Source organism: Nesoenas mayeri (genome assembly GCF_963082525.1).
Source record: "Nesoenas mayeri genome assembly, chromosome: 1".
Taxonomy (NCBI): domain Eukaryota; kingdom Metazoa; phylum Chordata; class Aves; order Columbiformes; family Columbidae; genus Nesoenas; species Nesoenas mayeri.
In genome coordinates, this window is record NC_137541.1 from 57029290 (window position 1) to 57098882 (window position 69593).

Sequence of the window (69593 nt, forward strand, 5' to 3'; positions counted from 1 at the left end):
ATGTTGGTCTCTTCTCCCAAGTAACAAGCGATAGGATGAGAGGAAATGGCCTCAAGTTGTGCCAGGGGAGGTTCAGATTGGATATTAGGAAAAAACTTCTTCACGGAAAGGGTTGTCAGGCATTAGAACAGGCTGCCCAGGGAAGTGGTGGAGTTACCATCCCTGGAGGTGTTTAAAGACACGTAGATGAGATTCTTAGGGACATGGTTTAGTGATACTGTTAGGTTAATGGTTGGACTTGATGATATCAAGGATCTCTTCCAAACAAAATGATTCAATGATTCTTGCCTTTAACAGCCACCAAAAGTGGGCATGAGATCAAGGCAAAGACAAGGTGACTTGCCTAAATACTTGTCCTCTCTCCCAGCTCTCCCTTGCTCACTAAAAGCAGGGAGGAAGGTAATTCATTACTTAGAGAGAAGGTAATGGTAGACTCAGTGATGTGGCAAGGCGTTTTTCTTTATAACCTCACACAGGAAGCACACATTTTCTGGCGAGAAAGCAATTAGCAATTTGATGAGGCTTCCATCAACCTCCCAGTGTCTTGAGATGTATCTGCCTTGCTAGAATATGTGCTCTCCAAGACAAGGAGCAACTCCACATCCTGCTGCTGTCTCAGTACATCACTACTGATGCCTGACTGTGTGCAGGCAGGGACAGGGCTGAATCCAGCATCATGGGGCAGCTGGAGGCAGGAATGAACCTTTATCTACAACAGGCAAAATACATTACAGATAAAAAGAACTCCCTGGACACAGCCACTCAACACTGCTTGTGGCACTGGCCATACACTCATTGAATGGTTCGGGTTGGAAGGAACCTTCAAAGCTCATCTAGTCCTACCCCCCTGCCATGAGCAGGGACATCTTCAACTAGATCAGGTTGCTTAGAGCCCTGTCCAGCCTGGCCTCAAATGGCTCCAGGGATGGGGCACCTACCGCCTCTCTGGGCAACCTGGGCCAGTGTTTCACCACCCTCATTGTAAAATATTCCTTCCTCATGTCTGGCCTGAATCTCCCCTTTTAGTTTAAAACCATTACCCCTTGTCCTATTTTAACAGACCCTACTAAACAGTCTGTCCTCCTCTTTCTTACAGGCCCCTGTTACATACTGAAAGGCAGCAATAAGGTCTCCCCAGAGCCTTCTTTTCTCCAGGCTGAATAACCCCAACTCTCTCAGCCTGTCCTTGTAGGAGAGGTATTCCAGCCCTCTGACCATTTTTGTGGCCTCCTCTGGACCCTCTCCAACAGGTCCATGTCTTTCCTGTCATGCAGTGTCATGACCAGTGTGACTACAGACAGATGGAGCTATAACCTGTCGGCCATGGGGGCAAGCAGGCACAAGGGCAACACTAAGGGATGAGGCAGAGAGCAACACAGACATCTCTGCCTTGTGCAACAGGGAGCTGACTCTATGCAGCATACATGGGACGGAGGGGGAGCAGGAGGGGACACAGCCTTTAGTTCACCACCACCCTGCATCCATCCCCACGTCAGTCCTTACGTGTTGCATTTCCTGGGGAGAGCGTAACCCTCCAGGCCCGGGCGCACAGCGATGTTGTTGATGGTGTTGCGGCAGCTGCGGCACTGGATGGTGATTCTGGTGGCTTTGGCTCTCACAGGAGTTGCCGCAATTACGATCCCAGGGATCTTCACAAGGTGGGACATCTGATCAGACTGAAAGGGAAAAGGTGAAGGGAAGGTGAAAGAGCCATCACTGAAGGATGGATGGAAAACTAAAGATGTTAAAGAAACACAGTTCTTTCTTAGTGACACTTCCCACATTCATGGGAGTAAGGGACCAGAACAAAAAAGCTTGCACAATGTCACTCTTTTGCTCTACAGGAGTAGAAGAATGTTGTATGACTTAATCCATGTTGATTTTAGGGTGGCACAGGTTGTTCAGAGAGGTGGTAGATGCCCCATCCCTGGAAACATTCCAGGCCAGGCTGGACGGGGCTCTGAGCAACCTGATCTGGTTGAAGATGTCCCTGCTCATGGCAGGGGGTTGGACTGGATGAGCTTTGAAGATGCCTTCCAACCCAAACTATTTTATGATTCTATGTTTCTATTCTATCATTTCAAAAAAGTGAGAAAAGGACAAAACACTCCATGCAGAACATCACTAACAGCAATAACTGTCCCCACAGCAGGAAACAGTAATAATAGCCCTTTGTGGTCAGATTTAAGTTGCAGACCATCCCTGCTCGTAAATTAGCATACAGGTCATGTCCTGAACTATGTGATCAAGTGCCAAATGCTTCCCTGCAAACCCCCACACAAGCAAGCCTTGCCACTTGCTGCCCAGCGCGGCAGCCGATGCACCTCACCTTCAGGCTGCGGATGTTGGCTGCGTTGGCATCCGATCTCAGCATCACCTGGATGTCTTGGAGAGTTTCTTCCCCCAAGGGACGAGGACGGGTGACCTCATCTGCGACTTCTTTTGCTGCTTCTTCCAGCTACAAAGGGAACGAGCAGACTGTCAGGGGTATATTACAGTATATCGTCAGGGCTGCTCTCACACTGACAATGTCAGCGTGCCAGGTTGCCAACCTCCTCTGTCCTTACCAGCTGCAGGTGCTCTGCTGGCTGCTTGTACAGATAGTCAGCAAGATCTTCATCAAAGCTGGCCAGGTCCTCCATCTCCACCTCCACCCAGTACTGACGCAGGTTATAGTGCCGTTTAAGCTCATCCCTGGAAGGCAGTTAAGTGGCGAAGGTTTGCAGACCAGAAAGCACCTGTCATGCACAGTAACCTTATGACAAATAGGGAGCAGAGAAGGCAGGTTCTGCAGGGAGTCCTTAGTTTGGAAAGCAAACGAGGAAAACCAGGAGAGTTGCCAAGTGTAAGGGGATCTGGGCGCATTTTTCACCCAAACCCACTTTGAAATGTGACAAAAGATCAGCAACACCAGTGCTTACTGTGACAATATGAAGTATAGAACTAATTGTTTACTACAGTTAGTAGTAGTCAGAGAGGCAAATAGAAAAATTCAAAATAGAAAAATTCAAAAATTCTACACAGGGTAATACCTATTATACATAAAATATGATTTTAAAAAAAGAAAGTAATAGCATAGCAGGCAATGTTCTCCTTAAAAAAGCCAGAGTGCATGAAATTCAGAGATGAAAGATTGTCCCAGCCCTTGCATGACACATCTGTATGGCCTCTCACAGTTGTCTCTCCAAGCTGCACAGGCAAAGAGGTGGCAAAGGAACCTTCACAGCATCAGAAGGCACACATGGACAGTGCTGCAGCGATTTTAATGGCTACAGACAACACTCCAGACCAGAAAGCACTAGAACTGGAAGCCAAACCTTCAATTTCAGAACTAAGTAAAAGTTTGGCACCATGGATCCCTCTACTGCTACCTCTGCCACCAGCTGGCTGTCCAAAAATTTGGGAGAACACCAGATCTCAGTTTTTCTATAGGGTTAAATGAAAACAATAACATTTCTTATACTGACAAAGAGCTCTTTACGGCCTAGGGGATGAAAAATGCTAAAATGCACTATTGTATACCGGGGGAGTGCACAGTAGGAGGGAGATTAACAGCAGATCAGATGTGCAAAGAGGGGTGGGTGATGCCACAGAAGGAGAAGGGGGGGTCGCAGCAGCACCTGTATTTGAAGGTGAAACCTGTCCGGTCCGTGCCCACCCGGTACTGCCGCAGAAACTCCTTGAACCGCTTCTGCAGCTGGGACTTCCGCACCTGCCCCTCGTCCGCCGACGCATCGCCCCCAAAACTGTCGCTGTAGTAAATGCCGGGGTCGTCGAAGCCGGACATGGTGACTGCTGCTCCTCTGCGGGGGCGACAGCGCACGGTCGGCCCCAGCCACCTCCTCCTCCCTCGCACCAAATGCCCCACGGGATCCTGCCCCCCCTCCCGGGTGCTCCCCCACTCCCGGTTGCACTGCGCCCCACGCACTGCCTCGCCCTCCTCCCCCACCCTAGATGCCCCACGGGATGTCCCCCGCGATGTGCCCCCACGCGCGATCCCGCCCCGCTCCGCACCTCGCTGCCCGCGGGAACCCGCCGCCGCCGCCACCAACTTTTTCGCGGCAAAAGCAGCGCGCGGCGGAAAACAGCCCCGCCGTACAGGGAGCGCCGCCGCCGCGCACTCCGATTGGTCCGTCCGCAGCGCGCCGCCGCGGATTGGGCTCCGGCCGCCCTCCAGCCCCGCCCCGAGAGGAAGCGCGCGGCAGAGCTCCTGCCGCCGATTGGCCGGGGCGCTCCGCCCTCTGCCGGCCAAGCGCAGTTTGGCGCGAAATCTGGGGGACAAGGGCGGGGGGAGGTGAAATGGCGGTGCGCGGGTGAAACCATTGCGGGAACGTGGCGGGGGGAGCGCGTTAGTTGCGCTCAGGTGGCGGAAGGAGAGGGCTCTGCAGGCCGAGGCGGAGGCGGAGACATTAATTACCGGCAGTAAAATAAATTACTGCTGTAAAGGTTTTGGGAGCAGTTGGGGCCTGTTGTGTCTCGGCTTGGTGGGGTGGCAGGGTCCGAGTGAGGTGACCCTTTGGGCAAGAGTGGTCTGGTCTGGTCTGGCTGTGCTGCAGCATGACAGCCCTGGAGGGCAGAGCAGAGCAGAGAGAGACCCACTGGGTGCGGTGGGGCTGAGGGAGGTTATCGTCCCCTTCTGCCTTGGTGAGGCTGCATCTGGAGCCCTGTGTCCAGTTCTGGGCTCCCCAGTTTAAGAAAGACAAGGAATTACTGGAGAGAGTCCAGCAGAGGGCTACAAAGATGATGAGGGGTCTGGAGCATCTTTCCTACGAAGAGAGACTGAGGGAGCTGGGTCTGTTCAGCCTGGAGAAGAGGAGAGGGGATCTCATCAATGTTTATAAATATCTCAAGGCTGGGTGTCAAGAGGATGTGATCAGACTCCTTTCAGTGGTGCCCAGTGACAGGGTGAGGGGCACCGGGCACAGACTGAAGCACAGGAGGTTCTATCTAAACATGAGGAGAAACTTCTTTACTTTGAGGGTGCCCGAGCCCTGGAACAGGCTGCCCAGAGAGGTGGTGGAGTCTCCTCTGGGGACATTCAGAACCCGCCTGGACACACTCCTGTGCAACCGGCTCTGGGTGAACCTGCTTTAGCAGGTGAGTTGGACGGGATGATCTCCAGAGGTCCCTTCCAACCCCAACCAGTCTGGGATTCTGTGAAATTGCAGACAGGTTGTTTGGCCAGGGAGGGGAAAGCTGTGTGTTTGGGATGCCCTTAGCAACGCCACGTGTGTGCCAACTCCTGGCTGTAACTTGGGTGGGTTTGTCACCTGGGTGAGGGACGCAGTTGCATGCTTGATGGCTCCCATTTAGCTGCCTTGTAGGATCAAAACCTAGTCTGCATGTCATTTCTGACTTCTGAAAACATCCTTGCTTTTCTGATTCATGCTGAAGTTCTCGCAAAGGCAGCCTGGTAACGGAGCCCTTAGCTGGTAGCGGTCAGTGAGAGCTGTCTTGGTTTAGACCCATCATCTTTTGCTTTTTATAAAATAGCAATCAGCTCTTCCATACGGCTTGCACCCCTTAAAGATACTTTGTACACTCCTATAATTCTGTGCCATTTCGAGAAACAGAGACCAGCATGTTGGAACTGAAGACACTTGCCTCAGCTTGTGACAGGTTGTTATTATTAGTGGGAGCAGAGTCTGGCTCCTATGCTAGCTACCACTTTCGTCTGTTGTCATGTCTGCAGAGGCAGCAGCTCCAAAAGACATAAAACTGGGAGGAAGAAAGACGCGTCCTTTCTCCCCAGGTAAAGTTTTAATAATAAGAAACATCACGTGTAAAGACTTTACGTTGAAGTTTATTATGTGTATAAATTAGATAACAGACAAGGGAATGACACTGTATCTTCAACAACTGTCTTCTGCTTTTTAAAAAACCAAAAATGATTGGAAAAGAATTAACAAAGACCTACTAGTGTCATATAAAACAGTCTATACCTCACAGGAACCATGTGGCTCCACAGAAAAAGTGATCACAGTATTATCTAGCAGTATAAAAATACTGAGCAAACAGAGCTCTGGCGAGCTTTGCATTTCTGAGGAGAGACAGATGTCAAAGCTGCATTTCTGATCCTGTAGGATTTTTGCAGGCACTCTGTAAAGCAACAACAATTCTTGGCCATTGTTTTTAGCTTTTTCTACCCTTAGTTTTTGGTGATAAAGTTAGTCTCTGAGAAGAGCTTACACCAAGCATGGGAAAGACTTTGCCTGAGCCCCCTTACAGCACACTCTGATTTCTGGGGAGAAAAGTCTCCTAATATTAGTGGCAGAGCCAAGATCACAGTACCTAGTCAGAGGGAATTTCTCTCGGAAGGACTGGGGAAGGTGGATTAGTTCATAGTGAGGGAAGGCACGAAGAGAAGGTGAAGGTCTTGCTTCTTCACATGGCAAACAAGCCCACAGCGACTGTCGTGGCCAGGAAGCCAAGTGCCAGGATCCATCGTACCAGGGGAGTGGTGGGCATCATGCCTGTGTGTCTCCTGTTGGTCTTCTCGCATTCTTTCCCAGGTGCTGCACCTAGATTGAAGAGGAAAAAAAAAAGTGGGTGAGAAGGGGTTGAGGCAAGAAGCTGCTGTTTGGCCATGCTTGCTGTCGCCAGTGCTGGAGCAGACCCTGCTGGAGTTGTCAAGGGGAGAGCGAGAAATCCCCGAGGGAAACAGCGGCAGCAGGTTCTGCTCTTCTGGGGTGGGTGAACAAGGGAACCGGCAGATTTGATCTGGGAATCACAAAGGCTCACAACCCCTCTGCCTTACGTGAGTACCACCCTCTTCCCTTGTCTCCTTACAGGCTGGTAAATGCTCTGCCCAGCTCCATCAAACCCTTGGTGTATGCAGAAGAGAGCCAGCTAATTAAGCTGGAATTTTAAAAGGCATTTTGTCTCCTGCTTCCAGTTGATTTAATTGGTTAGGCATCTAATGACTTTAAACAGGTAGTCCTTAGCACTCCAGACAAATAATTTTCCCAGTACAACTTCGCGATGGGGTTCCTCATCCAACACCAAATTCTTCTGAAAATCCTGCTTTTAAGAGTGTATTGGGAAAGGAGCAGCAAAGTTTCACAGGTATCTTTTACTGCCCTTCCTAAATAAGTTGGTTTAAGTGTCATTGTCTAGAGATGTGCAAGACGATGTTTGCTTTTCATTCTTTGCCACAGAAAAATGGTAGTTCAATCCAGTATGCACTGAAAATATATGTTTTAGTTTTATAATGTGTAGGTCCTAAGGGCTTTTTTATTTGAACCACATGTTATCAGGGAAACCACTCTCCTCCGTAAACATCTGAGCCTGTTCCTAACTTGGTCGCAAGCCTGACTCCATGAGAAGGGATTGCGCTGTTCACAGCCGCTACTCGGACTTCACCCAGTTCTGGGTTGGGACTTGGCAGCAGATGGAGCTTTTTCAGTTTTGCAGAACTGATGGGCAGCCAGCACACCTCCACTTTCCAGCTGGTTACATTTCACCATCCAGAACAGCACTCACTGTAAACCCAGTACACTTGCAGGACTGTTTTCAGAAAATACTTCTGGATGGCAGGAAAATGGCCAGAGAGAGATTTAGTCCGAAAAGACAAGATGTTGGATGGGGCTTTGTGTCCAGAAGAACCTTCTGTCAGCATCTCAGCACCATGGCTGAGCTGCTGGGCCCAAAATTGCCACCTTTGCTTCTGTGAACTCAAGGCCAGTTTTCCCTGCGGTCAAAACTCATGTGGTGGATGAACCTCACTCTTGTTAAAACCCAAGAGGAGGAGAGGAGAGTCTCTTCTTGTAAAGCTCCCCCATTGACACTATTTCTGGAGAACCCACATGTGTCGTCTGTGCTGTGGTCACGTCTAGAAGCAGCTCTGCACATACCAGTGCCTCTTCTTGCCCTGCCTACTGATGGCTGGAGAAGAGATGGGGCAAACACCTCATACCTGTTTCTCAGTGGCTTTTATAAAGAGGAAGAGAGGAAGGGAGGAGAACAAAACCACAAGGGGCAATGTTAAACACCTGCACTTAGAAGTGTCTTACCGTGCTCATATGATTTGTTAATATTCCTTGTGCGAAGCTCTGCCTTCGGCTGCCGAGGATGACCATTCTCCTGGCCCTTAGACATCAGCTCCTGCAGTGCCTCAAACACCTGAGGAGAGGGAACACTGTCTCATTAGGAGGCCTCTTCTTTCACTGGACCCCTTGCCCCTACCCCAGGCACTTTAGGAACTAGAGGAAGACACAAGCCTTCAGTCCAAGTCTCCTGGCCCTTTTTGCACAGAGCATAATCTGCCTGTGTGGTTGAGAGCATGTCTTTCAAACTCCTTGTTCACTTTACAGGTTCTCCCTGAAGCTTCCAGCTCAGGAGAAGGCTGTTGCCCAACTTCTCATGGGAAGGAAAGCAAGGTACTTGTGCATCTAGTCAGCATCCACAGAGGACCTGTGGGGCTGTACCACAGAGGTAGGACAGATAGGTGGTGATCCCCACTCCCAGTTTAAGCCCTCATTCACATCTGAATAATGGCACATGGAAGAGACTGAATTCAAACCGTAGGGGAGGGAGAAGAGATGTTCACAGATAACCCTTTTATTAGGCTCCTAGGTTGGACAAGTGTAGCCATCTAACTCTGACTAGCTAATCCATGACTTCCCGTAAGCTCCACAGCAGAAATACCAGCTGTGCCTTTCCCCTGTAGCTATTATCTTGTTTGCCAGAGGGTGTGGGCTGGCTGGTTGTTACTCACCTGTATATTTAGCAGGAATGCTTTCTTGGCCTCCTCCAAGACCCTTTTCTTAGTGGCATGATCCATCTCAAGGGCATTCATGCGGGAGCGATAGAGCTGCTTGAACTTGGTGGCATTGGACACTCCGTCGAAGGTGAAGAAAGCCAACCCTTCTCCAGTGCTGGGCAGCTGGAGGGCCTTTTGGGCAATTTTCTTCAGCACCTGCCCCCCAGACAGGTCTCCCAAATACCGAGTGTAGGCATGGGCCACCAGGAGCTCTGGGTGGTTCTTGCCTACATAGTGGAGCCTCTCAACGTATTTCTGGGTAGCCTCAGGACATGGGATCTCTTTCCTCCAGTTGCTGCCATAGAAGTACTTCAGGTCTTCCTCCAAGGCAGCTTTCCGGTGCAGCTCCGCCGGAAAATAGACGGGGGCGTAAACTGGGTTGTCCTTGTTACGTTCAATCTCTTCCTCCAGAGCAGAGTAGATGAAGTACAAGGATGCTGTAACCAGCTGAAAGAGAAAGAAGAGAATGAGTTACATGAGTGCATCTGTCCGTATTGTTCAGGTTTTGGGGACAAATCCTGCTAATGAAAGTTACCCATGGACACACACTGTATGGGTCAGGGATATCTGTGATGTTCCAGGTTCCCCATGCAGAAAACAGAGTTGCAAGGTGCAGCAGGACACCGTTTAGCCCTTTCCGTTCTGCTTGAGTCAGCATCAGGTAGGACTTAGGACCTTTCCAGCAGGTATTGGTCTTACATGACCTTAAAAGCCACTGCCTTCACTATCAAGTCAAAGTTCTTGCAGCTTGATGTAATGGAAACTGGAACCCTATGGAGTCATGCCTGGGCTATTCTCCTTGTTTCCTTGATCAGTAGAGAGGGGGGTATTCCCAAAGGCATATTCTCTGGTGCATTGTTCAAATCTGAATGCTTCAATATGTGGCTTCCCTTTGTGGGACCTTGTCAGACGATGACACACCCTGTTTATTTTCCAACATATTCATCCTGTTGGCATCCCACCACCCTGGGAACTGAGGCACCACCGCTCTCCCCATTCAGACTTGCAAGTGGGTTTGCCTCCTCGGTTGCCCCCAGGAGACAAGCTAAGAGGGGGGTGGAAGCACAGCCTGCCTCTGAAAGCCGCCTCTGTGAGGGAGCCCTGCGAGGCCCTGTGTTCTCCTCTCTATTTTTAAACCATTGTTATTGTTGTTTTTCCCAGCTTACGCGATGCTTTCTTCTATTTGCCAGCTTTTCCACGTGGCGTAAGACAATCCAGCTGTGTTCTTTCCTTCCTTGGGCACGCTCTTTTCAGAGGCTGTATATATATTTACACCCACACCACCCCCTTCCTTGCACTGGAATCCCTTCTCAGCAGAAAAGGGTAAAACGCAAAAGTATAGCAGTACAGGTGAGCCAGGGTTTTTTTGGGGAGGGTCACACCGATGACAGCAGAGAAAGCAGTTTACTCTCACACAAAGCAATCAGAGTTGTCGTTTCAACTTTTCCCCGCTGTTCCAGTAAACAGGACTTTGATAAGCACACAGGCAGTGGCTTAGTTGTGGAAACAAATATTCCGATTCTGAGGGCCCACGTGTGAGGGTAGGTATATAGGTTTGCCAAGAGAGTAAACAAAATCAGAGGTTTTTTTAAACAATAACCAGCTATCCAGCTTCCTGGAAGAGAAATAAATATGGGAACATTGCCTAACAAATTAAGAAAGTATAACTTGACTGGTTGTTTTCAGAGGCAGGTAGTGGTTTAATGGGAAATGTGGCTTTTGCAAACAGTCATTACTTTTTAAAACTCACGTCACATCTCACTCCCCCGATAGCATGTAAATACCTTCTAAGAAACTGAGCTGCATTTCTGAAGGCCTGAGTTTAATTTACAGTATTGCCAGCCTGTCTCAAAGTTCACTGCCTAACCAATGTCACATTTCTAACAGCACAAAGTCAGCACTTGAGATTAAATTTATGCTTGACTAAGTGTCCTTAATGTGACCGGTCAGAAATAAGTAGTCTTTTTCCTACTCCTGTGGATTTATTTGCCAAGGAACAATTCAACAACAAAGTAATTAAACCATAGGGTGAATCACTGGCTGTTATTTGCAAGCCCATGCGTCACATCCTATAGCCTCCTAGGAATTTCTGGCATAGGTGTGTACTTTGTTTTTACCTATGGCTTTGTTATGTGGCTCACATCCCAGGAATCATGTATCTAGGCAGGTTAGCTGCAAACTAATATCTGCAAGTGTTTCTCTTTTGTTTTAAGTAAAGCAACAAGTTTCTACCTGTTAGTGCCAGACATGGCGTGTTCATACTCAGTCTGCCTGTGAGTTGTTATTGTTCATGGTCTCAGCTCTGGTACAACCCAAGTGACAACTGAAACATTGCAAAGTTCAGTGCCAGAGATTATCCCACATCCTCACTTTCTCCCTCTTCCATCATTATTTCTAGCTGTAGCTGCTTAGAGTGTTATAAACTTATTATTATCCCTCTTTTTGTAATTTCAGCCACTCGACTATCTGCACATAGTCCCGTTTCCATTAACTATCATTGCCAATAATTAACATGCAGTAATTTATGAAGAGAAAAACAATTGGATTAATCCCATCAACCTCTTTGTCTTTTCATTCTGTTTCAGCCTGGCTGCCTGTCCTCATATGCACTGTCCCACCACACCTTCTGCAAGAGGAGTCGGTCAGACCTTAGGGTGCTGGAGTTTGATGGAGAGCATGTATTGCAGGGGAGATGCTGATCCCTGACAGCTGTAATGCAAAGCACCTCCTTCCTTGCGCTGTCCCCCTCCTCCCCGCTTTAGTCTCCATGCAGCCCTGTCTGATCTAACAGTGTATTTCCCGGCGAGGAAATCCCATCCCAAAGCAATGCTGCTACCAAGTACCTTAAACTCGTGGAGTGACACCTGCCCCTTCTGGAAATTCTTCATGAACGGCGTGTTCTCCGCCTGCTCGTGCACCTCCTTGGTAGCTTCTTTCAGCAGTTCTGACAGGTCCTTGGACATGCTGGGGAAGAGCAGCAAAACAGATGTCAGTGGTGCCGCTCTCCTCTGGCAAAATGGATCTTAACTCTCTAGGAAAAAAGGGGAAGCCTGGGTTGGCAGGAGAAGGAGCAGAGCGTTCCCAAAAGGCACAGATGGGAACTGGGGAGCACCAGCCTCCCAAATGCTATCCCAAGTGAGGAAGACTGACAGACTCCATCCAGAAGTGAAAGCAGGAGCATGCCGTTCCCTGCAGAGCAGGCACAGGAACAGCACGCCTAAAAGCAAGGGGAGAAATGCAACACTCTGCCGACAAAAAATTTCCCTCTCGTTCCCATCCCGCTCTCACCTTTCGGAGCTGTGTGTCTGAGATGTTTCCATGTTTCTCCTCTTTGTTTGACTCCTCCGCTTCCCTGTTGTGTTTTTTTTTGCTTGTGTTTTCCTCCTTGTGCTCCCAGGACAGTGGAGCTCTGAGCTGAGCAGCCCAGCTCCTGCATCCAGCTTTATAGTTCCAAGCCACGTGAGCAGCCGAACCGCTGACCTCAGAGTGAGCACAAACTTCTTGCCACACAACTGCACTTCCCTTCCCAGCCTGGCTGCCACCCTTTCCTCGCCTGCAGCCCCCGGGGACCAGAAGAAAGTCACCTGATGCTTCTTGGTAACTAAGCACAAGCCAGAGGATGTCCAGCAACTTCTCCTTCCAGGGTGCCCAACTCCGTAACCCTTTCAGCGCAGCGCCCATGGCAGGCAGAGCCCAAGTGCTGCAGGAGATGCTGGGGGCAGTGGAGTTGGACAGGGGGGCTGGATTTACAGGGCTAGTGCCTGGGGCAGGGTGGGTAGCCTCCTCTCCTTGCACCCCAGTCTGTGGCACCCTGCCTGGGGGAGCTGATGCAGCACCTGCTCTTGCATGACTTGGGTGTAAAAATCTTATTTCCCATGACCTTGCACATCTTCAGAGAGTATTTCAGGTAACACAGCACCTGTGGGCCAGGGGATGGGGAGCTCAGCACTACAGATTGGGAGCATACCCCCCCTGCCCTTCATGGCAGGGAGAACAGCAGGGACCCTGGGGGATGTACCAGCTGTGGGGTGATCTGGCTGCTGTGGCACATGCAAACACCAGCCTTGGTCTGCAAGTGCCAGAACTGCCCTTGCACAGCGCCAGGGAATAAATCCTGTCACCTTGCGCAGAGCCAGCACAGGTGTACCAGCACACGTGTGCAGTGAAATCCCTCCTGTGCTCTCTTGTGCATGGAGAAAATACCGTCTGATTTGTGTGGCAACTGGCCCCTGCTGTTATGCAGCTGTATGCAGGGGGATTTAGGAGAATAGTACACCATCTCCTGGATAGCCAGAAAACTGGGGTAGCTGGTGCACTGAAAAGATGTCATACAAGACTTGGAGGGAAAGTGAGAAAATCTGCAGAGACTTCCAAAAGCAAATAATTTCTCTGATTTGGTAAAAGAGAGATGGACAAGGTGCTTCTTCCAGTAGCTAGCTGCTCTGCTGTTTTATCTGGTGAAGTGGTCAATGGGGCAGCCAAGAGGTGAAGCGGGGCCCTTCATTTCCAGCTGTAGCTGTGCTGGGAGCAGGGCCAGCCAGGACAGACCATGCATTGGCCAGCTGTACTTTGGAAAAACACAGGTTCTGTGTTGCAGCCAAAGAGCAGGGCACTTAAAGCCACCATTCCCCTGCTGCTGTGGGTGTGAGAAAGCCCCATGCAGGGGGTGGTAGGAAGGCAGAGCCTGGGGAGGAGGGAGAAGGGCTGTGACATCTCTGTCTCTCTGTCTTTCCCCTTCAGCAAGTCCGCTCTGTGGCTTCGCTGGTGGATGTGGCTGTCCAAGCCAGACGCTTTGCCTGTCTCCCTGTCCCTGCACCTACACCTGGTCACAGCTGGGTTTGGTGCTGTAGGTTAGAGAGACATGCTGGAGATGTGCTTCCACGCTTGTTTTTTCGAGTTGGGCAGACATCTGGTATGCAGTGCAGCGCTCAGGAAGGATTACTCAGCGTTTCCACCCTGACTCAGCCAGACTTTTCCTGTCTTGCTTTTGTCTTTTAAAGCAACAGTGCGTGCTAGCAAAAGCTGTCACGTTCCACTCTTCACCCCCGTGCCATCGCAGACAACTTGCTGCTGGCTTGCTTGTTTTTCTGTGAGGTAAAATAAATGTTTCTTGGGATGTGTGAATCTTTAAAGCAAGTGTGACAAAGCTCCAAATATCCCGAGAGAGGCTTCCTGTGCAGAGCCCATGGGAGCATAGGGCTGCATGGCCAGTCCCTCCTGAAAATATTGATGCCATTTTACCACAAATACAGCCCCAAAATGAGCATTTCCCTCTGGTACCGCTACTTATAGCTCACATTTTGTGTCCTTTTCAGCTGAATGGAACAGCTGTGAGACTGGGCCCAGGTCTCCAGAAAGGCCAAAATGCCGTGCAGCAAGATGGAAGGAGAACTGAAAGTAGGGTGTCATCATCTTTGTAGTTGCTGGCCCAGGGCATTTCTGGCCCCATCCGGTGCTTTGCAGTGAGGACTTGCATTGCTTCTGCTGTGCTGTTGCTTTGCGATGCAGGGAGGTTAATGACACCGAGTGTGCCAAAGTGCTGGCAGAGATCTGCGAGGGACTGTCTGCTCCTAGAAGAGAACTTGGGAAGTCACAGAATCATAGAATCATGGAAACATAGAATAGTTTGGGTTGGAAGGGACCTTCAAAGCTCATCTAGTCCAACCCCCTACAATGAGCAGGGACATCTTCAAATAGATCAGGTTGGTCAGAGCCCCATCCAGCCTGGCCTTGAGTGTCTCCAGGGATGGGGCATCTACCACCTCTCTGGGCAACCTGGGCCAGTGTTTCACCACCCTCATTGTAAAATATTCTTTCCTCATGTCTGGCCTGAATCTCCACTCTTTTAGTTTAAAACCATTACCCCTTGTCCTGTTGTAACAGGCACCACTAAACAGTCTGTCCCCATCTTTCTTATAGGCTCCTATTAGGTACTGAAAGGCCACAATAAGGTCTCCCCTGGACCCTTCTCTTCTCCAGGCTGAACACCCCCAACTCTCTCAGCCTGTCCTCACGGCAGAGCTGTTCCAGCCCTCTGATCATTTCTGTGGCTCCTCTGGCCCCTCTCCAACAGGTCCATGTCTTTCCTGTGCTGAGGGCTCCAGAGCTGGACACAGGACTCCAGGTGGGGTCTCACCAGAAACGAGCAGAGGGGCAGAATCACCTCCCACGACCTGCTGGCCACGCTGCTTTTGATGCAACCCTTGCAAGTGATTCCCAGAGGAAGGAGGTGTGTGCTTTTAGCAGAAAGAACAAACTGGCCCTCAGAGCAACTCACTCTGGGCATGGTGGGCTACTGGAAAGCGAGGCCAGCCCGCATCCACGTCACTGTGAGATTTTTCTTGGACCACATCAAAGTGTCAGACCTGTGGTCTCCATCGTGCCTGCCAGGAGTCCTGTTGTCTCTTACTCTTCTAGCAAGCAGCAGCCGGGTGGTTCCAGAGCTGCTGGCTGTGAGGGCGATGTGCATGGGCACCAGTGAAACTGCCTGGGAGATTTCTAGCAAAAATGAATCAAGTAGCCTCAGGCGAGATATTTGTAATAGTTACTGCTGGGCTTAAAAGCCTCTATCTGCACAGCCCAGCCCCTGAGAAAATGCTTCATCAAGACATTGTGTAGATAAATGGTTAACAACAACAGAAAGCTATGAAGGGGTTGGTGTTTTCATCATGAGTAGGGAAGTGGGGGATTTTATCCTCTTTATAAACTTAACAGCATGTTCTACCAATAAATATAGAGCTAGAAACACCTAGTTACACAGGCAGCTACAGAGTGCCAAGCCAGCTTGCTTAAACCCGTGTGGGAAATCACTGTTCCACGCCGGGCTCCAGCACGCAGCTCCTCGCAGCTTGGCTCTGCTCAGCTTGGCTTAGCTGGGAGGGAAGGCACGTCTCGGTGGAAGCCAGCCTTCTTCACTGGCTCAGAGGGGTTAATGGGCTCTCTCAGACCGTGACACAGCAAAATGCAGCTGCCTGTTTTGCATGTGGAAAGCTGACTCAGTAACCAGGAATGGCTGAGTAATGGTAGGGGAAAAAAAAACCCAACCAACGAAACCACCGGACAACAAAGAACAAAGAAGTTGTGATAATGGCTTAACATGACTTGCTGAAGAAGGGAGTCAGTGCTGGAGTGTAGGGGGATGTGCTGCGGGTTAATTCGTGTTTAGCAAAGGGAGATTGCTGGGCCCAGCCTGTCTTGAGCAGCACTGATTGTGCTCACTCCCGTCAGCATTGAACAATCCAAACCAGATCAAAGATATAGGAGGAAAAAGGGAATTTGGGACTGAAACACACTGGAAATCCCCCTGGGGAGCACAGGCGCTGCTGGTATCATTTGTACTGGCCTCACTGGTACCTTTGGTAGGGTCCTATAGATGCACATGGCTGCGCTGGGCAAACCCCCATGTGGGAACCCCAGAGACCGACACTGTGGGAGACAGAGGTGCAGGCAGATTTCTCGGGCATAAATGAACCAGCATGACAAAACCAGGATGTGCAAATTACAATACGTATTTTTAATATATGTATAGATATATACATGCTGCAGCGCATGGGTGTCTCCAGCACATGGCTGTGAGCAAGGAGAGAGCTCTGGGCTGGCTGGGAACAGAGCAGGAAGGAGGAGGGAGAACAGAACAAGCACCCTGCAAGGTACGTGCCTGTTCTGTGACCAGAGACCCAGGGTCAGGCAGCAGCCTAAAGTGTGAAGCAGGTCTCCAGGTTACAGGCACACTGGGCTGAAATTTTGGGGGAGAGTCCATAGAGCCCACAACGGTGCTCAGAGTCTCATTGCTGGTGGGGACAGACTCTGTGACCTGCTGGGGCTCTGCCTTAGGAGCAAAAGGCACGTGTGGGAGGGAGCAGGGCAGAGTTAGCAAATAAAAACCCCATTTGTGCAACTGCTTCAGTCTGTGCTACCTCCTTTGTTTTGGTGCTACAACCGTGTAAAACAAAGTGTGCCCCGACCGCGAGACAGGACAAACTGTGAAAATCTGGATTTGGAAATCCCACACATGCAACAAGGGGGACCTTGCGCCACAGCTCACACCTGTTTCTAAGGGGAGGGGAGGAGATGGGGCTGGAAACCAAGTTTTGCAAAGAGAGAGAGACTCAGACCCCCCCGCCCAAGGTTTCCAAACCACCTCTGCGTGGTTCCCTGTCCCTGGAGTACGGGAGATGCGTGTCCCCCTCCTGCAGGGCGCTGGGCAGTCGGTGGGCTGTGAGCAGCCGGGGATGCTTCTGGAGATTTCTCCGATTGTCCCGAGAAGCGGAACGGGGGCCAAGAGCAGCAGCTGCAATCCCAGGGCGGAGCAAAGGAAACCGCCTCTTGAACAAACATCCTCACATGGCCCCTGCTCCACCATGACTCAGCAAAACAGCCCCTCCGCCACAGCCTGAAACCTTTACTCAGCAATATTGGGCGACCCGGCGTGACCCTGACTCAGCAGGACGCCCACGCTGGGGAAGAGGCGAGTCAGCATTAGCGAGAGGCGGACTGCGGGGTTTGGGGGCTCATGCAAGAGGTGGGAGTCCCGGTGGGACGTGCAGCATCGCTGGCAGCGGCAAAACGCTCCCCCCACTCCAGCTGTGCTTCCCAGTGCTCTGCAGCTGCACGGGGGGCAGGAAAGGGCAGAAAGGTCAGGAAAGCTGGTGTCCCTGGCCGCCAAATCTGCACACCTCACTGACCTGGGGACACGGAGGGCACTGTGGCCGTCTGCCCTGAGAGCAGGATGGTCCCTGCTCCATATGGAGGGGATAAGGGTGCGGGAACACTGTTCTCTGGGGTGCTGGGGGGGCACCCAGCTTCACCTGTGCTGGTAGAAAACACCAAACCCAGGAGATACAGGGTGTGGGAAAGAGTTTAATTTAGAGATTGGCATGTGGGGCATGTGGAATTTAAGTGACTTGCCCAAGGCCATACAAGGTGTCTGTGGTACAGCCTGTGCCTCCCCTTCCCCCTCCCTTTTTGTAACTCATTATCAAAGGTCACTCCAGGACAGGCAGACAAGTCTATGTTTAACCCACGGAGCTTCTATTTGTTTTTAAAGCATGACACTACCTGCTAACGAGAAGGAATAAGACAAAGAGTGGTCATCATGGGCAGGTATTTCTTCAAAGACCTTAATTTAAGGGGCAGGGTGGGCTCAACATTAGAGATCCCCATGCACCACGGTGCTTATGGACCACAGCAGCTATTGCAAAAGAGCAGGAACATCCCCCTTTTTGGGGAGGTCTTCTCTAGCGTGCCTGGCACAGGGAAGCCAGGTCTGTTGGCTCTGTGTAGCTGAGACCCCCTTCCCTTGAGCAGTGCCTGGCACAGTAGGACCTCAGGGCTGTTGCTGCAGCTCTTAAACTAAATAATCATTAACAAGAGCACCTGGCAGACGTGGAATGTTGAATTTGAATTAAAGTGTTCAGCTGCTGGGTATGGTTTGGCAGAAGCGAAAGGCACCAAAGGTGCTTGGCACAGGGTGAGCCACCCCCTATGGCTCTGACGGAGCTGGTGGTCGATGGTGTGAATTGCTGCACAAAAGGTGTCAGCGCAGGCAGGCAGAGAGGCACTGCTGGCTGCAAATCACACACAACCTGCCTTTCTTTTTTTTCCTATTTGGAAAGGAGCTCCTATTGTGCAAAGGAGCTCAGAGAAATCGGCACCTATCTCCCACTGAGACTGGTCTGGTTTTTAAGGCCCTTTATTTTTGGTCGAGGAGCTAAAAATAGCACTCAAGTGCCTCGCGGCGATTTTTCTAAACAGATTTTCCTGCCGCTTTGTACTGCTGAAAGAGCCTCTCCTAAAGCTGCAGGAAAGCCGTGTCCTTGCCTTACCCCACCATCAAATTCACCTTGTGCCTGATCCATGCTTTTCTGCCCAGATCACTCAGGAAAACACAGCTCCTGGAGACTGGCACATGTGGCATTCCTGTGCCAGGACGGAATTACTGATCCTCCCAGAGAAGAGCCCCCAGCCTTGCTGTTGCAGAGCAAAACACCCCCTTGCACCGTGATCAGGGCCTCCTGGCAAGGACCAAGATCCAGCCCTGCAGAAACGCTGCTGGAAACGGTGCTGCAGCAAACTTCTCCTGCTCCTGGGGAGCAATCCTGTCCCCCCTCACCCACTTCCATCCCTCTGACCCTGCAGGGAGGCGGAAGCGAATCTGCCTGCTTGTGCAGTCTGACCCTGCTGCAGTTCCCCTGCACCCTGACACACACACGGGATTTTGCAAGGACAAGGGCGGATAGGGAAGAGTGAGATTTTGCTTGTACGCCCATGCCCCTGAGTCCCGTCCCCTTGCTCAGGTTTCGCCGGTCACTGACACAAAGCAACAGGGATGCTTGTTCACCCAACATGTGGCGGAGCTGCTGGACGCCAAGTGGGATGAATGCTCTGGGTGCCCTAAAAGCCAGGGGAGATCAGGCAAGTCAATGAAACAGAAATCTTCTCAGGACTACCAAACACCTTGGCATCACCCTGGTGCAAGAAGTCACCTCTGTCTGCATGGTTTGTGGAAGTATCTTCAGGAGAAATAGAAAAAAACCCCCAAACTGGCTGCCAGTGCAACTCCTTGTGTTGTACCAGTGACCATCGGCTACCTTCATTTCCTTGCTCCCAAGCATTGAAGCACCTACTTTTCCTCTCATATGTTTCCACATTTTCCTGCCCTCCTCTCTTTTCTCTCTTCTTCTGTTTCCATTTGCTTAACCCCCCACACAGATAAAATGAGTTACCTACAGAAATGTTTTCCTTCCTCACAACCCCCTCTCTGCTGCCCACCGGGTCCCCAACATATGTCCCTTCACAGTATCTCCATCTGCCATAAGCAGCACCACTAACAGTGATCTGAAGGGAAGGGGAAGTGGCTTTATTCTCATTTTGTGAAGGAAGGGAGAATTTCTTTACCCACGACAAGCTTTGAGGAAGTTTTGACATGGCAGAGCAACACGAAAGTCCTGTGGGATGGAGAACAGCCTTCCCAGTGCACTGGCATGGGGTACTTCTGTGATGATTTGTGAGAACGATGTTGTGGGAAATCAGGAAATGTTTTTGTTAACCGCTCCTTAGAAAATAAAAAATCATATACTATTTGGAAGTTAGTAGTAGGTAAAAGAGAAGCTTGGGTTTTTTTGCCTTTATGCATGTGATATTGGTGTGCCAAGAACCACGCAACCCAAACATCATGGAAATTCTCATTAACTTTTAGCATGTATTTGATTTTCATGGATGCGGAGCAACTCTGACCCAGTACAAGGAAGTCATGCCTTTCTTCAGCTTACATAGAAACAACTGTTCTGGGTCATGCAAAATATCCATCCAGGTCAGGATCCTGTTCCCAGTATGGTTATTAAGGGATGCTCAGACATGGCACAAGCGCTCCTTCCCGGTCCCTGGGCAGTCGCAATGCCCGAACGTGTGCTCTGGAGCGGCTGCTGTGTGCATCCATGCTGGGCTACTGCTTGCAGCATAATTCTTAGAATAAGGAAAATCTTTGTTTTGTTTTGTTTTGTTTTGTTTCCAGTGGTTGCTTAGCCTGTTAAGCAAGCCAGTGCCAAGCAAGAGGCTGTCCTCTGTGGTTAACGGAGCTCAGGCTGAGGCACCACAGCCACCTGGTGGTCAGAAGAGAGCAGGCAGCGTTATTTTTTTAAAAATAGCAACATGAGAAAATACTTTTAAAAAGGAAAAGGCAGTTAAAGGACTTCTTCATAGTGGTGTAATTTTATATTTTCACAATCGTAATGCAGTTCCTGCCAATTGAAAACGCTTGACCCTTGTGGACCTGGCAGGTTTTTTTCTACAAGTTCCTCCTCGGAAGAAACTCTGCAACATTATTCAAGCTATTACTGGTAAAATCTATAACAAGTGTGATTGTGAAAGTGCTAATTTGGGCATAGAAAGATTCCATGTGCTCATCCCCATTTTTCATATTGTCACTTGTGTGAGAAAAGATACGTCAACCCTGTGGGATAAATCTCTGTGTCAGGTGCCCCACGGTGAAAAGCACTGTGACCATGGCTGGCTGCATGGTGGGGAGGGGACAGGGTCGCCCATAGGGCCACCAGCAGCACTCTGAATTGTCACCTGTTGGTCATTGCTTCAAACTGACCCCACTTGGCAGTCACCAAAAACCCTTCCCACCTGTTCGCCCCATGACGAAAATAGTGGCGTGCCAATTCCCCTGCATCCAAGTCTTCCTTAGGGATGGTCCCCTCTTGACTTTGCCAGAACATGTGCCAGCTCCCTGGAGAGAAAGAAAACAAGGTGAGGGTGGAGAAAGGATCCTTACCCCAAGGTGGGCTCAGGGCATTCCAAGGACAGCAAAGAGGAGCTTGGGTTCCCTGTGCTCAAGGTATACATTTGGGCATGGCTTCAAAAGCCAAAGGTTCCTCTTCCAGGGGAAAGTGCAGGCGATGCGCTGAGGCAGCTGGAGATACCGAGAGCTTTAAGCTCTCACTGAGGCACAAACTGGTGTTCAAAACATTACCCGTGTGAAGAGGTTGGTGTCCTGTGCAAATGCTGATTGGACACCATAAACCCTCCCTTCTTGGCAGAGCCAGGCAGCCTCCAGGCACCGGCAAGAGGGTTTGGGCATCAGGCCCCATGCTCACTTCTGGCCCTGAAACTGCAAAACTCATCAGCCTGGGCTCCATTGTGCTTCTGCTCTTGCTTCCTGGTAGAAAAGAATCTGAGGGTGTTGGTCAACAGCAGCTGAACATGAGCCAGCAGTGTGCCCAGGTGGCCAAAAAGGCCAACAGCATCCTGGCTTGTATCAGGAATAGTGTGGCCAGCAGGACTAGGGAAGTGATTGTCCCCTGTACTCGACATTGGTGAGACCCCACCTCAAATCCTGTGTTCAGCTTTGGGTCCCTCATTACATTGAGGTGCTGGAGAGAGTTCAGAGAAGGGCCACACAAAGCTGGTGATGGGTCTGAGGCACAAGTCTGATGAGGAGCAGCTTCAGGCTGTTTAGCCTGAAGAAAAGGAGGCTGAGGGGAGACCTTATCACTGTCTACACCTACCTGAAATGAGGTTGTAGCATGAAGAAGGTTGGTCTTTTGTCCCAAGTAGCAAGTGATAGGATGAGAGGAAATGGCCTCAAGTTGTGCCAGGGGAGGTTTAGACTGAATATTAGGAAAAATTTCTTCACGGAAAGGGTTGTCAGGCATTGGAACAGGCTGCCCAGGGAAGTGGTGGAGTCACCTTCCCTGGAGGTGTTTAAAAGATGTGTAGATGAGGCTCTTAGAGACATGGTTTAGTGACAGTGTTAGGTTAGTGGTTAGACTTGATGATCCTGAGTGTCTCTTCCAACCAGAATGATTCTATGATTCCTCTCCTGTAGGTGCTCCAGGAGTGGAAGCTCAGCATTTGTCCCTTTTGCCTTTCATCCTTGTTGTGTTTTTCAGCTGAGGCTGGCAGGAGGGAAGCTGCAGGGGCTCTCAGACCCTTGTGGCTCAGCTCAACATCCTTCCCACAGGAGGGACCTGCCCTTGCAGGTCTGCAGCACTGAGGAGATGCTGCCATGGTCTGGAACTCATGGACTTTCATGATCCTTTGACTTCCAGTGTCATCCTGTGGTCCACACTCCCAGCATAGATTCTTTGGTGCGAGCTCTGCATGCTCTGGCTGATTTGGGGATAAGACTGCTCTCCAGGGAGCTGATTTTGGCTCTGGGCTTGCTGCAGGGGTGAGAGCAGAGCGCTGTGTGGGAAAATCATTAGGCTGGGCTTTCCTTTCCCCACCACCTCCAGAAGATAGCATGCACACCCTGGTTTGAGGATTGCTTCTCAAAGAGGGTTATATTAAATATATAATGCCACCTGGGGGTCTCCCTGATTCCTCCCAGAGGCATTGGGAATGCAGTTGGAATGGGAAATGCCAATTCATTTTTCCAAGGGACAAACTGTCCAGGGATAATATGTATGGTCCCCAATATATCCAGTCCCCAACTGCTTACAGAGGAGGAAACCCAGCACTCTGCTTGTCTCCAGCCCTGCTTTGCTCACAGCTCTTGCCCTCAAGCCTCTGCCTGAGCTGGGTACAGCTGAGAGTGCAGCGCAGGCAACAGGGAGAGGGATTTGCTGAGGTTTGGACAACTTCAGCTAATTTAACTTCTCCTTACAAGTGCAGGGCTCAGATGACACTTTCAACCTGTTCAACCTCCTTTTAAGAATTCTTCCCCCAGCTCCCACTCAGCTGGACACCAGGGGAGGGCATGTGGACAGCTGAAGATTCCCTGTGAATACTAGAGTGCCCTTTTGTAACAACTGTATTTCTTGCATGTCTTTGAGTGATTTATGGGCTGCAAGGTGGGCATTTGGATCTGGTCACAAGGCAGAGAGGTTAAGAAGAGGAGGTAGTTCACCCTCTTGCTATTTTGAGATGGGCTGTAGTCACCTCCCCAGCTTAAAAAGCTGTGAGCGTCTGCCTTGGCCGGCAGCACCCTCGGCCCCCATGCCCTGCCTCATCTCAGCACCACAGTGCCCTTGCCTTTTCGTGCAGAGCAAATGTGGTTGCACGGGTGCACGTCCCTTCTCCCCCGCCAGGCTCCCTCCCTCCCCACGCCAGCACTGACAGCGCACGCATATCTTCAAGGGAAGCTCAAGACTTTGCTCCTTTAATGTGCAATAAAAAAAAGGCAACTCTCCCACGCTCAACAAGAAATCCCACGAGCAGGAGCCCCAGGCTTGGCACCCTCCTCCCTGGCTGCCTTTTACAATTGGGCAGTGTGTGGGGTTTGCTCAGAAGGGTTTTTCTCCCCCTGTGCAAAGGAACTCCCGGCTGCTGCAGGCATGAGATGACTGATGTCTCACTTCACCTTGGTGCTCACGAGCTGAGCAAGCTGCTCCAGCAACAGCATGGCTTTGCTGGTATAACGGTGTTGATCTAAGAGCCTCCTGCTTTAGGGAACATAGCTCTTCACCTCCAGCACAAACAGCTACCCAGAGGGAGTCTGCAGCGTCGGCCTGATGAGAGGCTCAGAGAGACTCCCCACAACATGGTGCAAGGCATCAGTGGAAGTGAGAGAGGGAGGTGGGATCGCATCGGGAAAGGAAGGGAGAAAAGTATCATAATGGGAGAATTAAATTAACTGCAAAGAGTTTGCTGAAGGCACATCCTACCCTTCAGCCTGGGGCACCGCTCGCAGCTCAAGCCCTGTGCACAGCCCAGGGCTTTGGTGACGCAGCGGAAACATTCGGGCTGTGGGTGGGATTCTGGATAAAATGGAGGGGAGCAGGAGGGAGGGAAGAGGAAGAGAAGAGATTGTGAGTGGGAAGGTGTTGCATACCACAAGCACTTGTGCAAGAGAGACTAGAGCAACAGGGCACCTCTATTATACCATTCGTGTTCCTCCTCTGCCACCTGTGATGCTTCGCATCCTCGTTGCTTTCCAGTCTAACACTGGCAGGCAGAGGGCTGGAGAGCCATCCTAGGGATGGGCGGAGGGAAAAGCCAGGCAGGAATGATTTCAGCAGCAGACTCCAGCCTCTCCTGTTTCATGGGCAAGATCTCTAACTACCTCACTGGAGAGGGGGATGGGGAGTTCCATCCACTTAGCCCACACTGTACCAAAATTAAAAAAAAAAAAAAGACCACTGAACTCCCACATTCTCTAGCAGCTTTGAAAACCCCCTTCACAAGTCTATTGTGTGACATCCCTAAACACAACGAAGATTATCTGAAATCTGAAAGCAGCTTAAAAATAAAAACAACTCAAAGGGGAAACAGGAAGAGAATGGAGGAAGGGGACAGAGTCCTTCCCCTGCTGGCCCCTGGTCGGAGGCAAGCAAAACAGCACACACAGCCTCTTGCTCCACGGCACACCAGTCCACAGTGTTCACAAGGCAAACATGGCATCATCTTCCTTTTCTTGCTTCCGATGACGGCTGGCAGCAGGAGGGGAGGTGGACGTCCCTGCTGAGGAGCTGGACAAATTGGGTAGCCGGTCCGCAACTTTTGCTCGCTCTTCCAGAAACTTGTCAAACTCTGGGGCGAGAGAAGAGCAGAGGATTAGCAAGGAAGGAGGTCTGTGGAAGAGCCAAGGTGCTTCCAGGAACAGCTGGAGAAAGGGCTTGGCTGGTAAGTCTTACCTTCGCTGGTGACACCTTTTGCATCTTCTGACTCTCCCTAGGGAAGGAGGAGAAGGGCATGGTTAGAAGCAAGGTAGACAAAGGCATCTCTACAGATGTTATTAATGGTCTGCATGGAGAGAGATGAGATACTGCTGCCCCCACTTCTAGAGTACAAACAGGTTAGAGTGGCCCTGAGCCTCACTTCATTAGCTATGCCTTTATACTGGTGTGTTATCCCAAACCCTGTGTCCTTGGCTCTTTCTCCCCTGCTGCCTCTGAGCAGCCTGTGCCACACATTCCACAGTGCCAGCACTTTTGTACCCTGCCTAAAATCTAGCCCCAAGGACAAAATCTTGCAGGACTGCTGGCTGCTCACTTACCACATCAGTGGAGAGCCATTTTTCTATGTCTTCCATGAAATTGGCTTGAGGAACCGGCACCTAGGACAGAAGGAAAAAGAGTGATGAGGCCAAGAAAAGACAGGATATTCCAGGAAACCCACTCTGCAAACAGAAAGCCTGACCCAAAAGCTAACCCTCTCGCTCCACTGTTCAGTCAGCTCAGGCCCTTCGAATCCAGCCAGTGCCACCGCAAAGCAATCCCAGCTACCAATGCCACCGATCACCTGCTTCCTCTGCCCCATCCACACCCAGACACACACAGTTTCCAGGGCACACACCATTCAAAGCATCTGGGGTTTGATGGTTGGCTTTGGGGTGTTATGACTGGACCAAGCTTTCCACTTTGGTGAGGACTCACTAGGTCGAAGTTGGCTGCTTGTGTTAGGCAGCCGGAGAACAAGAGATGTGTTTTTATCCACACCTTCTCCTTTCTACAAACCAGTGACAGCCTGATGTCAAAGTCTGCGATGCTGAAGATATCGGACATGGCAGGTTTGGCACAACATTAAGGGGGAATGACATCTGCCAAGAAGTGATTCCCCGGTAGGATCACGGAGCACAGCAGGATTTGACATCACACCAAACTACAGAAACAGACCCATCAAAGAGAAAGTCCTTTACAATTAAAGTATATTTTACTTCCAGTAGGGATGAGGCTTACTCAGAAGGCTTCATGTCCCTGGCCAATTTAAGAAGCAAAGAGACACCTTCCTAGTGGGCAGAGATAACCTTGAAGCAAACCAAGGCTGATTCAAAACCCCAGATCCTTTTTTCCAGTCACAAGCTCCTGAACAAAGCTGAGCAAGGAGCAGCCCTTGCTAGAGACTCCACAAGCAGAAGCATGAGAGAGCATCTGTGGGAAGTTATTTATTAGTCTCCTAATATATATAGCTCCCTTGCTCTCAGGAAAACAGCAAGACCAAGAAAAAGAGCAAAGCCTTCTTACCAAGGACAGGCAGATTTCCCCAAACCAGGGAGCGTTACCACAGTTACCACAGCTGGTAGATGGATCAATGGGGATGGAAGAGGATGTGTGAGATTAGGGAAGTTTAAAAGCGAACTGGCTTTGTCTACCCAGAGAGGAACTCTTTGGGCTAGAAGTGCATTCAGAACAACTGGACAGCATGTAAGGAGACTTCCTAGAGCAGACATCAGTCTGGGTAGTACCCATTTCAAGAAGACAGGCTAACAAGCTTCAAATCTGGGAGTACGTCAAAGCTTCAGTGTGCCTGAGAGGATGTAATCAAAGGAATTCCTGCTGCCAAAACACAAAATTCAGCAGCCTGAAGGCTCTAACACTTTAGCTAGAGGAGGAGGCCTTGAAGAGGGTAAAAGCCAAAATGCGTTTTCCTCCAAATGGGCCAGCTCACGCTGAGCAGGAAAGGCTGCAGGGGGAATGAATGGCAGCAGCCTTCCTCATGATGCCACCAGTTAGCGCCTCTGCCCCAGACGTCCACCCCAAAACAGGCCATCCTCTAGCTCAAAGAGTGGCACACACTCTCTTCGCTCCTAGGATTTTTTCCTACAGACATGTTTCCTTGAGGAGGAAGGAAAGGAGGAAGGAGGAAGCAGGCAGAGGACTCACACTCTGCCTGCTTCTTTCCCAGCTCTGGTCTCCACTACTGGCCTTAGCCCATGGTTACTCCATTTCACTTTGCAGTCCCTGCTGATGTCTGCTGTGCATCCTCATGTGCTGTGCCAGTGCCACTTCTAGTTCAGCAGCCCCAACCTCCTTCCTCCCTGCTGGCACTCCATCATCTCACCATTCCTTGCCGCATCATCCACTTAGTCAGCTGGGCTCCATCACTAGTGGCATCAGACTCCCCCTGCTCGAGAGAGAGGCTGCACTGAAAGCTGCTATCACAGAGGGTGAAGGAGAAGGGAGCTGGTAGGTTTAGCGTGGGGGAAAGAACACACTAATACTGGTGGTCTCCTTCTTTGATGGCAGAGAGGAGGCAAGTGGACTTGGAAACCTCCTGAAGAGGAATAAAGCATACATTTCCAGGTGGAAATTTCCCTGCAGATATAAGGTGTTCATCCTGTTACTGACAGAGTCAACTCCAGACTTTCCATAGTCCCCCACCTCTGGGGTTTAAAGAGTGAGGTATAGAACCCAGGCAGGAAATGCAGGTTGGTGGAGAATGCAAGTTATAATCAGTCATGATAAGCAGTTGATTTTTTTCCAAACAGACAGCACATTTATTTTGTTGGTGAGCAAGGAGGATACTCCCATTCCTGCTGACGCACTAAAGCTCTGTGGCCACTTACCGTTCCTGTGTTCTGCTGCCGGGCATCCAGGGCACCAGCGAGTCCTTTGGAGGCCTGAGGATCTTCGTACTTTACCCTGAAAGCATGAAGTTAGATAACACACAGGCTGATAAGATGTCTGAGAGTGAAGAGCAGGAACTCCTAAACATATATTCAGTGTTTCTGATTATGCAGCTTTTCATGTCTTGTCGTTTTGCTCCCAAGAGCTTCCAGAAAGGTGTGCAAAACCCCTGCTAAAGGTGTAGCCCACCACAAAACAGACTAATCTATGCACTGCAGCATCACTGTGGGATACTACAGGACAGCCCTGGCACAAGAAAGGAGGATGACAAGGCATCATATGAACACAGCCATCCAACAGATCAAAACCACGGACTTACAGAAAGGACATTCATCTGCTCTGGGGTTCACTACAGAAGAGAGGTAACTAACACAGACTGACCAGAAGATTACAGCTGCTTTAGAAAGGATTTGAGCAACAAGCTTCTACATACTGACCTACCTTCACAGACACAAACACAGCTCAAAAACATCTCTAACTGATACCACTCAAGAACCGATTGTGGCAGAGACTCACTGGTCTATGCTACACAAGAGGTGAGACTGGATGATCAGAAAAGCCTAGTGCTGCTTCAGAGTCTCAAAATGCACCATTAGAGCAAACTCTTTCCACACACAGACACGTCTCACCCATAACCTCCCTCATTACATTTCTGTGTCCCCATTACGCTGATACCAGGCTAATGCCACACATCACCATTTGATCTGTGCAGAGTGGGGAAAACAGTCCATCCGTGCTGGGAGAATGAAGCCCTTCCCAGAAACTCTCCACAAGTCTCCTCTTCAGCTGCTCCCAGGCCCCTTTTTGCAGATCCAGCAGACCGTCAAGTGGAGCTGTTTTTGTGGAGGGCCAGGGGCTTGGGCCACCGACGCTCAAACTTCTCGAAGAAGTGCTCATCAGTGAAGGGGCCGCTGTGGACAATGGCATCAAGGATGAAGTACAACGCTGCTATCATGCCACTGATGAGGAAGAACGGCAGGAAAGGCTTGAGGTGTTTCAAGCACTGCTTCACCGAGACACACATGAAGAATAGGGGGGTCAGGAACAAACCCCACCGGCCCTGCCTGTGTCTCCTGCCAGCACGTCCCGTCCGGGAGCAGCAGGGCAATGGGTCTGCTGAGAGAAGAGACTGGTGAGTGAAATGTGAAGCCTGAGCCAGTGAGAGCAGAGGCCACCTGGCAGGAGTGCAAGCACAGGCAGATGGAGGGCAGTGAGGAATAAATAGAAGATGTCTCTTTACTTGTGCAGAGATCACAAGCCTCAGGCTGTTAAGGATTGCGCCACAGAGGATACCATTGCACCCCTGCCCAGACCTCCCTTAGCCTCCAGCGCTGACTGGGCACATACCAGTGGCTCAGATTACAGCCCCAGTTTGGGTGCTGTCGGCACCACTGTTTTTTTGTCCTGGACCGCCTCTGTCCTCAGGCAGCACAACCCACAGTAAAAATGGTGGGGACACCCATTGGCAAAGCACATGAAGTTGTGTGTAGGCCACGGACTTCCCCACCATTTTTACCTGAAGCAGTCTGAGGCAGAGGAATGAAAGGAGACATCCTTAAGAGACATTGACTTGCTCCTGCCCAGCTGCAGAACAAGGCGCTCCCCTGGATGGAGATCAGGAGCACAGGTGTTTGAGGGTGGGAGGCAGCCATGTGCCTGTGGGCTCTACTTCTTGGTAACTGCTGGAGAGCAGTGGATGGCTCTGACAGGCAAAACAGAGAGAGATCAGCTGCAGTCTCTCAAGTCAAAGGGATGTGGTCAGAACGGCTCTTGTTGGCTCCTCCCAGAACAAGGATTCAGGAATCCTCTCTTTGCAGTAGAGATGAGTCTTCTTCAGTTCAGCCAGTACTATGCAGACCCAACTCTTAGTGCTTTACACCAGGAGGTTTCAAACACACTATGGAGGAAGAAACACCAGTCCCACTTACCAACAGGGAAGCTGAGGCACAGAGCAGTGCCCTGCCTTGCAAACCACAACTGCCCGCATATGTCCTGCACTCCAGTTCAATACTCTGCCATCAGGCTGCATCGATATTCAGCGATTCCCAAACTCAAAATCATCCCAGTCAGGGCAAGTGAGTTCAGAGACAGACAAGAAAATTCAGCCAGTCCCACTCCACACCCTCACATCCAGACATTCAGCCTCCCCAGCACAGGTAGCACCATAGTCCACTACCCAGCGGTGAGGGACATGCGCATGTAGAGGCCGCTTCCTTCTTCCTGTGCCCAGCAGGACACTGTGAAGATGACAGCAGCAGAAAGACGAGGAACACAGAGGTCATCCTACAAAGACTGTGTGTCAGAAGAGTGCAGTTTCACATCTTACTGTCTCCCAGGAGCTGCCGCTGGTTGGGGTCACAGCCCCAGTAGCCCTGAGCCCCCTCCCTCTGCAAGAAAAAGGCAGGACAGGACAGAGCGGGGCTGCTACACTCACTCTTTGCGCTGCTCAGCCAGCGAGCTGCCGCGGGTCAGGGCAAACATATCAAACTCTTCTTCCAGCTTGCCAGAGGTGTCGAGGGAGCGTAGCGCTGCGCTTACGCTGCTTGAGCCCAGGTCTGTGGGAAGGAAAGCAGGGTGAGCAGGCAGAACAGAGCAGTAAATGGAGGGCTGGGGGCTTAGAGGGTGCTAGGTGGGAAACTGGCATCAGAACTGGCTAAACTGCTCCAGGCCCACTCCTCTATCCTGCCCACAGTCTATGCATGTGTGCAGTGTTGTGGATGAAGTAACAGAAGCAGTTTCTTTGCCTGCTCAGCAGATATTTTTAGCTCAGTTTCAGGAGGCAGCAGCAGTAGCATCCATTTACTGCCCTGATGCTGAAGGCTAGATGTTCTTGACTATTTAAGACAACACAGAGGGAATTGCTCCATAGCCTGCAGAAGAGGATAACCTATGCTTTTTTCTGGGCAAACACCTCTGAGACAGATGAGTGGATTTTCATGACTCAGGCATCATCTCAAAACCTCTGAATTGAAAAATATCTGGTCTGAAAAAACAGTCTTGCCAATTTTCTGTAGCTGCATTCAGGCTGTACTGAATGTGCTCACAGCTAGTGAGAGCTTCAGGTAGTGCTATGTAGGCTGTTGGTATGTCTTGAAGAACCCTCAGGGACTATCAGGCTTTTTGAGTAAACAACCTGTCAAATGCTGGATCCTGAGCCCCTGGCTGCATTTGCAGCACAGCTCAGCTGCTTTTCTTCTCCCAGACCTCAGTGGTCAGCCTGACACCACACAGCAAGAGAGGTAACGGCTCTGCTGCTGGGCATTGGAGAGGGAGCAACTCTCTCCCCTGCCCTGCTTGAAGGTCCGTTCCTCAACTACAGCCTAATGCTGAGGTCCTTCTGAAGTAATGTCCACCTCCTGCACAACATGAGGTGTGGATGCTGAGATGTTTGCTTGTGTGCCTTGGGGCATATACAAGTTTCTTCAGGAGTTTATGAGTTGACAATACACCCTACTTCTCTAAGTTGCTTCATGAATGTGACTAAATAATTCTGGAAGGCAATTCAAGGGCATGAAAGGATTCCCCGAGCAGCATGGGAGAAGGGCTGAGGGGAAAACTGCATGGCAACATACTCATTCCAGCCAGCTGAGAGGAAAGGTTGTTGGTGACTTCAGGCTGTCTCACTGCAGAAGAAGTACCAGGTCCCAGGTCAATCAAGCTGTTCTCTGCCTCATTTGGTGCCTTTGGAGGAAAACAAAGGAAGATGGTGGAGAGTTTCTGAACCTCAGACATCCTGACACCACAATCCTAGCTCATTAATACTGGAGAGGGAAGCCCTTTTGTATCCATTGAAAGATAACAGCTGCGAAGCCTCCCCTTGGGAGAAGGAGGACAGTGGTCAGAGAACTGGCTGGGAATAATGTCCCAGGGCAGATGATGGCTTGGTAGCCTGCCAGCTCTGCTGGATATCAGTAAGTAGGGTAGGTGCTGGTTCAGAGGACAAAGGGAGGCTCATCTCAATGTTCAGTACTGGAAAACCAGAACTGGTGCTGGTCTGCTCTTGCTCTTCAGGTGAGACAAAGGCTCCCACTGGCAGGGAGGAAGAGGTGAGCAGCGGGAACTGGAGTGTCCTGCACACCAGCATGGCCTGGTGCAGCTGGGCTGGGAGAGCAAAGCCTGTGGCTTGTAAGTGGGGTAGACTGAATCTCTCTCCACTTCAGCAGGACACTGCTGGACCTGCAGGATGCAAACCGAGCTGCACAGGGGGATGGTTGCTCTGAGTTACCTTAACAGGCTGTCCTGTCCGAAGACGCTCAAACCTGCAAGAAAGATGACAGGGTGCATTTCAGTAGCATGTGCTTATTCACTCACAGTCCATGAGATCTCTTATAAGGCTTGGTACAGCCTCCACTTTCCTGCATACTAGGAAAGGGGTAACATGGTTCAGGAACCAAATCCTCTTAAATACCAAAGACACAACAACAAGGTCCACAGAGTTGGTATCTCCTGAGAGGTGATCTAAGGAATCTTCTTGTGATCTCCAGAGCTACTTTGAACCAATATGGTTCAAACTCAGCTCTCCATACAGACATAGGAACTAAATTCTCCAGACTTCACCCTAGCTTAAGAGATGGGTTTGAATAGCAGAAAGAAAAAAGGGGTGCTGATCCCATCTGGACAAGTCCTTTCTGTCCCCATATGCCTCAGAGCTAGAAAACTCATTCTTCCCATGCAGTTCCCTCCTTCCGGGTTATGCCACAAGAACATCTTTATATTTCCATCAGTAACTTACACAGCAGTTTTGAATAGACAGGAATAATCAGCAATAACAGAATTGGCTTAGTTCTCCAAGATGGATGACACAAGCTCATACATCTTGAGTGTTATACTCATGAACAGATCAAAAGCATGGGATAGAGGGCCTTCAAGGGGCAGTAAACTCTTGTGGAAAAGCAGGGCAGAGAAGGGAGGAGAAAGGTACCTTTCATAGCGCAGAAAGACGTTGTTCAGGTTGTCATTGATGAGGAGGAGCTCCTCGGTGAGTTGCTCATGGAGGACACGGGGAATCAGCTCCAGCACACGCTGCTGCATGGCTCTGCATGTCCGATTCAGCTCCTGCTCACAGCAGGGAGAAGTCACCGCAAAAGTCAGGCTAAGGCTGAGCACCCACAGATTTGGAAATCTGACTGGAACAGACAGACCCTAGAGGCTACTGGGGTCTATTAGGAAGGGTTGATGGGCAGGAGATAAACTGAGACATAAACTGAGTCTGAGATTTACAAACAATAATTGTATGCCTCTTGTGTGATGCACTACTCAGGAAGAAAAACCCTCAGGGACTACAAGTCCCCATGTGAGATGATTCCAGCCTCAGTAGTGCAGCTGAAACTCCACCTTCCCCGTGCCTCCCTTATCCCATCTCTCCCTGATAAGCCCTGCACTAAACTGTCCAATTGTTCCCCACGCCTGGCAAGTGTCATGTCTCAGTTTATCAAGTCATTTTTAAATCGAGCTGCATGTGGCAGCCCTCTGCCTCGCCAGTGCTCCTTACTTGCAGCAGTTCCAGGTCTGAAGGCTCAGCCTGGGAGGGCACCAGCTCTGTCAACATCTCCGACATGACCTTCACGTTCCCATTCACCACTTCCAGCTCACTGCGCAGCTTCCCGATCTGCAAAAGGGAGGGGAAGTGACAGCTCTGCTGGGGAAGACTGAGGTAGCTCTGGATGACAGTGCACTCCATGTGTTACGATCTGTTCTGATTCCGATTTCTGCACAGCTAGCAGCTCCTGTGTGACAGTCATTTAAATAATTTCATTTCCAAAGCAGTGTAAGAGAAGGAAACCAATTCCCATTCAAAAGGTGAGCCTCTGCTAAGTGCGGAGTTGAAGGTTTATCCCTCTGGTTTCACAAGCTGCTATTGAGCCTCTTGAGAACATTTCATACCCTCTATTCTGCAAGGGGATGCAGTCTACCAACAGCTGGAAGTTTGGTGCTGAACATGGTGTCATATGAAGTCAGGGTGAGGAAGGAGAAAAGAGGATGGGGAAGCAAGTGAGAGGGACTTTGGTAATCACATAGCCAGACAGGGTTGATTTAAAATCATCAGCGAGACAAGATAAACAGATGATAAGGAGGCATGTACTGAGCAAACTTTTGCTGTACTGCACTACAAAGACCTCACTCAAAACCTCTGCACCTCTGTTCCCCACTTCCCTATAGCCAGATCTTCCCCCTACCTGCAAGCAACCCTGTCTGAGCAAAACATAACCTCTCCATGTTTGGAGTATCCCAGCTCATCACTGTGACCACAGTGGAGCTCTGGGGAGCTCTTGAGGGACTATGCTTTAGAGGAATGGCTCTGTGAGGACAGAGGCTGGGGAAGAACCAGGTCCTAGTGCTTGTGAAACAACCCCCAAAGGTAGGGAGGGTCAGCAGCAGCAGGGGCTCATGTCCAACTCACCTGCTCTGGTGTGGGTGTGATGGGTGCGTCGCTGGATGTGCCTCTCCCAGCGGGCAGGGTGACAGGGTGGAGGATGGACTCTATCTGCTGAGGGGAGTTGACTGCAGGTGAGTTCTGCCCGGATTTGGAGTTGGAGCTATACACAGTCTACAGACAGAGGTGGGAAAAGTGACAGACAGAAGGAGATGTAAGACACTCACAGCTGACAGGGCAGTAGACAGAAATGTTGATGGCAACTCCCCATCTGCTTTCAAGAGCTCTTCCAGCAAAGAAACTGTCTTGGAGCTTCTCATTCCCCACAAGCCCTCTAAATGCAAACTAGAGTTCCTGAACATCCCTCATAGCTCCAGAATGGCAGCTACCTAACACCCTTCTCTTCAGCCATGCTCCCATACCCTCTGTGGTGTGTGGATGGGTGACAGCATGTCCAGATCAGTCATGGGGAACTCCAGGCCTTTCCGTCTCAGGTCTTCATAGACAGCGACGACACCAGTCAAGTCTGGTGAGCTGCGGAAGGCATCTGCCCAGGACTGGGGAGAAGGAGACAGTACAGCTCATCATCATTTACACTTAAAGACAAACACTGTCTGAACTGGCACAGATGCTCATGCTTCTTGGCTCACCTGGATGAGGGTCAGCACCTTGTCATGTACTATGGCAGGTGGATTGTTCTTCGGCAGGATTGTTCTCACCAGGACACCTTCTACAAAGTCCTGGCTGGACACAAGGACATGGAAGCGATGGCCGCAGTTTTTCACGCATGTCTCGAGGACCTTCAAAGACAACAAAGCATTAGCTATAGCCTTCTCTGCCTACGTGTGCTCCCCTTGTTGGCTTTAGGTACCCATGTCTTTTCAGCCAGGGACTCAGCTTTACAGCAGGATATCACAGAGCTGGGAAAGAGCCCTGACCACTTACCGTCAAAGCCAGCATAACTTCATGGAAGTTCTTATTCCCTACAATTCTCTTCTTAATGGCTCGGAAAGCATCTTTGGGCCTGCAAGAGAAATCAGATGAAGAACGATCATAAGAAGGCTGAGACCTACCTACAGAGAGGCAAAGCACAACAGCCACTGGCTCTGGATCTTCATGCTCAGCAGGTGGTCACGATGTTCCCCACCATGTTTTCAGGGAGGCTTGAAGAAATGACTGGTGAAGCAGCTTCTGCCTGTGGTTCTGCAAAAAGAGAGGAGTCCTGCTTTTAAATGCTGTTACTGAAGTTGGAGGCCTCTGTGCTGATGTCTGCAACAACTCGAGGTGTACAGGACACAACAGAGAGCAGAGTAAAAGCAATTCTAGAATGCATTTGCAAAATGTTAAAGAAAACAACACAAAAGTATCAGCGGGGATAGAGCAAAATCCCATTGCAGAAAGACTGTGGAGGGAGAGATCACAAGAAAGCTTGGTGTGGGTTAGAAACGTGAAGGAAAGAGCAAGCTGCAGCCATCCCTGTGTTACTGAAAGAGAAGCGGTTTAACAACATTTCCCTGGAGGAAAGCGGGCTAAAAAGCAGCAGGGGAGACACAGTGGCAAAATCTTGTCTATATTGCAGGTGGCCAAGACAGCAGCAGCATAGCAGGGTCTCCTTAATCATTCTCAGAGGGGAGAAGCACTGCAGTCTCACCCCAATGTGGTCCTGTGAGAGGGCACAAGTGATCTAACACGCTCTGGCAGCACACACGAAGAGAGGCTGGGCTGGAAGAGCAGCAGAGCTGGAGGAGAAGAGTGGAGTAGAGACACGGAGGCAACAAGGAGGGCAGGAGTGTATTGGCCCACGAGGCAGCATGGCTGCCATGGATGGACATTAGAAGATAAATGGGAGAGCCCACCATGCCAGGAGAGTACAGCTGCATTATCAGGTGAACAGAACTGAAACACCAAGTGGCTACAGCTCAAGACTGAGAACTGTGGGCTGAAACAGGCGTATTTGCACTGTGAGGATAGCATGGAAAAGAAGTGGTGACAGATCTGTGAGTAGAGATGCTTGACTCTGTTTTCATGCAACTGTGAAGCTGAAGGCTGAGCTTGCTAATCCTGTCAGCATCACTGTGGGGTAGGACAGCAGGAGTGAAACCTACACTTTTTTATTCCATGTAGCACCTTCTTTTTTACATGCTGTTCTTCACACCTCCACTGTGAGAAGGAGCAGTCCCCCTTGAATTCGCTGACAAATTCCTAGGTCCAGAGTTAACGGGTCTGGCAGATTTCTGAACATCTCCCTGCAGGGAGAGGGAGACAAGGGCTTCCCCATCCACTCTGCGCATGTCTGAGTGACCATACATGAAAATACCTGAGAAGTGAACCCCAGCAGGACTTGCACAATCAGAGGACCAAATAGCAGCCTGAGGTTTTCCTATCTCTTTAGTCACCAGCCAGCAGATTTTTATATTTCCAGCGGAGAGAAAGAGAAGGGTATTGAAGGAGGAATAAACCAAAGTGGAAGAATTGCAACTATGCCTTTGGGAGATGGGAGGCAGCCTGACTTGAATCAAGGTTTCTCTGGGGACCATAAAGCCTGCTTAAATGGCTCCTAGCACTCAAGAAGATTACAGGGAAGCATCTAACAGATGCTCTGACAAGCAGAGTCTCATCTAAGGGACTGTTGGGAAGCCTGGCTTATTACCTCCACCAGTGCATGCTACCACTGCAGTGTAGGGATGTAGCGTTACAGGCTACACTGGGACCTGCTGCTGGATGTGCACCCTTGCCAGATCCCTTACCCTTCTTCAGTCTCATTAATGATGTCGCAGATCTCCATGTTGAGAGCCCAGTCCTCACTCCGCAGGGACCCATCAGTAGCTCTCTCTGGAAAACAGAAGCCAAGACACAGTGAGGATGAGAGCGGTGCTAGCACGCTCATGGGTTGCTGTTCAGCTGTCACAACACCCCAGACCCCAGCCACCTTCTCCCTGGCTTCCAATACAACACACGAGGAGGTGACTCTGGCTGCTAGGTTCAGGCCACAAGTGCTCCCCGCTAGGTGTCACCACCCCAAAGCACATGGCTGGCTGGCACTGAGATGGGTGGTTGCTTGACTTTGCCCATGCCACCCACGCTACCAACACACAAACAACACGCTGCTTGATTTCTGGTGTCCTGCACATGAATGGAGGGGGCTCAGCATGACTTGAGCTCCACAGCTGGAGAAAAGGGGGGTTACTTGCTTTGTTGCTGCAGGGCCAGAAAACGTGAGTTTGGTCTGCTCACACTGAGACAGGTCTGAGGCAAATGGCACCACACTTGGTTTGCACCAAATTAAGGAGACAAAAGAAACGACGCCCTTCTTTTTACACAGGCCCTACAAAAACAAACAAGCAAACATAAACAGCCAAAACAACTTTCCCCAGAACTTCTGGCCTCTGGGAAGAATGGACAAAAGTGGACTGAGGCTGAAGCTGAAGCCATATTATTTCAGCTTTGATCGTGTTCCCTTTAATTAGGAATTCCTCAGCCAGCCTTGATGTTATTCAAGGCAGAGATTTGGGAAATGAGCAGCTATTACTGAGAGCACCAGTGTCTCCACCCTATAATCAGCCATGTCTCCGTCCTAGCCGCTCCGGCTGGCTGATGCCTTCAGCGACAGACCCAGCGGCTGGGGGAAGAGAACCGGCAGTGGGGCAAGCAGGACCCAGGCACTCTCCAGACCATGGGGAAACACAGCGATGCAGCAAACAGCACAAGAACCATCCTTCCCAGCTCTCCCATCCTGTACATCGCCTGAATTATCACTGGAGCAAGGAATTAAAACTAGTCAGACTGGTTCAGCACCTGCCAGGTGCTCTTCAGGAGAGCTCAGACCCAACAAGGTCTTTTTTGAAACTGCTGTCCCTGTGGAATCTGGAGCTGGTCCTTGCTGCTGTGGGTTCTCTACCCCTTTGGAGGAGGCCTCCCTCTGCAGAGCTGCCTTTTCCTGATTTCAACCCAGCAGGTAATGATTCCTCTGTGGGAATGAAATGAAATGCCCATTCACAGAGCTGTAGCGGGATGGGGCCATAAAATAGGAAAAAAAAGATGTTTTTCAACCTCCTGCCTGGGTAAGCACATCCACCATGTTTCGAGATGTCCTATTTTTAAGGGTCAGGTAGAGAGTTATTCACAGCACTCTGCAATGCAGCCTCTTTGTGTTCCTCCCACAGCTTACACACCATGGCATGAAGCTACTTATCCAAATCTTATCACAATCCAGCCCCCACCTTTTCAGTTGACTGCAGAATGTGTTGATTACACTGTGATTACGCTGAGTACATTGTGGCCACAGCCAGATGAAAGAGGGCAAACAAGGGAAGGAGAATGGCAGAAACGTTCTCGATGCTCTTCCACCTTTCTGAAGGTCTGGCTGCTGCTGTAATATCCTGAAGGCCCCTCGATGCAGGTGAACTTTTGTCACTTTGAGTATTAATTTTGTATAAGAATCCTGGTCTCTTGCAGATCTAAAGTCCCCCAGTGAGGCATAGGACCTGCCATCATGTTGGGTGATGTATTGGAGAACATCTCCAGGGCAGTGGAGCATGTCTGGTGCACCAGAGTATATACCAATGAATGGGTAAAACCGGTAACACACGGGGGAAAATGTTTTCTGTCAGGGCTCCTTTGGGATCAAGGCTTGGTACAGAAGCAGAGCTCCAGGTTCCCTCCAGCTCCGGGACACCACACGGCCAGCCTTGCCGGCAGACAGACTGAAGTTCAGGTAGGTCTGATGGACTTGGCACAGGTGGTCACCAAACCAGCCTTCACTTGTGCTCTCCACCAGCACCTCCTGCTCATGACACACCTCGGCTGGAACCCCAGCCTAGCCAGAAGTGTCTCTGTATTGTTTGCTGCCTCTGGCAACGAAGCACACAAATCAATCACACAGGGGTTGCTCTACTGAAGGGAAGTCCACATCCACCCTTCTCACCCCTGAAGAAATGCACCATACGTGGAAAGAAAAAACCATAACTCAGGAACTGGGCTCAGGCTGCTGGGAAGCTCTGAGCTACGGAAGAATCCGAGGATGAAATTAAAACTGACTTTAACCATCAAATCTTTGCTGTTCAAAAGTCTCCCCAACCCTCCTCATCCTCATTTTCACTGTATGCAAACATAAACCAAGTCTGCAAACACCCTTTCCTTGCTTCCCTATGCTTCGTGGCACACTGTGACCTGCTCCCTACCCTCCCTTTTCCTCCAAACACACCGGTTCTGCCACCGTGGGGCAGCAGGTTGGCTTTCCAGAAAGGAATGCAAACAAACCGCATGTGCTCCTTCACCTGGCTGGCCACTTATGGGGAAATGGGGCTTCCTCAGAAGTGACACACGCCACCTCGCTGTTACCCTGTTCACACGCTGGCCAACAAAAAGCTGCAGGAAAGCAGCAAACCTGCCATAAATGCAACACAGGCTCAAAAAATGCAAAGCTGGAAGGGCAGTGTTAGGGCATATGGAAAACAGGAATGTGACCATGAGGCGTTTCAGAGGACGAAGTGCTTGATTTTACCCAGTACGGGTTAAGGCCTGGCCTAACTGGCCTTGGGAGAGCTGGCGCTAATGCCCTTTTAATCCTCCTTGCTTCCAAGCCCTAAGAGACCGTCCAAGCCTAGTAGGATATGTTGGAGTTTCCTCTGAAATCCTGAACTTTACTCTTTTACTAAAGCCTGCAGAAGGGAAGAAAACAAAGTCTATTCATTAGTCACATGACAGCTCAGGGTGGCTGGCCCCAGTTTAGAAGTCATAATTAGCACATGAGCTGTCTGCCCCGCATGAAATCTGAGCCCGAGATAGCTGGGGACAGTGACAAGTCCCTAAAAACAGCGAGCACAGAAGGCAGGACCGTGCCGCCCGGCCAGCACTCTGCCTGATGGGGCTCATCAGGAAGCGTCTGCTTCTGTGTGCTAATGAGCCGAGCCGGCTAACAAGCCGAGCCTGACGTGGCACAGAGAATTTCCCCAGGCAGAGTTTATCAGCGAGCGTATGGCTGCTGTATGAATGCTGTATGAATGCTGCCTCTCTCCAAGCCCGAAACCAACCGGCTGCTGAAGGTACAGGAGGCCCTTCAGGGAGCTGCTTCAAAGCCACACAGTTTTGGCAGCCAGTCCGGCTTCCCGGGTGTGTCAGCACTGGGGTTTGCCTGATTCCAGTCTGCTGCCTCACAAATTGCGCGGGTTGACCCAGAACCGCTGAGGACTGTGGTACGGGTTGAACCAGAGCATTGACTCTTTGCCTGCCTGGCATTTGGTGTGTGCCTGAACCTGATGACTAGGTAAAAAAGTTATCTGGAATCCTCAGATAAGAAAGAACTCTGAGGTCGGCGTAACTGACACAACGGACCTGTAGGTTACTTCGTGCCATGAGAAAAATGTCACAGCTTTGCTTCTTTTCAGGTTTGCTGTCTCTGCCCTCGGGGCTGGCGATGCCACCCAGGTGTCCCTGCAGCAGCACACTGGCAGGACGGTCAGTAGCACGGGGAAGTACGGGAGCTGGGGATGGAAGATACTGCGCAGGCTCCTGTCCCCTTTTCTCCCCTTCACAGATCTGAAGCTCTCATAACCAGCCTGGTGCTGCTCAGAAACCCTTTGCCTGTGACAAGCTCTGCCATGGCTCACCAGAGGCTCTGTGCCCCTTCTCCAAGTCAGGCCCTTAGCCAACATTCTCCACAGTCTTGCTGACTTTAAATTCCTCAGCAAAGCCATTGAGCACCTTCTCACCGTTTGCAACAGGTGTTTTCGCTGCACAAGGCAGCGTAGGGTCAGCAGAAAGCAACATTAACAGTCCTTTCTCCCAACCTCTCTTCAATCCATGAACCCCCTAGCCCAAACCAGCATCTCGTACAAAGTCTCCTTACAGAGCCTCATGCTTTCATTTCCCTTGAGGAAACTTCAGCATCAGCTCAGTCCAGGCTCCCCCATCCAGCTGTATCGCTCTTCCAAAGATGGATGGGACAACATGCTTTCTAGAGACAACAGAGATACGTCTCCAAACCTAATTGAAGGATGGTGATGGACACCGACTTGTGCTGACATAGTGCTGCGGGTATTTGTGTCTGATTTCTTTCCTGTGAATCAGTTTAAACTCTTAGGGATCAAACGACTCTCCGATCATGGCCTTTGCCCCATCTCCTCCAGATAGAGTGGGCGCGGAAGGCAAGGCAAGACAAGGCCTTTATGAGAAGCGCTAGCTTGCAGGGACCCATCCGGCTCTGAGAGGAGAGTGCTACTGGCAACAGCTGCCAACATCTGCCCACCAGCTCCCACAGTCCCAGCCCACAGACGGGTTTTAGGGACACCTGCAAGGTGGGATCCAAATGGCTGTGGGGATTTTTTCTGGCATATTATGCTGTATCTGCCCCTCTTCCTCACCCATGAGCCTCTCTTACCTGCTCCCTCTTTATAGTCCCAACTTCTCCTGCTTCTCATGCTTAACCCAGCCCCCAGTCCCCAAAAATCCTCTTCCTCTCTGTCCCACACCGTTACTCCTCTCCCTTTCCTGTGCTGAAATAGCTGAAATAACCTGTCTCTGTCCCTTTTGGTATTGCTATAATTACTAGTTATTCAGGACTTCCAGGGCCAGGAGAGAGCATTGGTGGTTTCCTCTCTGTTCTCTCACTCAGAGCACCTCCTTGAACTTAGATTTTCCATGTTGAAGTTTCCCTTAGCTCCTAGATGGAGGTGAAGTGGGTTTCCTTTTTGAGAGGAGAATCCAAACTACGATGCTCCAGCACTCTTTGGGCATTTTTCCCACTGAGGTACTGTGTTTAAAAAAAACCAAATCCACACAACAACAACAAAATCCCCCAACAAAAAACAAAGTCCCCCCTCAAACAAGTCTGTATCCATCTTACTTAGGAAGCGACATCACCATTCAAAAACAGGACAGAGAAAATTTTTGTGACTAAATCTGGGAGTAAGAAGCTAGAAAATCTATGTCTCTGCAACTGACTCATTCTGTGACCGATCACTGAGATTATCTGAGCATTTGTTTCCTTGTCAGCAAAATAAATGGGACTTACTAGATTAACATTAATGGAGGAATTTGAGATCGTTGCTGCAGTGTCCCACAGAGGATTTTTTTTTTATTCCGTAGGCTTCACCTGAAGCTATTTTAGACTTATAAGCTTTATCAGACATAGATGACTTTGCTCAAGTGATTTACAAGGACGCAGTATTAGCTTTCTGCAGACAGCCCAAAGCAGCAGTGCTGTGCAGGTTTGGTGATCAGGCTCACGGGTTCAACATGAGCTGCCACGGACCTACCAAACAAGTTTGGGTAAGTCATGTTCGTGTCTGAGATTAAACAGGGAGGATAGCATTTCTCCATGTCCCCGGGATGTTGATAGGCAATGTTCAAAAGGAGAAAATTTTCATATTTTCAGCCACCAGCTGTTTCAAGTCCACCACACTTAGTTTCTTTCTCATAGGCTGCAATTCCTCCACCCCTTTGGACTTGCATAGCCCAAATCAACCCCAGTTATTAAGATATCTTTACTGTCATGCCTGTGGTACTAAGGACTCTAAACTCCTGTTTGATAACACTCTTGAAATACTGAAATACCTTTTTCCTAGTTTTGCTGTTGGGTTTGTTGCTTGAAAGTCCCTTCTTTAATCAAAGCAAAGCCCAGAGCGAACCCACTTACAGTCTGGCTGCTGTACTGATGAGAACATCCAGAGGGCAAGAAGCAGTCTGTGGCATCTAAAGATAACTTCAGATTGCCTCTACCCAAACACAAAACCAGATCTGATACATTCACTGAGGGAATCAAAGAGCATTCATTGTGGAAAGGGCTGGAGATGGCTTCCCCTGGGAAGTGTAATGAAACATGTGACATTCATCTGGGAAGACATCAAAGATCATCTGGAGGTTTCTGTTACAGAAAACCTTCCCTGGTGATCCTTTCCCCACCTTGCTGTAGTGTGTCTCACCTATCTTACCCAATACACGTTGCAGTGTGCCCTGTCCACATCATTCAGACAATGCTTTGGGCAGCCTCTAAAATAAGCATCACTTATAAAAGCGTTTACCTAAAGCAGCTGCTTGGTCTGTTCCCACTCCAGCCACAGCAGCCTGCTTGCCCACGGAAGCAACTACTGCACAACCTACACCGGCAGCTACTGAATCTGGGATCAGATGTTCAGAGTGAAGAACAAAGGTCTGCATGAGTGACAAAAAGCAAGACTGAGCAAGTGCATAAACTTACAAATGGAAGTTGCACAAGCTGGGGAGTTTAAACAGGCAACAGTAACCTTCAAGTACAACCTGAAGGCACCCAGGCAAAATGGGAAGAAAAGAATCATTGTCCTAAGTATTTTAAGAACTGCGTGTCTGCTTTGAGACCAGCATAGCTGTCGATGGTCTTGTTCTTTCTAATTAGAGCATCTCTTTGCTCCACTTTCTCAGACTACATCCTTCTCCTCTGTTCACCTAGTTGACTTGAGCACAGGGGCTAAAAGAGACTGTGTGTCTGCAGGCCTGCGAGGTCACAGATTTCACTGCCGGAGCTGGTATTCGGCCCCACGAGAAGGCCCATGCCGCAGGGGAGCTGCTCTCCACAGAGCCAGGGCATGGCCCGCCCGGACCCCGCTTGTCCCAGACTCCTGTGCTGGGCAGCCTTGGGGTGCCCAGGGTGCTCGTCCTTCAGGTGGGAAGCTCTGATGAAATGAGGTGCGCTCTGGCACCCCAGGGCCAGGCCACTCCGCAGCCCCTGTGCCCCCGCAGCCCCCAGCTCGGTGGTACCCGCAGCTCAGAGAGCAGGCGGCCCCTTCCCGCCCAGAATGTGATAGGCCGCTGTGGCTGGAGCCCAGCCAATCAGCAACCCCCGCTGTGCCCCCCACCCCCGGTAGGATCCCACCCCTCCCACGAAGCCCCCAAAAAGGTGCGGGCGGGAATGGCCCCGAGCCAATCACGGACGTCGCCTCTACCGGGGGGCGTGGCTCGGACCACTGGTCCGCGGTCCCTTTAAATAAGGAAACTTCGTCTCGCCACCTCGAGACCCTCTCGAGCCCGGATTGGCTGGCGGGGCCGCCGGCGGAGACGCCTCGGGCTGCGCGCCCACTATTGGTCGGCAACGCCCGTCAGTCAGAGCAGATATCTTCTCTCATTGGTCGACGGCCTCTCCGTCCCGCCGCGAAGGCGGGGGCCGACGCTTCACGGAGGAAGGGGTCCGGCGGGCGGGCGAGCGCCCCCGGGGACGCGGGGTGGGGGAGAGGACGGGCGAGCAGCGGGGCGGGCGGGGAGGGTGTCGGGGGCGCGCGTCCGGGGGACTCACCGATGCGCTGCCCCACGGGGGAGCTGAAGGGGTTCCCCAGCAGAAAGTCCATCGCCGCCGCGCCGCGATCAGCTGACGCCGCCGCTCACGTGACCCGCAGCGCCAGGCCGGGGCGGGTCCCCGCCCGGGCCCCGCTGTGACGCCAGCGGCCGCCGCCTGGGCCCGCCCGGCCCCGGCGTGGGGCTGAGGCACGGAGCGAGGCGGGGCCCGGCCGGCCGCACGCCGCCGCTGCCCGGTCCGTGCGCGGCAGCTGCCGAGGCAGGGCGGTGTTGCTGCTGGGGCGTCCCCGCTCCCGCCGGCCCGTAGGAACCGGGAGCCGCCGCCGTCTGCGGGCGCGCTGCGCTGCTGCGGAAAATCCGCGGGCGAGGGCGGTGCCCGGAGACGCGAAGCCCGCGGTGACGGGCGTGTCGTTGTCCGTAACCCCGAGCTGGGGCGCAGCGGGTCCGGGCGAAGCTCTGCGTCCTGCACCGGGCTGAGCCGCCGCCCGCCCGAGCCGCGGCTGCAACCGCCGACACTCGGGCCCCGGCAACGGGGACGCGCGAATAACCAACGTGAATCACGATCGAACGCCGTCTTCTGCCACTGGCTCGGGTGCCCTGTGCGGCTCTCAACGAGTGGGAGGGGGGGCAGCGGGGAGGAAAAGGGCCCCGGTGCTATCGGCAGTGCGACCCCCCTCAGAAAGGGCCCCAAATTGTCAGTGTTCTCCGAGTGATACTGTGGGTGAACTGTGCTACTGGAAGCAGCATAGCTGGCCTGCAAACGGAGTTTAACGACTTTGGAACTGGACGTGTTCTGCTGAAAAACGCTATGTGCCCTAACAGTACTAACAGCAGTTGCAAAAAACACAGTGCATGCCAGAAATGAATGACAGTACTCCAAACATTAAAAAAAAAAATATATTGTAAGTACAGTACAAAAAAGTTTCTGTGTATAAGTGTAACGTAATCTGGATCAAACAGCAAGGAAATAACAAAAATATAAAAACGGCTAAGTCTTGCCAAAGTTTTCCCTCTAGTACCAAATACCACAAGATACAGATTATACAAAGTGTACAAATTTTAAATAAAAATACAATACACCAGGGTTGTTTTTCAAACTCTTCAAGAGTTTTCCATTGTAGAGACGACAAAGGTAAAGCTGATCCCCTTCTTTTCCTTAGCAAGCAGATCTACCCCTGCACCACAATGCTCTCAACTGCAAGGGGCTGGAAAGAGCCAAGTATTTTGTGCCGCTACTGAGAGCAGATGCTTTAGTACGCACCAGGACCCGAAGTGGGATCAGGCTGCAGCCCTCCAGGGCCCTTCCCAATTCCAGGCTCACTGGGATTAGTCATATGTTGTTAAAACATGTACACTCAGGTATGAGGCTTGCGTTGAGAACTTGTGAGGTGGTCTGAGAACCTGCCTCCTCCACTGTCGAGAAAATCTAACAGTGCACTGAGAAAAGCTCTGTAAGAGATCATCTACCTTGCATAGGCACAGCTGGGGAATACATGGTAAGGAGGAACGGGGAGAAAAACCCTTCCACACAACTGAGGATTTAATTTAAATATGATCTGGGGCCCAGCCACAATGAGGGACAGTTCGCTTACAACTGCCCTGAAAAACAGAAGCTACACTTCAGATTTGACGTAAATAAGTGCTCTTCTGTCATTTAAAAACTTTTATAAGGCTGGAAAGGCTAGAGCCACATTGTAGTTCAGTTGTTCTAGCTGCCTTCACAAGATAGCCTGTTTCTACAAACACTTAAAATCTTCTGGTGTTTCCCCATACAACATCATACTATGACACACATAACTAGCTGATTCCTGCAGGAAGTGGGGTGAAGCAAACTTGATTCATATTTTCTACGCACTGTTGGTGGAAGGAGGGATTTTTGCTTTTAAAATATGTATATATATACAGACACACAGAGAAATATACAGGATAAATTAAAATCTGTTACAGATATCTGTAAAAGTTAAATACATATGATATGAACACCACATACACGTACATACAGACAGACAAAAGCCCCTATGAGAACCAAGTGCTCTCCTGCGGCTCCTCTTCTAGAGCAGTAGAAAACCAAACACCAAGTATGTGTCTGGAAGGGGAATCGGTTCCATCAACCCATATGTGCCTTACCTAGCCATAACTGCTTCAAACTGGTCATCAGTCACTGCTTCGCAGCAGCACCACAGCTCTTTCAGTACTGCTGGTGAAAGGGATGGGGGATCAGCCACCTCAGAAAACAAAGCTGATTGTTCACAAAACAGCAGCAAGATGGGCAGAAGCAATCCCAAGTTTTTCCCAATCTGCTTCCACGCTCCTCTCCATCAAAGCAGGCTGACCATGCCCTGGAAAAACCAGCTGGAGGTTCATCCTCTCAAGCCAATGTAGTTGGTTGATAGATTGTCCTAAAGACAATTTGGGTGCAAGTTCACAAGAAAAGATTAAATTAATTGTCATCTTCCGCTTTACTTCAAATGCCAGCTACCAAACCAGTCAGCTGATACCGACAAATATAAGTTATTACTGACTGAAGAGGGGTGGTCAGAAGAAGTGACCAAGAGGTAAAGACCTCTGTATCTTTGATCAGCTATTCAGCTTTCCCCTCAAGCAGCAGATTTTAAACTGAAAAACAGTTAGAAATAGGGCTGGTGAAGAGTTCAATACTATTCCTTGGTCCAAAATATATTATAATCTCTACCTGCACATAGAATATCAGAATAGTTTAGGTTGGAAGGGATATTGGGAGCTCATCTGGTCCATCTCCCTGCTTAAAGAAAGCCCAAATAGAGCAGGCTGCTCATTCGGTTTTTGAATATATCAAGGATGGAGAGTCAACAGCCACTCTGGGCCACCTGTTTCAATGACTGCTCTCACGGTGACATTTATTTTTTTTCTTTATATTGAAAAGTCCATTCTCTGGCTGCTTCCCCCACTAAAGGATCTGAACTTAAGGCGAGTATCTCAAGAGCCTTCTGAATTGTTCATTCAAAATACTCTCAGATTGGAGGACATTTCACTAACCAACACAATAGGGTTTTCTCAGCTTAACTTCACAACTTTTCATAAAATAGAAGTCAAATAGTTACAATCCTACATATATACTACACAGACATAAAACTTTAAAACCCTACACACGGAGCCCTTTTGGAGTGCCGGTGTAGTACATGTATACGCAAGTCAGTTACACAGAGGCTGAGTACGTCCCAGGATCCTCTCCCATCAAAGTCCAGGCATGATGTAGGCGATGTTGTCTAGTGTGTTTGACTGGGAAAAGAAATTCAGGGTTTTTTTAGTGTTAGGTAATGACTCAAAATCCTTAAAAAATGACACAGACAAGGGTACTAAGCATGGTCACTTGTCTTACAAGTTATCCTATGATGAAACAAACAAATCTGTGTCGTCATCACCATCACTGCTAGGCTTATTTTCATATTTTGGAAATGTAAGTTAACTAACCACTCACTATTTGTAAACACACGGAAACAATGAAAGTGCTTGAGGCTTTCCCCAAGTGACCTCCTCTTTACAAACCTCATACTCTTATCTCCAAATATGAAAGAAGCCACATCAACCATATCACACCAACCACAGGAAAGACTAGTTATAAAGGACTTGAGCAAAGTGATCAAAGTTGTAGCATATAAAAAAAACCACTTGACTTTACACTCACAAGTCCTTTATTAAATTCTGCATGTACAAGTAAAGACAAAACCCTCAAACACACCCATTAATAGGGTGTCAGATGGAAAAAAGAAGTACCCTCCAGTTTTCCTTACAAAAATATAATACAGTTCTGAGAGTAAAAGTCCTTGTGCACATCAAAAACCAAGACTCATCAGTATACTATCTGCACGTTCTTCAAATGCAGTATTTCAGTAAGCTCAAGCTTGTGGCTGGATGGCTGAAGAAGGCCTTAGGAACACCACCTTTTAATTCCTTAAGACAGAGGAGCTGAATCTGCATCAGTTGTGATTCTAGAATTTAACAGTGCCACCTACTGACTGAAAAGATTAATTGCATCCCACATGCAACACGACCACTGACAATTTTATCCACGTCTTATACTACCGCTGTCGTTATGTATCTGATTGTAAAACTCAGAATAATTCATTATTCAAGTCTGAATACTAGTTTTCAGAACTGAAGGACAAGTGCCTTAATCCACTTAAAGCTCCACTGCTCCTTATAAGTTGATCAAGTTTCCAATAAATGCACCATTAGTCATGTGCTGTCATGGCTCTGAATGCACTTGGCAAGCAAGAAGGAAAAAAAGCATAGGATGTTCTTCCAGGGCTTAGGAGGGAACACCCCACTGACTCAGCTTTTGTGCAGAGAACCAGTTTGTGGGAGCACACAGCCTAAGTCGTCACCTTCGTTGTTGTTGTTAATAGTGCTTTTTCAGAATGAATCAATGTCTGGGCTGCCCTATTATGACATGCCAGTTCATATCCCTTTTTTGTTCTGCCAGATTAGTTTTTAATCTCTTAACTTTTGCAGAATATATATTTATTTTTCATTTCTGCTCCTCTCCTTCTCTGCTTTATTCATGTCTCCTGCTGGAGGTCTGGCTCCTGATTTCTTTTATGCTGCTGCCATTTTAATCTATGTCCACATCACACTACATAGATGCCTTGCTAAATCAGGGCTCAATAGAAAATGTAGTTTAAGGTGGAAAAGAACCTGTAGTTACGCAGTTCCTTAAAACAGAGACTATTTTTCTTTCCTTGGAGAAGGTTACAGCCCCACGCAACAGGCCCTGCATTTGGAATCCCGAGATCACAAGTTTTTCATGCTATTAAAGGAAAAATATGTTGTGTGATACAGAGCAGCTGGAAGGTGCTTTTTCATTTTCAATGGAAATTTAGAGATCAAAATGAATGTATACAGGCCTTCTATTTGATTTGGATGGATTGATTCAGTCACTAAAAGAAGATCTATACACAATGCAATCAATGGTACAAATATTAAGTCAGTTGCCACCAGAAAGAAAAGAGTTGCACAATACCTTAAACCAGTAACATTTCAAAGAATTTCAAGAAATATTCCTCTATAAAAATCTGTGACCAAAACAATTTTTGTGTTGTACTGGAATTATAATCATATCACAAGACTGATTCATCAAAAACTCTAGCTTGACTCTACTAAAATTAACAGTGCTAGAATGGAAATAACCACAAGGAACTCACCAAAACATGCTTGGGGCAGCCATTCAACTCAGGTAGTTGCGTGGTCAGACACGCTAACGGGCCCAAAGCACAGACGATTGAATCTAGAAGTACTGACAAACTTCCTGAAACAGCCACCATTCCCTGGAAGTAAGGGAAGAAAAAATGCATAGGAATGAGTAGTGGGAATGATGGTTCTCCCACAATTGTATTGGTTTTCATGAAGATACAGTATCTTCACTCTTAAGCTCTTCTAGTCCACTTTCATAATTTACACAGTAACAAAACTATGCCATGAACTTCACAGAGAGACTGCTGGCTCAAAACATTTAAGGATTCATTAAGCAACAGTCTGGTATAGGAAAAAAGTAGGGAACATCAGAAAAGGTCAGAAACTTGACAGTTGCACAAAACACTTAATTCCACCATTTTTGTAATGCAATTCCTTTACCATTTTGTACCACCTATTTTGTTAACTACATGAGTCCTAAAGACAATTGTTGTTTTATTATTAAAGTCCAAAGAAATGCTAAGTCTGTAACAAATGTTTTAGTTATTGATACGCTATCAGGAAAGGGAATTTGTTTGCCTGCCTTTCTATCAAGGGGGAGATTTCAACGTGATTGCTTCTCTGAAGAATGACATCAATCGGTCATACCAGAAACAAAATGCAAGCACATTTTATTTTACCACTGATACAACAAACAAGCATAGTGGGATGAGATGATCATATTATCCATAAAATTCAATGATATTATTTGAGTCAAATAAGTGCTCCCCTTACAGGTTTGGGGGGTGGGGTGGGATGCGTGTATGTGCACATGCACACCCACATACAATCACTCTATCTAACAGCAGGAAACCATTAAAATATGACATCTTCTACATTACCAGGTATGTTGAAACAATAGTGGCCCCTATCCAAAGCACTGGCAATATGATACTGCCAGAAAACAACAGGACATACAAAACTATCTTGGCAAAGGCCTCCTCTGACGGTTTTCTAAGAAGCCTTGAAACAGTAACAGAAACTGGACCAGAGAATGGCAAAGATAGCAAGGAAGTACCAGATCCAAGGTGAATATAAAGTAAGGAAAGACTGAAGAGTCTGTTGAACTAAGAATCACCTTCAAGGACCTAGGGTTGCAAAGGGCCTGTCTTTGAGACAGAAGGCTTTTTATTTCACTGAAAACAAGTAGCAATGCATCAAAGAAACAAAACATACCATCTCTAATCTATCTTCCTAACAGAAAAGCATTGGCTAAGCTTTTAAGTAAAATAAAATAACAATCTCCCCCAATCTTGTGTATAGATTACTTGACATCACTGTGACATTGCTGGTTAGAGACTCACCTCTGTTTCCTGCAGTCTGTGTCCAATGAGGCTCAGAGATTCACCCAATAGCTGTAAGTGTGCAGCTACATCAATAGGATCTGTCTCAGGGACTTTGGCTGGTGACGAGGACACCACCACGGTGCTGGTGGGGGATTTTTTATGAGGGGAAACCACTCTTGTCGGAGAAGCTGGAAACGCACAAATTGAAATTCCATATTCTCTCATTCTTTTACTTACGAGCCTATTGACTTAGTAAAGTTCAAATCTCCAAGGCATGAGGTACTTAAACAGTTATGTGGAGGTGGTCCTGTGGCCTTTGGAGTCGAAACTTTCCTTCTATGTGTGCAAAGCATCTACCTCAGCTAAATACAATCCAGGAGACTGGGTAAACAAAGATACCAAGCCAAAAACAACCCTTTTTCCTCTTGCAGCAAGCTAATCCCACTAGAACTTCCCTGCTGCCTGTTTTTGATTTACATTTCAATTCCTGAACTGCTAGAAATAATACCATGCTACAAATTAGACAAGGATTAAAAAAAAAAAAAGCTGATGTCATTCTCACTCTTACAGAAATGTTGTTTTTGAGTAATATGATGAGTTAAGGTCAAGAGTTCTGAGAAAGTAGGTAGGGGTGTGAAGCAGGAAAGGACCTTTGTTCTTTATTCCACAGGCAATGCTATCTTCCCTGGCCAAGAAAGAAGACCAGAGCAAATAAAGCGCAACAATTACCTTTAATTTTTGGCGCACCATCTGAAGTTGATGCTTTTCTCTTCACAGTGGTGGCCTCTGCTTTATTCTGCTTGTGTTGTAGATACTGGGCTTTCTGTTTCCAGATCTGCAGTTACCACAGAATGAAAAGAGAGATTTGTAACATTAGGTAATTCTGTTACCTGATGCCAGAACCTGGAGGTACATTGACGTTATGTAGCTAACTGGTGAAGCAATGCCATGAGAAGAAAACAGATTCTTTTATGATCACAAGGGCAAGGTTTCCATACTTTCCATGCTTTGGGAACATAGGTAGCATCTTTCAAGGTGTGGCAGCAATGCTGCCAGCATATTCTGACCTAAGCACCTAGTTCACAGGAACAATTTTACAAAAACATCTCACACACACTCACCAGTTTATCCTTCTCAGGTAGCTGCTTCCACACCTCTGCCAGTTTTTTACTTAGCTCTCCAAAATCTGGCAGAAGGAAAGAAGAAAAATGTTTAAAGCAGATGTTTAAAACAAATGAAATAATAAATCATGGAGAGAACATAGGAAATGTACTGGCTTATGCATACACTTTTAGGAAGCAATCCATTCCACAACTGGAATTCTCCACACTGTCCTGAAAATGATTGCCAGTGTGCATTCCCATTACTGTTTAAAATGGAAAAATGGAAAAAAAAAAAGCTGATACCGGGAATATAAAGTCACACGTGTATTTACAGAAAAGTGAGACAATGAAGATAACTCTTTAAGTAAAATACCAAAGAGCTAATAATTTCTTTATCCAGATTCACAGCTTGGTTAACATGCAATCATAAAACAATGAAATCCGCTCCTGTCCCTTTGCCACCTCTTATTTGAAGAAGATTGGCAGATTCTTTAAGAGAGACAGTATGTTCTGCTAATTAACCTGGCTATTGTATAATCAAGAGAAGAAAAGGCTAGATTACTCTCTCACCTATTCCAGGGTGCTCAGACACAATAGTTGTACGATATTCCTTACAGAACACTTGGTAGGCAGACATATTTTTCTTCTTTGGCTAGTCAGAAGAAGAAATGAAAACACATATTTTTAATTATAATGTGACCTACTTGAATTTAATAAGAACTTGGCATTTATTGAAGATTTAAATAAAGTTGTGGTGCTTAGATCAGGAAATTAAAAAAGCAGTGTTTTACAGGTTCTGGCTGAATTTGGAATTTATGAAAGCCCAGGAACCAGCCAGAACTAGCCTTAGTACAAGGCTTATCTTACAACAACTCTATCAATGCTTTTCATTCATAAGTTACAACTTCATACTCTAAATCTTAGGACCAACATACAACTCTGTTAATGTATCTTAGAACTATCTGTCTTACTATTCGCGGTACTTATCATAGATTTGTCAAAACAATTCAGTCCTCATCATAATGTTTTGTTCCATTCTTTGCATCCTTACAAAATACTTCAGACTGGTAGGGAAATACAGTATAAGTGCACTGACAGCAGAGGCATAAGCAGTTGATGAGCTATGATCAGAGAAAACTTACCAAACAGAACAGAATAATGGCTGAACAAATTTGGGCTATGTCTGCCCATTTCCTGACACAAAGCAACTCTTGTTTCTCTAAACAAACAGAAGCTGCTTTTCCCCATTTACACAGCTGCAGTGCTATCACCTGTAAACTCATTCATATGCTAGCTACCATTTCTTCTACTTACATTTTTATACACCAACCATGGAAAACTGAATTTATGAGTGCAGGACAGAACTGGGAATGTAGTAGTCTGTAAGACTTAGAATTTCATTTGAAAACAGGAGTAAATGGGTAAATATATTCACTTTTCACGTTAGAGCTCGATTCCTTTTTTACAGGAAATGTGATGATGGATTACTAGTCCGAAAGTCTGCCTGGCAATAGCTAGAACTGGTTGCTTTAGAAAATGATGCAGCTGTGTTTGGTATACAACCTGTAATAAGCAAATTAAGTATAACCTTTTCAAAGATCCTCTATTGGCTAAAGACTGCCTGTGACACAAAACCAGAATGATATATATTCATTTTGCTACAAACAGAAGTCACAGTGACTGACACATTTTTACAAACATGCTTCAGTGAAACCATTGATCTCGTTATTAGTTATCTTTCTGTTTCAATTTAACATGTCTTTGTAATTCACCATTACCCATCACCCAACTTCTACTTTCCCTCCAAGTTCTCCTTACTTTTTCTCTTTCCTTTTCTCTTTCTCTTTCCTTTTCTTTTTCCTTTTCTCTTTCCTTTTCTTTTTCTCTTTCCTTTTCCCTTTCTCTTTCCTTTTCCCTTTCTCTTTCCTTTTCTTTTTCTCTTTCCTTTTCTTTTTCTCTTTCCTTTTCCCTTTCTCTTTCCTTCTCTCGTTCTCTTTCTTTTTCTTTGTCTTTTTCTTTTTCTCTTTCCTTTTCCTTTTCCCTGTCCTTTTCCCATTTCTCAGATCTGTCCTTCTCCTTGTCCTCCTTCTTCCTTCTCTTCTCACTTTGACCATCTGAATGAAAAACTGCAGGAGGAGGTGGAGGAAGAACATAGTGGGTACTGGGAGGTGGTGGTGGTGGTGACACCGTTGCTTCTGCTACTGCTCCAGGAGCATGTCCAGAACTTCTTTTAGACTTAGAGTGCTTCTTTTCTCTGTGTTTCTCCTTGTCCTTTTTCTTCTTACTTTTTTTTGACTTCTTCTTCTTCTTGATTTCCCGGTAGGAGTCATCTATCACTAGCTCTCCAGCCTCCAACTCCCCACCAGATGAGGAACCAGATTCTGGTGGTGCCTCCATACCTGAAGCCTCATATTCGCTCCCATGACCCTCTGAGTAAAGGGGGGTGTCAGCACCAAAACTCTCAGAAGGTGGATGTGTGTCCGGATGTGGTTTGTGCTTCTTCCGGGATGACTTCAGGAAGCTCTGCAGTTCATGACCCAGAAGGAACGAGCCTTGCTCATCTCGACTTGATTTCTTTGAAGATTTCTTTGCAGCTGCTGGTGCTGAAGAATAGGAAAAAGAGTCATCATCTGCCGCATTACTTTTCTCTTTTGGTGAAAGGATGAGCTTCATCTTCAAGCCATCAGGTTCACGAAGAGTGAGTGTCTCTGTGTTCACATAGAGAGGCTTCATTTTTTTAGATTTGTGGAAGCTGCCATCGTCCACTGAGTGCTCCCCACTGCTCCCACTCAGCTTCTTCTTGTGGTGCTCCTTTTTGCTTTCGGAATGGCCAGAGGAAGAATAAGATGATTTCTCAGAGGTTTTCTTTGAAGACTTTGAGCTTGTGGACAAAGGTGAGGTGGCAGTCTTGAGTAAATCCATGGTTGTGTCAGCTGAGGATGGGCTAGAAACGGTTTTTTTCTTCTTCTTTGATGGTATATCCAAAGGTGAAACACCTGAAAAAAGTCAAGAGAAAAGTACACCCACATGATTCCCTTAAAGACAGCATTATTCTAGCCCAAAGAAGTTAAATGGGAATCCTGCAAGACTTACGATTACAGCTAATGGATTTGCATCCTGCTTTAAACAGAAGATCTCTGAAGTTTGTAGCCAGCTCAGCATGGCCTTACTGACACGATTCAGGACCTGTAATGCCTGAGCTGGTCAAATAATTTGAGGTAGGAAGACAGAGTAGGAAAGTTCTTGAAGTTTCTTCAAACACTGTATTCTATTGTGAAACTATTTATGCTGATGAAAATGTATCTTATTTAGACTGAAATTACATCTCAAGTGCAAGGTTTTTGTGCCATTTTTAGCCAAGGTGAGACCAAGGAACTGAAAACACAAGCTTTTTAATTCTGAAAACAGGTTTTGAAAAATTTCAGCTTGGCTTTCTCTTTTCACTGGGCCAAAATTAAATCTTTTATGAACAGAACTGTCATTTTCTGGCCAGCTTATTAATTGTGAGAATAATGCTTCTGTATCTAAATTGAACCCAAAAGCATTTATTTATAACCCTGATGCACCCTATCTTTACAAATTCAGAGAAAGGAATACTATCTCCAAGTAAAATTACAGCCTAAAATGTAATAGGGAAAAAAGAAGTGCAAATGCCGGAAGGGAAGGCAAGGGTTAGAAAACTACAACTTGTCAATGAAAAGGGGGGTGGAAGATCTCTAGCTTCAACAATGACAACTTGTTAACCTAGACTCTGAAAATATCATTCCCTAATCTTTTGCTGTTTGGTGTTGATCAGTGTCAGGTTTCTGATTACTCATCCTAAGACAGGTTGACGTACATTCCCCCCATGAAGTGCTAACCACAAAGCTTGAAGGCACTGCTTTAACAGCAGCCCTTCCTCAAAGTCATGATCCATTAGCCCCTTCCCCTGGCTGATTGCTATCTTACCTCTGTAGCAGAACTCATCGGAGGAGTGCTTTCTCTTCTTTTTGTGAGGCTCTGTCCCCGGAAAAAGGTCACTGTCCTAGAATAAGAAGAAAAAACTTGCTAACCAACAAGAGGGAAACAATATGAGATTCACATGGATTATTGACATAGATAGCAATTTGTAGGAGATATCAAGAATTATTTGTACTACTGTAACATCAAGGAACACTAGGTATGAACCAGGATCATTATTCTAGGTGCTAAAACAAGTAAACATACTCTGTTCCCAAGAGCCCACAGTGTAGGTTTAAAGTAAGAGACAAAAAGCATAGTATGGAAAGGTGGGAGAATACAAAAAAAAATGGTATTAGTCAGGATTGGTTTCAGCACATCAGCCACCTAACCAGCATCAAGCTTTCTGTAGGCATTGCAGCACAAGGCTATAAGGAACTGAAAGACAGACCTCTACAGGGAGCTCCCCCAGGTGAGTGGAGCAATAGACAAGAAAACTTGAAAAAGCATATTTGGAAGTGTTAAGAAATGGGGAACGAAAGCCAGCATTTGGAGATCAGCTGATGAGTTGATAGAAGACAGACATCTACCTCTTAATAAAGCTAAGAAATAACTAAGCATGCACAGGCTGTCAAGCCTTGAAAATGAAGGTGAGCAGTTCATGTTTAATATGCTGAAGAAGATAAAATAAGTGAAAGAAGGTACAGAGAGGTGACAATTAAAATGATGGGCCAAAAAATTGACTTAATATCTCATGTCACACAATTATTACATGTCTCTTGACCAGTTTTTGGTCTAAAAATGAAGCTCCTCTACAGAATTCCATCTGTGTGGTAGAAGATTTTCATTTTCAACTAGACCTTGCTTTCCAGATTAAAAAAAAAAACAACAACAAACAATCACAAGATAGTCACCTTTGAGCTAACAGCAGAAATTTTAGCTCAAAGAGCAAAGTTTTCAAGAAACTTAAGTTGTCACTACGTGATTTCAGAGTTAAGGCCCCAAAGAGGTGAATAGGGCAAGTTCATACCTCTCAAGAGCTATCGTTTCAGGCTGTCTGCAGAATCAGGAAGACAACAGCGCATCAGTTAACATTATACTCATCCGTTGCTGCCTATTTATAAACATAAATTCTGAAAATCCTTCTTTTGGTGTAAAAAGTTACTCATTCTTACCTTACGAATTGCAAGGTTCTACAACAAGACTAGGGCATTACCCTATTTTTTGAGGCCAGAAAAATCAGTATCACTTGTAATTGAGACTGGCCTTTTCCCCAGGAAAGTTACTGAACAATACAAGACACAAGTAGCTGGTCTTGCTGTCTTCTACATGCATTTCTACATAAAAAAGAATGATAAACCCACCCATCCTGTTACTAGCTTTACACATACCATTACACCTTCAACTTTTTCTTGGAGAACATCCTGACCTGAGTCGCTGTCTCGTCTCCCTCTTGCAGCAGATCCTTGTAAGAGCGCTTTTTCTCTCGCTGTATCCTGCCAGTTGCCAGCCCCACGTCATCAACACTTCGATCGCTCTCTAAGAACTCTAAGATTTATGTCAAATGGAGAAAAAAGGAAGAAATTAAATACCCCACTAAGGAACGATAGACATGTGGACTATGCACAAAATAAGATAACAGCACACACCGGCACAGAATGATGCACAAAACACAACCAAGCACAGGGGCCTAAAAGGTAATGATCTGTACTCTCTGACCACAGGGATGTGTCTCAGTGCTCTAACGCTGTAACACAATCACTCAAGATTTCATTTCTAACCCTTGTATACTTCTTCCTAAAGACAATTTCCCTTAGCAATATTGCTATGACAAAACATATCCCCATCTCTGGTCTATGCTTCCACTGACCTGGCAGGAAGAAAGGCTACAGTGGCAGAGTTTCCAATCAAGGTGTTTGCCTTAGGAAATACCACCCATTTCTGCCATGTTCTAATCCCAGCTCTGTACACCTGAAAGTCAAGGGCTTGGGATCTTCCAGCAACATGGCCAGATTAAATTTAAGGGCTCCACAGCAGACCAGCTCCCCTTCTCACTCTGACTCCATGGCCTGGCAAAGGCTGCAGAGGGTACCCTTTTTTTTTTGTAACTCCTTCTGGGATTATGAAACAGTCATACCTTCTTTCTTCTTGGAGTCATCATAAGCCATGGTGGTCCTGCAGGAGCCTGAGAATGCGTTGCCACGTCTGGGCTCCGTGCCCTGTTCCCATCTACAGGAAAAGGCCTGAGAAAGAGAGAATGAAAATAACCCTCCTGTAAAGAATCAAATGTGAAACTTCCTCCCAACCAAGTGAAGATTCTCTGTCAGGCAATGGGAAAGAAGTCTACCTTCTCATCGGTTCATGCTCACTCCTCAGGCTTCACAGAATATTCTTTTAAAATTAAACTGGATTATGTTCTTCTATTATTTTAAACAAATAATAAGACCACCTCTTCCTTGGAAAAACTCCAAATCATAGAAGTAATTTGTTTACAAAAATAGAAAGAAGGTGAGTTTATAGCTGAGTTTAATTTTCATGTCATTCAAAACTGCACCTGAACTTGTGTCAAAACCATTTTTTGTAAGGAGCCAGTGTGGCAAAGAGTGAGATGTTTAAAAAGAAAGTCCAAACCCTTGAATCTCAGATGAAGTGAAGGAATAGAAGGAAGGAATAATTGTGCTACAAAAGAACTATTTCAAATGTTTTGAACTAAATAACTGCTCATTTTGTAGCGAAGGTGTGCATCCCTCTGATGTGTTTCCTGACACTATCACTGCAGCCATTCTGAATGCCAGCCTGAGAGAGGGAATGGAAGAAAGTGCTCCTTTTTGCTAGGGCTTCCACAGCACCCAAACCCCTGTCAGGCCCCAAGCTTCAGGTCTCCTCTAACTGAGTCACTCTGTTCCACAGCTGCTGGCATACAGCAGGACAGTGCCTTTATGGAATAGCTACACTCTAGTTCCCTCAGAGTAAACGTTTCTTTTTTTTTTCTTCAGTCAGAGACCAGCTTAACATGAAAAGACTGACCTTCTTCTCATAAGCAATTCAACCTAACAGATTTGCTGTGTTTGTGCACACATCTGTAAGTGTTCAACCACAAAGACCATGCAGCTTCTCTTGGTAGCTGTCACAGTCATCTTTCCACACCAAAGTTACATTTGAAAACCTGGAGAGCAGGGAACGTGTGCTTGTACATCCTTGCACATACCTCAAATTTATAAATACATTGCTGAGGTGGAGAATGTCCAACATATTCATCCTATAGAAGTTACTTAAGTGAAACAACAAAGTCCCAAATAAATCAAGCTTGCAGGTACACAGGAGATGTATGTTCAAGTTCATAGGAATATATGTTATTTCATCAGCTTTTGGAAAATCATCTGCCACCAAATGTTTCAAGTCAATATTCTGACAACTATACATTGTTGGTAGCAAGCACAGCAATTTGTAGACTCCACAAACCCCCTGGGCAGCCTGTTCCAGTGCTGTCACCCTCCCCATTAAGAAGTTTCTTCTCAAGTTTAAGTGGAACCTCCTGTGTTCCAGTTTATACCCATTGCTCCTTGTCCTATCACTGGTTGTCACCGAGAAGAGCCTGGCTCCATCCTCATGATACTCACCCTTTACATATGTATGAACTTTAATGAGGTCACCCCTCAGTCTCCTCTGCTCCAAGCTTAAGAGACCCAGCTCCCTCAGCCTTTCCTCATAAGGGAGATGCTCCACTCCCTTCATCATTTTTGTTGCTCTGCGCTGGACTCTCTCCAGCAGTTCCCTGTCCTTGAACTGAGGGGCCACCGCACAGCCCGCGGGTGGAAGCGGAGGGCGCTCTGAGGGAGCCGGGAGGCCGCGGGGGCCGCAGGGGCAGGCGGGCCCAAACGGGGCCCCCGAGCGCGGCGGAGGGGAAAAACCTCGGGCCAGGCCCCGCGTCCCAGCCGGCGCATGCGCGCCACCGCCCCCGGACCCGCCGCCGCCGTTTGAAGCGAGCTGGGCCGCCCCGCTCCCGCCCGCGCGCCCTCTCACCTCAGCGGGTTCCGGCCTCGCTCCAGCCCGCGGCCCCGCCCCTGCAGCGGGCTCAGGCGTGCCCCGGCTGCCCAGCGGTGACAGGGTCCGCCGGCGCCGAGCCGCAGGGTGAGGAGACACCGTGCCCGCCTCACTCAGCACCGCTGCTTCCCGCCGCGCCGCCCGCGGCCGCCATCTTGGAGAAGGAGAAGAGGGATGTCCCGCTGTCTCCGGGGCCAGGGGCAGCCAGCCGAGCGCCGAGCGCATCCAACGTGGCGCCGGCGGGGCGGGGGAGAAGGCGGGGTGCGGGATTGTCGAGCGCGTCGATGGCGGGGCCAGGCGGGGATCGCCGTTCTCGGGGGGTGAGCGGGGCCGGGGACGCCGGCGCCCCGCACTGGGCCGCACGGCTTTGGCGCCGCGGCCGCCACACGTTCAGCTTTCCCCGCCGCGGCCCCCGGCTCCTAGCGCGGGAGAGGTTTGGAGAACCCTGTGCCGGGCCTTCTTTGCCCGCCCTGGTGCGAGTGTGTGGGCCCGGTGGAGAGAAGCTGCCAAATAAATGTACACTAACTTACAAAAGTCGTACCCGTCATTAACCAACTGACATGATAAATGCTTTCTGACCATCTGCAAAATGAGGGGATATTTTTCAAGTTTCAGATCCTTCTGCATGACAAGAGGGAGACAGAAGATTAAGTAACACATTGTTTAGGATCAGTGTGTTTAGCTTATATTTAACTAATAATTAATAGATGTATTGTAAGTAAGAAACTCAACAATTGTAACATCATCAATTAGTATAGATGTATGCCAAAATTTTCAAAAATTGTAATGCGTATGTAACAATTATCTGAATATAAGCAACACAAGAGCATCCAATCTTTGGAGCACTTATGGAAGATGATTCCCAGAGCTCCCCAGTGCTGATAAAACAAAAAATGCCGCTTAACAGTATAATTAGAGCCACAAAGATGATTAAGGGAGTGGAGCATCTCCCTTATGAGGAAAGGCTGAGGGAGCTGGGTCTCTTTAGCATGCAGCAGAAGAGACTGAGGGGTGACCTTACTAACGTTTATAAATATGTAAAGGGTGAGTGTCACGAGGATGGAGCCAGGCTCTTCTTGGTGACAACCAGTGATAGGACAAGGGGCAATGGATACAAACTGGAACACAAGAGGTTCCACTTAAATATGAGAAGAAACTTCTTCTCAGTGAGGGTGCCAGAGCACTGGAACAGGCTGCCCAGGGGGGTTGTGGAGTCTCCTACTCTGGAGACATTCAAAACCCACCTGGACACATTCCTGTGTAACCTCATCTAGGTGTTCCTGCTCCTGCAGGGGGATTGGACTGGATGATCTTTTGAGGTCCTTTTCAATCCCTAACATTGTGTGATTCTATGATTCTGTAACTGACTCTGTTGTTAAGTTTATTTCTCCATTTCAGTGCTGGGCCCTGGCTCAGCCCCTGACTGCGGTGTGTGGAGCGCAGCCCAACTTCCCCATCTTTGGTGCAACCTCCTCTTGGGTGCTCTGCAAGAGCAGCACAGCTTCTCATCGTCCCTTTCTTTAAGCCAGAAGTGTCTGGGCTGGCAGTGTGGGTTAGTTTTTGCCTGCTTGTGCCCGCCATGGTGGTTCAATGGGAAAGAGTGAAATCCTGTTACTAAGCTGTCACAGATCCAGTGCTTTCCTCAGGTTAGTCATGCATGCACGTGAACAGACAGATCTCCTAGAAGTCTATATGATTGCCCAATGAACTGAGTGGATGTGCTGCACAGGTGGAGAGTCAGGACCAGCTGGAGCTGAGATAAGTGTGTCTGAACAGCACACTGGAGGGTACTGCCCTTGAAGGCATTATGCAGCCCTCACGCCCTTTCCAATCAACTGTCCAAAGGTGGCAAGCAAAAGAAAGGCAAATTACCCCCTGCATCTTCTAAAAGACTCATTAATTACTCCAAAGGATTCAAGACAGAGGTGAAAAAGCTCAAGAAACAGCCTGATCAGAAAATATAAGTCTTTTTCCCACCAGGTTTGCCTTTCTTCACTCTGACTGGCTCAGGAGGTCTCTGTTCAACAAACCTCACGTAACTCTTACCTTAAATCCCATCATCTCCACTGATGCAGGAGCCTTTGTTTTATTTAGATGCCAGCAGACACTCACATGATTCTGTTGGAGGCTGTTCACAGTCCCATGCTGTCTGCAGACTACGATTCCCAGCCATGCCTGAGGCTGAATCTGCCCCATCGTGGACATGTTCCCCAGCACTTATAGATCCACCTCTGGTCCTGCTGATGCTTTTCTGTCCTAACAAGTAGATATTGATGACAGTAATTATTTGTGGTACACTAGGTCCCAGAGGAATTAAAAGAGGATAAAGACCTCTGCCTGTTATGCTTTGTGAAAGTATAGTTTGATCCAAAGTGAGGGGTGCAGTCTCTATGCACAGATCAATGTCTTCAACTGCAGCAGTTGTAATAAAACACAGTTAAACCCACCAGCCCTTGGGCTGAGCACAAGACCTGTGAAAGTGGTCTCACATGTGCATATGTGTGCCTGCTGCTGCTGCAACTCTCTAAAATCACTCTTTGCCCTCTAACCCATAACCCAGGGAGGAACTAAGGTGGACAAGTGCTTCTGCAAATGTGTGACCAAGATCTTGCCAGAGTTGAACTCCCTGAGACCTGCTCTTTGCCTCCGATTACTGGTGATGTTCCTAGGGGTCCCAGTGATGGATCCATACCCCATATGGCAGTGCACAGTACAACACAAACATGGTTCCTGTCATGAGGATTTTACAGTCTTCAGCTTTCTTGCTCATATTACAGGCTGTACAGAAACATCAGTTGACTCCTGGGAGCACTTGACCTAGGGGTCACGTGGAGGCAGAATGGGAGTAAGTCAGAATAAGTCATTAGCATGGTTGGGAGAGGCTAGGTGTAGCCTAAAGGAACAGGGATACAGATTGCCATGGAAATTGAAAGCCTAAATTAGCCTGGTATTTGATAATGGCAGACATTTGATAATGGTTGCTAGTAAATGTGTAGGATGGTATGTTCAATATTCTGCATCCTAGAATGAGAAAGGAATCCAGCTCCCCTGCAGTTTAATGTTTTTAGTGCTGCATGTTTTGTAGGTATCAGATTGTGTCAGTGATTGTGTATGGAGGAGAGAGAACGAATTTGCAGGTGAATTTGCAAAAATGAGCATATAGCACGATACTTGCACATAAAGCCACTGAAGCACCAATCATTCAGATTTCCCCTGGTGAGATCTATCTGTGCTCCTTTCCTCCCATAGAACATTAATAATAATAATAATAATTGTAATAGTGACAACAACATGTAGTCCCTCCTACTGCACTTTTCATCAGTGCAGAAATTCTCAGAAGAAACTCATTTCAATCACTCCCATTCTTCAGAGCTAATAAAGGGAACCAGTGGCATTTACTGGGTACTTTCAAACAGCTTAGCCTTTCCGTTTTCTAAAAAAATCCAGGAATCTCTTCAGAGTGTACACCTAGATTATACAGGGCAGGTGGGGAAAATGTCAGGATGCTGATAGCAAATTTAAGAGAGTCACAACACTTTCAAATCCTTGACACCTGTCAGAATTGTTTCTTTGTACTCTTGAATAGAAGAGGTTGTAGTGAGTGAATCGGGAAGTCAAACAGTCCCCATCGTTTTTAAGACCTGAAGGGCAGCTTCAGTCTCAGACTATGGTGAGAATATTGTTCATTCCTTTTGTTCAGAGCATCTTGCGTTCTTTTGCCTATAGCCAGGGAGACTGCAAAAGGGTACATGGTGCGTTCTCTCAGGTGTTTTCTTGGCAGTGAGATACATATTGTATGAAATACTCTTGCCAGTGCAGAACATTTTAGCACGTATATGCTTAATGCAAAAGTAATTGTGTGCTGAGGTCTGACTGCCCATGAAGCCACCCAATATGGTGCAGCTTTCTCCTTGTTATATCCACCTTATTTTCTTGTCTGCCTGTTTTCTCCTGCCTGCACTAAGGTGCAAGTTTCTGGATTTAGTAGCCCTCCTTTTGTTTCATTGCCTTGTAGTGCTGAGTTCAGTGGGCTCTCAGGTGCAGTGCGTATAGAAGGAATGAATAGTAACATGAGCACAAGTGCACACCCAAGTTATGTAGAAAATTTAATACAGCACTCAGAGCAGTGTGAACAGTTATCAGTTCTCCCTGCCACAGCTTGCAACTCACAAATCTCTTTTCAGTACTTCTTCGTTTTTCCGTAATTTTTCCTAGATTCCAAAATGATTTGGCATTAATTGGAATGGGACCTGAGTTAAAACCTCTGCTGGCCCCCTACCCATGGAAAGCTTACTTTATTTTGCACAGGCAGTGCTACCCTGTACATACTACAACACACAGATGTTACCAGCTACCAAGCTGCCCTTAAAAAGGAAGCATGGCTTGTTATATCTGGGTAGGTTCTCTGAAAAATAAATACATTTTAAAAGGCTTATGGATGCAAATATGAAGGAATTACAATGTTACAGTGGACTTAAGGTGAAATGAGGAGAGACTGAGAGAGCGGGGTCTGCTCAGCCTGGAGAAGAGAACCTGAGGGGGGATCTCATCAGTGTTTATAAATATCTCAAGGGTGGGTGTCAAGAGGATGGGACCAGACTCCTTTCAGTGGTGCCCAACAATGGGATGATGGGTAATGGGCACAGACTGAACCACAGAAGCTATTTCTTTGGACCAAGCCTGCATATTGCTTCTGATTCTGGCTACGGATGTTGTAGCTGGAGATCAAACTTTTGGGAAGAGCAGAAAACTTCATGGTGACCTGAACAGCTGCAAAGTGGCAGTGGATTGTGCATCTGGATATGAGGAAAAACTTCTTTACTTTGAAGGAGCACTGGAACAGGCTGCCCAGAGAGGCTGTGGAGTCTCCTTCTCTGGAGACATTCAAGACCCACCTGGACACATTCCTGTGTGATCTGCTCTAGGTGAACCTGCTTTAAGCAGGAAGGTTGGTCTAGATGATCTCCATAGGACCCTTCCAACCCCAACCATTCTGTGATTTTGTAATGGACTTCGTGTACCAATTACCTCAGCTATAGAATTTCCTTAGTCTTATTTATAAACAGGGCTAGTGAGTCCTGTTTGAGTATAAGGACTTGCTTCCTTAAAGAAGCAAAACTTCAAGATTTTTATGTGCATTGTTTTGGTGTTGGGGACTTAAATTACTTCCCATTTGTCCTTTTGTGTGTGGTTTTTTTTTTTTTTCAGGATGCATTCATTTTATTCCCTCTTCATCTGTGAGTCTAGTCATTACCGAAGCCCATGGGTGTGTGCATCCATTTGTAATGTCAATACAGTAGCCTGAACATTCCTCAGAGCCACAGCATCTGTCATGATGGGGACACAACTTCTCCCCCTGCTCCTGGCACTGCACTCTCTGTGTTCACATGCTGAGAGAAGTAAGGTGAGGTGGGATGTGTCCTCCTCCATTTGGGGGGGAAGCAGCACCATGTGTTACAGCAGGATTAGTGGAGTCTGGAGAGGAATAGCTCCTTGGTCTGGTTAGGCAAACAGAAAGAGACAGTACCAGGACAATATGCATAGAGGAAAGGCTAAATGCAGAGTGTCAGTCAGCCTTGGATTTACCTCTTTTCACTGACTTTGATCTCTTCCTCCTCACCACCTGCCAGGGAGGCAGAATTGGTTTAATCTGAGTTTCACAGAGCCATGCAAGACCTATGCCATTGCTTTCCGTGCTCAGCTCTCCCTCCATGCCTGCTCCCTGGGGACCTCACTGGTCTCTGCTGACTACAATTCATCGCAGGCCTGGTCCAATAAAACATCAGGCATTCAACCCTATCTGTATTCTTGTCTTACATTTTCCTTTTTTCCTTTGTGTGTGATGATTTACTCAATTTCCTCTTCTCGTGCCTGGACTCTCTCAATTACAGCCCTCTTCTGTACAGGCCAGACTGTCCTGCTCCTCTCTTCTTAGACAATGACAGGATCTGTCATCTGTACAAAAAAGCTCATAACTCTGTGCTGCTTCATTCCTACAGTTTTCTGTTTATGACAGAACCACAGCTTCAGCATGTGTCCTGCACTGTGTACCAGAAACTATTATATTGCTAAAAGTTCTCTTAAAATAATGTTAGTGGCTCATGGCTACTTATGTGGACCAAGCCTGCATATTGCTTCTGATTCTGGCTACGGATGTTGTAGCTAGAGATCAGAACTTTTGGGAAGAGCAGAAAACTTCATGGTGACCTGAATAGCTGCAAAGTGGCAGTGGATTGTGCAGAGAGGCTGGCAACAGGGCAGTGTTGCCTGCAAAACTCTTGGGATACCAGCTGGGCTAATGCCACCCTCAAGACTGTCCTGTGCCGTGATCTATGGAGCTGCTGCAAAAACATAGGTGAGAGGTGATGTGTGGAAAGGGCTCCAGACTCACAGAGTTTGTAGTCCTGGCAAAAGCAATAAGGAGATGCACTGGTGTTGGGACCAGGTGAGGAATAACAAAAGGTGCCTTGTACACTATCTGCATTGCAGAATGACATGTGTGGGGGGATGTGGTGGTTTTGAAGGGCATGTTGCAGCCATTTACTCAGCAGGTAATTTGCAATGCTTTCAGGGTCACAGGAATAGGCAAGATGATCAGGGCCACTAAGTGCTGTTCTCCGCTATTGCAAGGCCGTGGTCATTCAATCCCCATTGTAAACTGATCGATCTTTATCTTAAAAGCAATCAGTTCTCATACCCTCACAGCCCTCACTGGGAGGCTATTCTGAAATCTTCTTAGTTTGATGGTTAGAAACCATCTCCTGATTACCACCTTAAATGTATTCATGGTTAGCTTGCATCCATTTGTTCCTTTGCCAACATTTTCTTTTAGCTAATTTAATTACATATTGTCTCTTGTTGCTGTTTTTATGCTGATATATTTATAGAGAGTGGTCATACCTCCTCTCAGTTCTCACTTTGCTAGGCTAAGCAAGACATGCTCTCCTAGTTCCCTCCTCACTGGTGGCCTCCTCCTTCCTCGCCCCCCCCTGGCAGCCTTGCTCTGTGCTTGCTCACATTGAATTCTTCCCTGAAGCTGTGTGATTGGTAATTAAGACAGTTTGCTCAAAGGTCTCACCAAGGTCTCACACGATGACTCTAATACAACCATCTCTCTAGAGGAAATACCTTTTTTTTGTGTGTGAGGATGTAAGAGTTGAGTACTTGCTTAAAACCTTTGGATACAACTTTCTGATAAGATGTTAAAAAAACAGCAAGAGTCAGTGTGCATTATCATTTCCCCTGTAGTCACAAGGGGATATGGCAAACAAGGAACATATACAGCTTCTTCCTGGCATTTTGGGGACCAGGACAGAGCCTGCTCAGCTCTAGGTTTACTCTGTAACTGCAGCACATGTGATGTGGAGGAGGGACTCATGTCTCAGGTAGGTAGCACTCAATGATATTGCTTTGCAGGGTGGGCCACCACCATCACACTGGAGGATTTGGGGTGCTGATCATGTGAGGCCTGGAGCTGACCTTCCTCTTGCTTTGTTTCTCCAACATGCTCTAGTTACTGCAGGGCTGTACCATCTTTCTTCTCTTTTTTCTCTCTTTTCCTCCCCATGCTACTTTTTCTCCTGATAGTCAAGGTGTCAGTGGATGCTGAACATGCAACCGTGACCTTTTTGCTACTTGAATGCAGATATGCCTTTTAGCACTCACCATGAACTGGTCAGCTGTCTGCCTGGCCCACATCTGTCTGAGATAATACTGGATTTATATTTAAGCGGGTACCAGTTTTAAGTGTCTTAAATAAAAATTAACTGTTTGCCATCTTGTGCTGGACAGATCACAAGACTTGTAGCATTTGCAAATGGAATAGAGGATGAACTTGCAAAAGTAGGAACATGGGAGATGGTTGTAACATTTATTGCAGAGAGGATATTTATCCTTATAATTGGGCTTATGTGTGCAGCAGCACATATTATGGTGGAAAGATCTTGGAGTGCTGAAACTTTCTGGGAATCATCACTCAAATTAAAGAGAAACTGTACTACATGGAGCCATCAAACCACCTTTCCCCCGTTGTCTAAAAGCAACTGGTCCTGGACCTTGGGGCAAATATAATCGCTCAGGGATACAGTGACTTTTTTGTGTGGTTTCACTGGTGTTTGTTAACAAACTTGCTTAAAGAAGCCTCACTGTGCCACAAGCCGAAATAAATACAAACTTGAGCTCACTTTTCTGTATTGCAGAAGAACCTAAAACAAGGACCCATGGCATTACGACATGGTACAAGAGAAATCTAACTGGAAGTCTGCAGTCTGGGCCATGACTGAACTAATGCTGGGAAAAATGTAGGAGTGGAAGGCCTCTAAAGTGAATTTTAGCTATACTTTGCACCAAACAGACAAAGGAGTCAAAAAGCTGAGATTTTTTTTTTTTTTTATAATGTATGAAGACAGTATTGGTCTGAAGCAGAAGTAAAAACATGATGTAAACTTGCAATAAGAATATTTTATGTACAATCTGCATGAGAAACCTTCAGAAGCTGAGGTACTCTGAGATGAATCAGAGTGGAAGCTCCTTCAGCTCATAGCTCGCTGCAACCATGCAACAATGCTTTGAAATGTCTTCTTTTCTTCCTTTAGTTGCTGTCCAGATGGAAGTTGAAGGTTTCAACAGTGTCTGGGGCCGCTGAAGCTGTAACAGTCTGGGAAGCAGTTTTGACCAGCCTTCCAGTGATCCTCAGCCCCTCATCATGTCCCAGGCTGTGTAATGATCAGTTGTACACTTTTCAAGGGCAGATAAATTGTTCTCCCAAAAAGTACAGGTCCCAAAGAAGTCACGCAGGTCTCTATGCCCCACATTTATTTTGGTGAGAAACCTGGGGAGGAATTTGTAATTAAGATTTCAGACTGAGGGAGTCCCAAACAAGAAAAAAGCTGTTGTTGCTTTCTGTGAAGGATACAACACTTAGCGTACTTTCGTAGAGAGAAGTAGAGAGATTTTATCAGTCTACATCCCGGTCACAACTCATTTCTCTTTTTAACAGTATCAGCCTGGTAAGGCTATTGAGTATTGGTGCTGCACTTGGAGCACAGAAAGAATGGGATGTTTTATGGTCCTAAATTCAATTCACAGTTATATGTCTCAGGTAATGGAAGCTTTTACCACATCACTTGAGAGACCATTGTATTGTCTGCTAGATTTCATAAGCAAGGAGTTTTCTTTTTTATTTAGTTGAGCTGCTTGCTTTTTCTGAAGAAATAAATGACCAAATAAAAAGCAAATCTGAAAACCTCCCCCACTGAGTCTATTTCAGTTGTTGCTGTTTTCTTCACATTTTCCTCCTTGAAATGCATTAGTTTCCAGTTGAAGGAACCTGAAGAAAAGATGATTATTACCGAGAAATTTGCAAATTAGCACAGCTCAAAACACCTCCGCAGCAGTGTTCTAGTAAAATGAGTGAGGCTGGGCTAAAACCTCTATATATTTATTTAGATCATTCTGTCTTTGAATTTAGCAATCCCATTACCAAGCTGAAATTTAGGAGTCCTTAGATACATTTGTTCTGGAAATAGCACTGGTAAATTATAAGCTCTGATAGGTGGGAGGGTGAGGACAGCATCTAAGATCAGACAAGGAGAAAAGCAGCAGACGTTCTTCCATTTCTATTAAGTGCGTTTGCATATTTTCAGCACATTCAGTAAATGAATAGTTTCTGTCGATGGACAAAATTAGTGGTTAAAAAGAAGCAAAATGCACCAACTATGGGATGTGGGATATTGCAGTGCTATTATACAAATCGATGCCTTCAGCAGTAGCTTACAGTTCAATTTAGATCACCTCCAAAGGAGGAAGAGAGGGTGATTGAGTCAG

At 47.9% G+C, this 69593-nt stretch overlaps 4 protein-coding genes across 8 annotated transcripts in view; all 4 read right to left on the reverse strand.

The window, feature by feature from the left end:
* The window catches only part of MCM5 (minichromosome maintenance complex component 5), a gene marked incomplete at both ends in the record, with an annotated part of 10044 nt that extends 6257 nt beyond the window's left edge, over positions 1-3787 (reverse strand). Inside the window, 4 exons of the mRNA XM_080344801.1 lie at positions 1504-1676; positions 2330-2458; positions 2568-2694; positions 3621-3787. Of these exons, the coding sequence (XP_080200927.1) occupies positions 1504-1676; positions 2330-2458; positions 2568-2694; positions 3621-3787 (596 nt within the window). The remainder of the gene's footprint in view (positions 1-1503; positions 1677-2329; positions 2459-2567; positions 2695-3620) is intronic.
* A 2462-nt stretch (positions 3788-6249) lies between these two features.
* On the reverse strand, positions 6250-12163 carry HMOX1 (heme oxygenase 1). The gene is made up of 5 exons (XM_080355211.1): positions 12050-12163; positions 11605-11725; positions 8717-9208; positions 8013-8121; positions 6250-6521 (listed from the first exon to the last, which is right to left on the reverse strand). The coding sequence occupies exons 1-5, from the start codon at positions 12079-12081 to the stop codon at positions 6385-6387; spliced, it is 891 nt and encodes a 296-aa protein (XP_080211337.1). The 5' UTR covers positions 12082-12163; the 3' UTR covers positions 6250-6384.
* Positions 12164-23338: 11175 nt separating this feature from the next.
* TOM1 (target of myb1 membrane trafficking protein) lies at positions 23339-44379 on the reverse strand. Of its 4 annotated transcripts, XM_080363344.1 has the most exons (16): positions 36673-36744; positions 36031-36171; positions 35073-35128; positions 34871-34949; positions 34576-34725; positions 34348-34482; positions 33953-34099; positions 33044-33160; positions 32474-32607; positions 31778-31811; positions 31125-31233; positions 29987-30107; positions 27492-27567; positions 25203-25262; positions 24841-24877; positions 23339-24736 (listed from the first exon to the last, which is right to left on the reverse strand). In XM_080363344.1, the coding sequence occupies exons 4-16, from the start codon at positions 34883-34885 to the stop codon at positions 24588-24590; spliced, it is 1284 nt and encodes a 427-aa protein (XP_080219470.1). In that variant the 5' UTR covers positions 34886-34949; positions 35073-35128; positions 36031-36171; positions 36673-36744; the 3' UTR covers positions 23339-24587. The 4 variants fall into 4 exon arrangements, 3 of the variants coding, with proteins under 3 accessions (XP_080219470.1, XP_080219469.1, XP_080219471.1); XM_080363343.1 differs by lacking the exons at positions 35073-35128; positions 36031-36171 and adding an exon at positions 44190-44379 and having other exon boundaries at positions 36673-36757; XR_013923579.1 differs by lacking the exons at positions 27492-27567; positions 35073-35128; positions 36031-36171 and adding an exon at positions 44190-44379 and having other exon boundaries at positions 24635-24736; positions 36673-36757.
* A 273-nt stretch (positions 44380-44652) lies between these two features.
* On the reverse strand, positions 44653-59879 carry HMGXB4 (HMG-box containing 4). 2 transcript variants are annotated; one of them, XM_080363373.1, is made up of 11 exons: positions 59748-59879; positions 57862-57967; positions 57154-57272; positions 55734-55809; positions 53604-54781; positions 52356-52437; positions 51804-51868; positions 51412-51517; positions 50701-50870; positions 49369-49491; positions 44653-47446 (listed from the first exon to the last, which is right to left on the reverse strand). In XM_080363373.1, exons 2-11 carry the CDS (start codon positions 57890-57892, stop codon positions 47402-47404), a joined length of 1995 nt encoding a protein of 664 aa, XP_080219499.1. In that variant the 5' UTR covers positions 57893-57967; positions 59748-59879; the 3' UTR covers positions 44653-47401. The 2 variants fall into 2 exon arrangements, with proteins under 2 accessions (XP_080219499.1, XP_080219500.1); XM_080363374.1 differs by lacking the exons at positions 57154-57272; positions 57862-57967; positions 59748-59879 and adding an exon at positions 56755-56772.
* Positions 59880-69593: the final 9714 nt, after the last annotated feature.

Coding starts and splice junctions, on each gene's coding strand:
- HMGXB4 (XM_080363373.1), bottom strand. CDS start 57,892: ATGGCTTATGATGACTCCAAGAAGAAAGAAG. Junction 54,782..55,733: donor CGATGAGTTCTGCTACAGAG/GTAAGATAGCAA, acceptor GACTTTTTTCAG/GTGTTTCACCTTTGGATATA. Junction 50,871..51,411: donor TGGTGCGCCAAAAATTAAAG/GTAATTGTTGCG, acceptor GTGCGTTTCCAG/CTTCTCCGACAAGAGTGGTT.
- TOM1 (XM_080363343.1), bottom strand. CDS start 44,241: ATGGACTTTCTGCTGGGGAACCCCTTCAGCTCCCCCGTGGGGCAGCGC. Junction 33,161..33,952: donor TCACACCCACACCAGAGCAG/GTGAGTTGGACA, acceptor TCCCTTTTGCAG/ATCGGGAAGCTGCGCAGTGA. Junction 32,608..33,043: donor CAGACCTGGAACTGCTGCAA/GTAAGGAGCACT, acceptor TGCTGTGAGCAG/GAGCTGAATCGGACATGCAG.
- HMOX1 (XM_080355211.1), bottom strand. CDS start 12,081: ATGGAAACATCTCAGACACACAGCTCCGAAAG. Junction 11,726..12,049: donor CAGACACACAGCTCCGAAAG/GTGAGAGCGGGA, acceptor GCTCTTCCCCAG/CATGTCCAAGGACCTGTCAG. Junction 9,209..11,604: donor TGTCACTCCACGAGTTTAAG/GTACTTGGTAGC, acceptor TTTCTCTTTCAG/CTGGTTACAGCATCCTTGTA.